This window comes from Physella acuta, unplaced genomic scaffold, assembly GCF_028476545.2.
Source record: "Physella acuta isolate Inbredline_101_S28 unplaced genomic scaffold, ASM2847654v3 ptg000548l, whole genome shotgun sequence".
Lineage (NCBI taxonomy): Eukaryota > Metazoa > Mollusca > Gastropoda > Physidae > Physella > Physella acuta.
Window position 1 is genome coordinate 94,431 of NW_026732067.1, and position 60,381 is coordinate 154,811.

The 60,381-nt window shown below is 38.3% G+C and overlaps 3 protein-coding genes across 3 annotated transcripts; 1 reads left to right on the top strand and 2 right to left on the bottom strand.

The window, feature by feature from the left end:
* Window positions 1-4,885: 4,885 nt before the first annotated feature.
* On the top strand, window positions 4,886-45,500 carry LOC131946214 (allatostatin-A receptor). Its single transcript, XM_059306888.1, has 6 exons — window positions 4,886-4,945; window positions 6,485-6,624; window positions 31,007-31,130; window positions 38,179-38,399; window positions 42,284-42,407; window positions 45,246-45,500. The coding sequence occupies exons 1-6, from the start codon at window positions 4,916-4,918 to the stop codon at window positions 45,498-45,500; spliced, it is 894 nt and encodes a 297-aa protein (XP_059162871.1). The 5' UTR covers window positions 4,886-4,915.
* A 2,335-nt stretch (window positions 45,501-47,835) lies between these two features.
* LOC131946202 (histone deacetylase 3) lies at window positions 47,836-56,527 on the bottom strand. Its single transcript, XM_059306860.1, has 14 exons — window positions 56,327-56,527; window positions 55,389-55,471; window positions 55,086-55,228; window positions 54,869-54,950; window positions 54,626-54,682; window positions 54,330-54,385; window positions 51,443-51,576; window positions 51,227-51,307; window positions 50,902-50,975; window positions 50,705-50,769; window positions 49,826-49,974; window positions 49,467-49,546; window positions 49,126-49,286; window positions 47,836-48,852 (listed from the first exon to the last, which is right to left on the bottom strand). The coding sequence occupies exons 1-14, from the start codon at window positions 56,376-56,378 to the stop codon at window positions 48,777-48,779; spliced, it is 1,293 nt and encodes a 430-aa protein (XP_059162843.1). The 5' UTR covers window positions 56,379-56,527; the 3' UTR covers window positions 47,836-48,776.
* On the bottom strand, window positions 52,058-54,068 carry LOC131946201 (piggyBac transposable element-derived protein 4-like). Its single transcript, XM_059306859.1, has one exon. The coding sequence runs from the start codon at window positions 54,001-54,003 to the stop codon at window positions 52,348-52,350; it is 1,656 nt and encodes a 551-aa protein (XP_059162842.1). The 5' UTR covers window positions 54,004-54,068; the 3' UTR covers window positions 52,058-52,347.
* Window positions 56,528-60,381: the final 3,854 nt, after the last annotated feature.

Consider the following 60,381-nt stretch of genomic DNA (forward strand, 5'->3'; position numbering starts at 1 on the left):
TCGCCAATACGCGTGTGACGTAATTCTTGAGAAATGTAAGGTTTCGGTTGTTTAGGAATAGTTTTATTAATCCGCTCTAACGTAAACTTGCTTCTAACATGTTCTGAACTGCGTTACTGGTTTTGGCCAAATCCAAGCCACTTAGACATTGCATGAAGCAGAAAACGAACACTAAAAATGAGTAAGAGAGAAGAAATTCTAACAGTTGAACTAATTTTGTCACAAACAGCTATTAAAACTCTACACTGGGCTGAAGATCAAAGAAAACTGACCGACTTTGTCCTTGACCGCAACCTTCAAGTAGGGACAAAGTTGTTTTTTTTTTACTGGTGTCGGAAAAGTTTTTTTTTTACCCTAGGCCCTAGCTGAACAAGTATAGGAAGTCACCCATCATGGCCGACCTATCGCCTTCACGCCCTCTAATCAATAGGAGGGGTTGTGACGTTACTCGGATTCTGGGGGGTGGGGGTGGGAGGCGGTGGGTAAACAGTTGATGGTTAATGGTAAAGTAGAAAATCTTTAGCAAAACAGTTAAAGCAATATACGCGTTCTTATGTTCACAAAATTGAGACTTAAAATTGCTGGGAGGTAATGTGTGTAACACCAAAAATTGTGTCTATAATATGTTTACTATTCGAAACAAGTAGGCTAAACATCAACAACTTAGCCTAGCGGTTTGGCGCTAGACTGCTAACCCGAAATTCTCGAGTTCGAATCCGGGTTCAAGTCAGTAAAACGGCCTTTAGTCCACCCAGCTCTAATGGATACCTAAGTCACATTAGGAAAAATTAATCAGCTGGACATAGTGCTGACCTCATTTATATTCCTTCACTGAAACAGATGAACTCTAATTCATTTGTCCTATTATCTTTGGCACAAACGGGAAAAGAAGATGATGAAAATATCAAAGGCATGCTTTTGGGTGTGTTAAAAAAAGATCTTATTATAGAGGCGTGTTTCGATTGAACGTCACAGAGATTCCTGTTTCTGTACAAGATAGATCACAACACCGTAACACCACGTAACACCGCTACACCATCGTACCACGCCACCACATAAATACACGTCGACAGTACCATATCCCACACAACACCAAGCTACACCATCTTTTCATCATAACACCACAACAGCACAAACTCCATCACTCCAAAACAATACAATAATACCACAGCCATACAACAAAACAACAAAACAACATTATGATACCACAGCCAAATAACACCACAACAAAACAACATTATGATACCACAACCGAATAAAACCATTAGAAAACAAAAAAATGATACAACAACCGAATAACACCACACTAAACCAAAACAGTGATACTAACCCGAACAATACCAAAGCCAAAAATAACAGCACACATCAGCACATACACGATAAATTCTAATACTTTTTTTCTACTTCCAGAATTGCCTGCACCAACCCACCGTCGTCTTGTGGACGGAAATGCCGCCCGTCTGTAAACTCCAGCACCCAAAACTTCCAGAAAGACGCGGAAAACAACGGACACCGTCTCCACCACAGCCACAACAGTCTCAGAACAACTCACGTTGACTTCCGCACCCCCCGGTACCGTGTGTGTAGGGACCGTTAAATTCTCGCCAGGATGGATATTTTAAGGAACGACACCGGCCGGATGGGTCCGGTCTACACATTTCACAGCGAGGCCGGTAGTGACGCCATCGTGGCCTTCACCCCTGTCCACTACCCCACCTCCACCGTGGATGGCTACTACATGGCGGATGGGGTGGAGCAGCTGCAGAAACCGTGGACACGTGAGCCGCACTTCATCCCTATGGTGGTCGTCTACAGCATCATCTTTTTGACAGGTGAGTTACAAGGTGGTCTGCAACAGGTACATCAGCATCTCCCGTCACAGGTGTTTTGTTAAAAAATCCACATTCATAGTTGTCTGTATGACACATTTCATTATAGGTGTCTGTATAACATCTTCCACCATAGGAAGCTTTTAGACGGTTTTAAACCTTCGTGATTTTTCTGTTCTCTGCTAAACATACCCCATCCTCGTCTACGCTTTACAAAAAACGATGTCTATATAAACAATTTCTCTTTCAATGATTCAATCTATCTTGACCTTGCTGCCGTTTTTTTTTTGCGCCAACATGAACTGAACTTCCGATCACACCTGACACCCTAATACATGATGTTAACCACTGATCGATCAATAGTTGGTTCTTTCTTGTTGTTAACCAAATGGATCTAATGGGAGGTCGCTAGCCAACCTGGTGGCTAAGCACAGCTTTCAACCTAATCCTTGCTTAATAACTTGTGGGCTGCAATTAAGTCTTCTCATGAAAGTGCAGCACTTTTAAGTTAGGCTGTTTTTTTTCTTGATTGGAGATACTTATATATATATATATATATATATATATATATATATATATATATATATATATATATATATATATATATATATATATATATATATTGTCCTAATATCTTTTGTCCTTGAGATCATTTGTCCTGAGATTATCAGTCCTTAAAATAATTTGTCCTGAGATCATTTGTCCGTGAGATATTTTGTCTGAGATATTTTGTATGAGATCATTTGTCATCTATATATATAAAAAGCAATGTATGTGTGTGTCTGTCTGTCTGTCTGTCTGTGTGTCTTTTATGCATTACCACACCTCTTATCACATCGCCGTGAAACTTTGGGAAGTTGTTGAGAATATTCCTGGGGAGGTTTCTGCGAAAAAAAATTTTCAAATTCGCAGGGGTGGCGCCCCGGCAGGGCGCGATTTGTTTTTCTCTATAAACGGTATATAAAAATAAAAATCTATTTTGATTTCACACTGTTCATCCGATAGCCATGAGACTTTGGGGAGTTCATTATACCACTCTAGGGAAGGGTTCTGTAAAATAATAATTTTTAATATCGAAGGGCGGCGCCACGGGAGGGTCCGATTTTTCTCTATATACGGTATATAAAAATAATAAAAGTGAATTACAGTGACATCGTTCACACGATCGCCATCAAACTTTGGGAATATGTTGAGAATGTTCCTGGGGAGGTTTCTGCTTAAAATACATTTTCAAATTCGCAGCGGTGGCGCTCCGGTAGGGCGCGATTTGTTTTCTCTCTATAAACGGTATATAAAAAATAAGAGTCGATTGCAGATTCACACTGTTCATCCAATCACCGTCAAGCTTTGGGGAGTTGATTAGAGCAATTCAGGGAAGGGTTCTGTAAAAAATCATTTTTAATATCGCAAGGGCGGCGCCACGGGAGGGTGCGATTTTTCGCTATATATGGTATATAAAAATAATAAAAGTGAATTGCAGTGACATCGTTCACACGATCGCCATCAAACTTTGGGAATATGTTGAGAATGTTCCTGGGGAGGTTTCTGCTTAAAATACATTTTCAAATTCGCAGGGGTGGCGCTCCGGTAGGGCGCGATTTGCTTTCTCTCTATAAACGGTATATAAAAAATAAGAGTCGATTGCAGATTCACACTGTTCATCCAATCACCGTCAAACTTTGGTTAGTTTATTAGAGCATTTCAGGGAAGGGTTCTGTAAAAAAAATCCTTTTTAATTTCGCAAGGGCGGCGCCACGGGAGGTTGCGATTTTTCACCATATACGGTTTATAAAAATAAAACTCGAATGCGGTTAATATGAGTGCCATAAAACTTTGGAAAGTAGATGAGAATACTCTCGAGAATATTTCTGTGAAAAAAACACCTAAAATTTCTTATGGGCGGCGCCATGGAGGGTACAATTTTCGTCAACAACGGTTTGGCGCCCAGAGTTTTAGAGCGACTATGTTGGCACTTGGCATCCGTTAATCGAGCGTCCTGCATAGCGAGTAAGGTGTACTACTATATTCAGCGGTAAAACTACAACAGGCTTCTAAAAATAACTTTGTAACGCGAAGGAAATCCTTCTGTCCGGTTTCGTCACCTTGCGAAAGATGAAAAAATAACTTTTTGAGAGCCTACTGTAGAGTTTCGTCACTTTGCGAATGATGCAATAAACATCTACTATTAGACAATCCAGTCAGAAATTGAGATCGAGCATCTAATAATAGACCATTAGTAACGCTAGCATATTGCATCAGTCACACTGATGTTTAAAACACGTCAAATACTTTTTTACGTGTTAAAGAAAAAAAGCCTGTTCATTTGTGGCACTTTAGCGAATGATGAAATCTGCATCATTATTAACAGGATGCTATTTGGCACGATGGCGCCTATTACTTTTAAGGAGCCAGGGGTCGTACGCCGCGCCTATGCGGTAGTGTAATCGGGGGGAGGGGGGTGGGGGCCCTGAGAACGCCTCTTTACGCTCTGACACAGAGGCGGTCACCGAAGTGTGTTACCAAATTATTTCGGTGAGTGATTAATGTACACTCAAGGTTTTCATGCCGTAGTGTAGGTAAACCCGTGTCCTGATATTTATGATCCAAGAACAGGCATTGTTTACATTTAAATAACTCATTTTTAGAAAAGAAGGTCACGCGTCTAAGAACATATAATTATAATTGATAACGCGTTGGTGAAATCCTAATATATTTCGTCAAACTTTCTTCTATCCCCGCGGCAACGCGCGGGGGTCGGGTACGCTAGTATATATATATATATATATATATATATATATATATATATATATATATATATAAATATATATATATATATATATATATATATATATATCAGTGGTGTAAAGTGGCATTACTCAGACAGAAATGTATTTGTTTTACTAAGATTTATGTCATATATCAAACCAGAGTAAATTCACTAAGATACTTGTCATATATCAACGTGTCTAGTATCGATGTAATCAACAAATTTCTCCCTTCCAGGTATTGCCGGCAACAGTCTCGTCATCGCCGTCTTGTGTTGGGGGAGGGCCGGAAATTGCGTCACGTTCCCTTGCCTGGTCAGCATGGCCTGGGCGGATGTTGTGTTCGTTATGGTGAGTAAAAAACTCAAACTTTGTTTTACGGAAAAATTAAAGGACGCTACTGCGGTTTTTGTTTCATCCTTTTGTGGGCGCACAATTTGAAACCCCGTGGTCTTTTCATGAACTAATTACAGCACATCAAGACAGGTTTGTGTTCAGATTTTTTCATCATGGGACCTCACAAATCTGACTGAAAGAAGTAAGGTGTAAAAAAATTGACGAAATCTGAAATCTGCAATTTAGCTTAAAGATTTTTAGTGTGTTAATGCGAAAATTGTGTCCAAATAATGGGGGATGTTTTAATTGCACGGATTTAAATAATAACCGAATTTTTTTTTGTGGTGTTAATAAAACAAATGTAATTAAATAGAAAACAGAGGGGAGACAATTTGAAGACAAAAATGTAATGAAAGTATTTTTTTTGTTCTTTGCACAGAAAATATCGAAAAATGTTTCCATTTCAATGTAAAGACTTTTAGCATAATTTGGAATTTAATTGCTGCGATTTAAGTTTGTTTGTTGGTGTTGTAATTTGTTAGATGGTTTTATTTCCATTCAAATTGGATTTCTCTTGAAGCGTGGCAGCATTGACAGATATCAACATAACGTCCACATTTACAAGCTTCAGATGTTGTTAGCAGCTACACACTGACATGTGTTGTTAACGTTTGTTAACTTTTAGGTAGATGCTAGAATCTTTTGGCTGCTAAGTATAGATTTAGAGGCAGTTAACTAATACATTGATGCTAGTACAGATTGCCATGAAAAGATAGAATTTTTTAATGTTTTAGTTGGTAATGAACATTAATTAGCGTTGTCTGATATTCATGCGAGACTGTTATTTAGATGATTTGGTTTAAATCATTGCTGATAGACGGAGACTTGGGATAAAGTTGGAGCGTGTTAATTTATCAAGCAATGGAAACAGGATAAATGTTTTGGTTTCAGATCTGTGTCCCCCACGCCATCTTCAACCATTTGTTTCAGATCTGTGTCCCCCACGCCATCTTCAACAATTTGTTTCAGATCTGTGTCCCCCACGCCATCTTCAACCATTTGTTTCAGATCTGTGTCCCCCACGCCATCTTCAACCATTTGTTACAAATCTGTCCCCCACGCCATCTTCAACCATTTGTTACAAATCTGTCCCCCACACCATCTTCAACAGATCTGTGTCCCCCACACCATCTTCAACAGATCTGTGTCCCCCACACCATCTTCAACAGATCTGTGTCCCCCACACCATCTTTAACAGATCTGTGTCCCCCACACCATCTTCAACAGATCTGTGTCCCCCACACCATCTTCAACAGATCTGTGTCCCCCACGCCATCTTCAACCATTTGTTTCAGATCTGTGTCCCCCACGCCATCTTCAACCATTTGTTTCAGATCTGTGTCCCCCACGCCATCTTCAACCATTTGTTTCAGATCTGTGTCCCCCACGCCATCTTCAACCATTTGTTTCAGATCTGTGTCCCCCACGCCATCTTCAACAATTTGTTTCAGATCTGTGTCCCCCACGCCATCTTCAACCACTTCATTGTTTCAGATCTGTGTCCCCCACGCCATCTTCAACCATTTCATCAGCCACTGGACACTGTCCCTGTTCCTGTGCAAGATGTCGGGCTTTGTGGAGAATCTGTCAGCCAACGCTACTGTACTCAACCTTATGTTAATCAGCATTGAGAGGTAGGTGGATGCCTGGTGGATCATTGTGGTTGGTGGATGTCTAGTGGATCAGTGTGGTTGGTGGATGTCTGGTGGATCATTGTAATAGGTGGATGTCTGGTGGATCATTGTGGTAGGTGGATCTCTGGTGGATCAGTGTGGTTGGTGGATGTCTAGTGGATCAGTGTGGTTGGTGGATGTGTTTTTGTCATGTAGTAGTTGATGGATCTTTTGTACCCAACTGAATTCCAAGAGTACTTAATAGTGAATTGTTTTCCCGATAAATCTGGATCAAGCTGTCTTATAAGGTGTTTTCATGTCTCAAATTATTATTTTATTGTTGTAATATAGGAACATATACCTAATTTAAACAATATTTAAATACTGGATTAAGTTAATTCTTAGACCACAAAGGTTACCCAATACATTTTCAGACTCGCACGGTTACCCACTTTGTGTCTTAACTTTATGAATTAAGGCACAATGTTCAAACCACTTTATACACAAAACTACCGTTGCACCCACTGTATAAGACCCACTTTACATACAAAACTATGCCGAATCCCACTTTAGTTGACCCACTTTACAAATAAAACTTCCATGGATCCCACTTTATTTGACCTACTTTACATAAAAAACTTCCCTGGATCCCACTTTAGTTGACCCACTCCCCGCGAGTCATCTGAGGGTGTAATACAAGAAAATAATGACGGGACAAATGCAGTAGTCGAAGCTGGCGTCTACTGCTCTGGGCGAGGGTCAGGCCTTATCGACCTTCTCCCTCGGTGTCGGGGCACGGGGTAAGATCACACAGGAACTCGGGTCTCTTCTTACAAAGTCCGCGCCTAATTTGGGCCCAGGTTCAAAGGTTAGGACGTGGGCATTCTGGGTAGTGGGCGTGTGAGCTGAACAGTGGGTCATTTGGTGCTCAACTTGGTCATTTGGTACTCAACTTGGTCATTTGGTACTCAACTTGGTCATTTGGTGCTCAACTTGGTCATTTGGTGCTCAAATTGTTCATTTGGTACTCAACTTGGTCATTTCGAGCTCAACTTAGTCATTTGGTGCTCAACGTGGTCATTTGGTACTCAACTTGGTCATTTGGTACTCAACTTGGTCATTTGGTGTTCAACTTGGTCATTTGGTACTCAACTTGGTCATTTGGTGTTCAACTTGGTCATTTGGTACTCAACTTGGTCATTTGGTGTTCAGCTTTGTCATTCGGTGCTTGGGTTGGTCATTGTTAAATACTGGGTTATTTGGCACTTTGGTTGATCAGTACTGGGTTATTTTGTTCCCAACTTAGACATCTGTAAACTTTGTATAATTTTGTTCACGTCTTGCCAATTCCAAGATATTGGGCTAAAGTAGACAGCGCCATAGTAGACAGACCCACTGTAGTCGCCATGTTGCATCCGATTTTATGCAAGATCAGATCAATGCTTGTTATCACTTAAATTAAAACAAAAACTTATTGAAAACGTTCAACCACACATAGCAAAAATATAAAAATAAAAAGAGTGACATTCCTTTACTAAACACTAGAGACAGTACCACCCTCGCCAATTAAAAGATGTCTTAAGCACAAGTCTACAAAAAACAATTGTCCTTACTCGTATCTCAAGTGCATGGGACCGACCATAAATGAAGTCACACTCCCAGGGTGATAATTGGGGGGGGGGGGGGGGCGGGCTTTTGTCATGAAATGTTACGAGGATTTTTTTTTTTTTAAGTTTGACGTCCAAGTTAGGTATTTTGTTACTCATGTATAAATTATTTGGTGTAAATTCCAATTAATGATCCACCTTCATCTTGATCTAGCTCATTGAACTGAGATTGTAAAAAAATAACTGGTTTAAAAAAATACAGCGTGTGGCTTGAAGCTGGGTTAGGATTAAGCGTGACTTACTTTAGTGACGAAGGAGGAGAACTTGTATTACAATATTATACAGCTATGGGATGGTGGGGAGCAGTGGCGTAGCGACCCCTCCGGGCGCCCGGGGACAAACTTTCAATTTGGCGCCCCCCCCCCGAATATATTTTTTATATCTAGAATTCAAAATAGCAGCTAAAATGAGCTTATTTTGGCACCCCTAGGGGCGGCGCCCTGGGAGATGTGCCCCCCCCCTTCGCCACGCCTCTGGTGAGGAGTAAAGAAATAGGCCAATAAAAGTAGCTTCAATTATAGACCTTCATGACGTCGTTTTCATACGCTACAAATTTAAAATATTTTTTTAAAGTAGTAACGACACTTAAAACTGCTTTTATAAACCGTTTACAGTCAAGATTACATCATCATCTACATTACAAGTGGGGGGTTTTCTGGGGGGGAAGAGCGATTTTAAAAAAAAAATCAGCCACAAAGTGTTTCTTCCAGACTTTTTTCTCCGGGGGGGGGCACTTGAAATTTTCGGGGGAGGTGGGGGGCGGACTAAAATTTCCGGTGGATTGGGGGCGGACACTGTTGAAAGTATATATTTTCTATATAAATTCCATTTCGTTCCGAGGGGGGGGGTCTCCCCTAAGAGATGCCCGGAAGAAACACTGCAGCCACATCAAATTTTAGTAGATCCAATATTTTAATTCTTATATGGCAAGCCGGTCACCTAGAAATAGAAGACAACTTAATGAAATCTTTATCTGAACAGCGAACCGCTAACACTCGAATGAATCCGAAATTTTAAAAAACCCTCAGCAACATTATAAAGCTGTCTTTATATTCTGTTGTTGCTCGTGTATTGTTGTCTAAGCCTCGATTGAACATTTTCAAAGCGTAAAGCACACAAACAGACTTACACGAGTTCTCTCCGCTTGTGGTGTTTACAAAGGATGAGCCGCGAAGTAGTTTGTGTTTTGAAATGTAGAAAAATGAAGTCCGCACAATGAGCTGGAAAGAAAGAGGAATAAACATTTTTAAAAAAAGGATTAATTGTGATTCAATAATGTTATTTCCAGAGGCATAGAAAAAAAAGCTTTTAACGTTAATAAATATTTAAAGAAGATTTGCATGGGTTGGGGGGGGGGGGGTTACTTTAAAATCGGGAACGGAGCTTAAGATTAGAAATAATTTGCTCGCATTGGACGGATATGATTTGAAAGATGGGCTGCGAATGGGGAGAGAGATAGATTTTGGGTGTAATTTTGATCAATCGCTGGGATAAAATGTGTGGATTATTGAAGAGAAATTGAACGATACAGTTCATGTTTTTTTTTTATTTCGGGGGGGGGGTCGTAAGGGGATATTAATTTGTATAAAAACATTAGCTGTCACAAAGAATCTGTTAATTAGAAATAATTGGTGCATCAAACAGCGGGGGTTTAAAGTTAACCGTGGCTTCAAAGGTCTGGAGGTTTGCTAGTCAGGTTAAGTACATATTATTTGGCCATTTTATTTTTCATCGCAATATTTTTTTTATTGAAACCTATGGTTGGCACTGTCTCTCAGTGGTCAGCACTGTCTCTAGCTGTGGTCAGCGATGTCTCTAGCTGTGGTCATCACTATGTCTAGCTGTGGTCAGCACTGTGTCTAGTTGTAGTCAGCACTGTGTCTAGCTGTGGTCAACACTGTCTCTAGCTGTGGTCAGCGATGTCTCTAGCTTTGGTCAGCGATGTCTTTAGCTGTGGTCAGCACTGTCTCTAGCTGTGGTCAGCGATGTCTCTAGCTGTGGTCAGCACTGTCTCTAGCTGTGATCAGCACTGTGTCTAGCTGTGGTCAGCACTGTCTCTAGCTTTGGTCAGCGATGTCTCTAGCTGTGGTCAGCACTGTCTCTAGCTGTGGTCAGCGATGTCTCTAGCTTTGGTCAGCGATGTCTTTAGCTGTGGTCAGCACTGTCTCTAGCTGTGGTCAGCGATGTCTCTAGCTGTGGTCAGCACTGTGTCTAGCTGTGGTCAGCACTGTCTCTAGCTTTGGTCAGCGATGTCTCTAGCTGTGGTCAGCACTGTCTCTAGCTGTGGTCAGCGATGTCTCTAGCTTTGGTCAGCGATGTCTTTAGCTGTGGTCAGCACTGTCTCTAGCTGTGGTCAGCGATGTCTCTAGCTGTGGTCAGCACTGTGTCTAGCTGTGGTCAGCACTGTGTCTAGCTGTGGTCAGCACTGTCTCTAGCTGTGGTCAGCACTGTCTCTAGCTGTGGTCAGCACTGTCTCTAGCCGGCAATCGAAAATGCGGTGTCCTTAGTACAACAATGACCACTATGCAATGTTTCAAGTGCAACTATGACCACCACAATTTGGATGCCATAAGTGCACTGACTGAAGCGCATGCGACACTAAGACAGTCCGGACATCAGCTGATCGTTAGGATACAAATCTTGACGGCCATCTTATGAGGTCAACTACCTATTTTTTAGTTGGCCGTCTCTTCAGGTCAGCTTTCTGATTTTTTTACTCGGCCATCTCTGACAGTCACTGGCTATTGCCTCGACGGTCGAATATTCTACCACCAAGGTAATGAATCGTCGAAATGGATGTACGATTTCACGAAAACTACTTTGGCCAACAACTTGACAGCCATCTCCTTGACGGCCAAAGACTTGACGGCCATCTTACTAGAAACTTAAAACTTAACAACCAATAATTTGACTCTAACCAACTTGACGGCCATCAACTTGACGGCCATCTACTTGACGGCCATCAACTTGACGGCGATCAACTTGACGGCCATTGACTTGACGGCCAGCCCCCCACACAGCCACAAACATACAAAACCCCAGATAGCAGAGCATGAAATATTAATTCTCCCCCAGTCTTCCCGTCAGGGTTCTTTAGGTGCTCAACTACCGTGTCCTTCATCAAATTTTACAACGTCTTACGTTAAAAAAACATTTTATTTCATTAATGTTGCCTTCATAGGCTCGGTTAACCCAGTGAAAGCAGTTCACTAAAACCACATCAGTTGACCAAGTGTAGGGGGTGGAATGTTGCGTTAGAACACGCTTGCAGGCACAGTACCTTTCTTGCTCGGTTACATGCGAGTTGAGATCATAAATCCTTTAGCCAGTAGAGATTTAATGACCCTCTTGAAATGTGCAGCCTTGTGAAATAATAACTTGTGGTATAAAGTTAGGGCGGCAGGTTACTCATGTAAACGTGCTTGATTTATTTAGTGATATGTGCTTTTAGGTTGTCGTAGCATCTTATTTATTTGGCTCCGACTTAACCCCCCACCCCTTCCACACTCACACACACATACACACACACATACACACACACACACACGCAGACACGCCCACACACATAGTACTCCCCCATTTGATAAAACAAAAACCATTAACATAAACCCCACGTTTTAGGTTTGTATAATGAAAAAGAAACATTAAGAAGAACACTTTCTTTTTTTTTAAATTTTAAATAAATTGACTTTAGTTCCATGAATACTTTGTTTATTGCTGTGGTATAAAATGTCATGAATTCATGTTTGCATTATACACTTGCCGCGGTAATTACTCTTTGCGTTTGAGCTCTGTACCGTTTCAGATATTAGGATGGTCATTCGGTGCTATTAGGTCAGGCAAAGGAGATACCTATCTTTATCCAATTTATTGAATACAAAATTACTTTATTTTTTTTCAGAAAAGTTCTTTTTCTCTTTATATAAACATTATACGGGGAAAAGTATTTATAACCAGGATATTTACTCTAGTGGCAAAACAGCTATTTAATTTCAAACAACATATTTGGCTAGTGATGTTCTTAATTAAAATAGGCTTGCATCTAGTTTGCATATACAACACTAGTACAAGCAGTTAGCTAGTTAGCGCCGTGGTTCATGAAATTATAAATAAACAATTCATTTCAAACCAGCTTTTATGTTTTAACAACCTAAAAAAGGGAGGGAACTCTACACCAGAGATAAATTTAACACGACCAGTTTTACAATCTTTGTTGGGAAACTACAGGGAGAAACAACACGAGCTATAGGAAAAACTAAAAATAGATTTTCTTTTCTAAATGTCACATAATGTCACGTAATGTCACCTCAAAGTTTACTCACTGAGAGGTTTGGTGTGGTGTCATTAAGTGACATTACACCCACACAGCGTCAGCAGTTCCAGTTATTTCTCATGTATCAGCCAGTAATGTCTCAGCCACAGTGGCGGAACTAGAAAAAAAGGGCCACCCCGCAAAAAAAAAATTCTGCCCCCCCCCCCTCCCATATATATATATATATATATATATATATATATAAACACAGAATACAATTATTGGATGCTCATTTCTGGCCTGGTCGTTTTTTGAAAAATAAGTGTCTTTTTTTAACAATTTAAACAAATTACAACATATTATGTGTGTGACTGCATTAGTCTGCTTCGTATTTTGTTTCTGAGGTTTAGGACTAGATCTAGTTTGCTGTAATATTGCCTGCCTTCGACTATTTAGCCGGTCAAAATTATATAAAACTTGAAAGTTTTGTAGGTGTAATGGTTTCTCTTGTTATGTTTATTTTTAATGTTTTTTGTATTTTTATAACTTGTTTTAAATATATTTCCTTTTTATGATCTGTCATTTTAGTACACATATATTAAAAGGAGCTTATGAGCACCCCTATTTAACTATTTAAAAAAGGGAAATAAGTCATGGAAGTGTTTTGAACGTTTGCCTTTCTTTCACACTACAGCTCAGGTATATATTTTTTTACGCAACAGCATGTGTTAGCTACTGTATAACATCACTACTGTAGTAGATCTGTTTGTTATTTACTAAAGCTTTTACCGTCAAGTCAAAAATGCAAGAAAATTATTTTTTAACTATAAAAATTTTATTATGGTCGGCTATGGGTCCCTAAATGGCGTGCCCCTCCCCCCCCCCCGCATTGCGGGGTCTGGCGGCACTGTATTTCCGCCCCTGCTCAGCCAGTAATGCCTCAGGCCTACTTCATATATATCTGATGACTGTCTTGAGTTCTAAGTTCAAATTAGTAGAAATGAAGATCAGATATCGTGGTGTAAATTAACAACAAAATGTTAGGATTCTTGAAGGGGCGTTAAAATATGGTAAACATCGTTTGCTGTGTAGCTTTTTTCAAATTGTGGGTCTAAAAATTGTTTATTTTCATCTTTTTATTAAATTTTCTCTTTTTATTGTTATACTTCAGAGTAACGCGTCAACAGAAATGCAGATGTAAAGTAAAAATCTGTTTTAAAGTATCTGCATCTGCGAATTTTTCATAATTTTTAAAAACTATTTTAATTTCTGATTTATTTAAGTTGTCAGCATATGTTTTAAAAGTGTAAAATAAAACTACTCAGCAGATGAAATTGAATTATTTTTTTAAACTCGTGTTTTCCCATGTCAATAAAATTATCTGGACACTCTCAAGAATACTGGTAGTGGCGCTTCTTGTAGAAGATTTAAGATACTTTTTGTCATGGCCGCGGCTAGACTACTACAGGTTTGTTACTTTCTATCTATTGGTGGTTTCTGAAATGTTACGAAAACTTATCTTGAGGAATAAACCAATAGAGTTAGCGATAAATTATTTGATATATTCACACATTTTGGTGTATTAGTTCTTGCTATTAAGATGGACGTTATACCTTTTTAATGAATGTTTTGGGGGAACATCATGAAATGATACGTCAGCGAAAAAGTATTGTCTTATATTTTGTCTGTTCACCTCTCCTGTGTGAATATGGAGTAAAACAAGCTCAAATTACGTGACTAATGAAGGAAACAGGCATCAACAAACCCACGTGACCTTACGTGACTAATGAAGGAAACACATCCACAAACCAACGTGACCTTACGTCTAAGATCACCAGACATGAAACAATGTCCACCCCCCCCCCACCAAGATCTGGCTAAATCTAGAACCCAATTTCTGGCAAGCTTACCACACGTATCATACAACCAGCGGAGGAAAGCCGAGGATTATTTCCTTAGAACAATCTTAGATTCATTCAGGATGTCAGATCCCCAGAGTCTATTTTATTTTCCCCAAACTAGATCAAACAATTATTTTTTCTTTAATTATCGAGTCCTTCCTGGTCCCCACTCAACTAGGCATGGTGCTTAGCCACGCAACCCCTTCAAAGGTCGAGGTCAGACAAATGGACTCGCCTTCTTTCCTAATGGGTCGTTAGTTCGGGGAGTTTCTAGTTTTGTATTTTTTTTTCCATAGCTTGACTCGCGTTCTCCTATTTATATATAAGGAAGTATAAAAAAAATGTAATATATATTCAAACAGTTTTTTAAATGTTGGACTATAAGTCTTTATCAAAATAAATATTGAAGTATGAAAACAATCATTTTCTTCAGAAAACTTGTAATTAGCGTAGACACATTTTGACATCGTATTTATTGAAAGAATCAGCCACACTTAGATCATTTGTTCACGACAAAATTTTAGAAATAGAAGAACGGAAGTTGGGACCCCGGCCTGATTTGGTGATACTCGCTGATGATCAAAAGTTTTTTCTTGTAGAGAGTTTTTGGAAAAGTTTTTAAAACGCTCATGTAAAATGTTTTAGCTCTTCTTCAAAGAGAGGCTTGATAACTTGTTGACCCAGGGGTCAGAGAGCGACCTTTGTACAATTTATGGTAGTAGGCGTGGTCAGGTCGGTAAACCTCGTGGCTGCTAAAAAGTCCAGTGTTCGAATCCCGGGGCAGATGAGGCTCGATAGTTTGGAAGAGGAACCTATCTTGGAGTGAAAACTCCAAAATCATGTTGGAATCGGAATCAACGATCTATATGGGGCATAGCTGGTTGACTCGTTAAACAAAATTGTGTATCAAGATAACACTTCCAACTACAATTAAAAACGAAGAAGGTAAAAGAAGAAGACTACATCTCTAGTTTTATGGGACCTATGTGATACACATGTTTGTTTCAAGGACGGATTAACTTTAAACCATGTTAGTCTACTAACTATTACAACGTTCTGAAAATCTTAGCTGTTGCTCACTATGTATTGGTCATAACTACCTAGTATCTATTATCTATTTCTATATACTCGTCATAATGACCAAGTAACTATGACTATGTGCCTATAAAGGTCGTAATGACCTAGTAACTATGACTACGTTCCTATATATAGGTCATAAAGACCAAGCTACTATGACTACTTTTCTATATATAGGTTATAAAGACCAAGCAACTATGACTATGTTCCTATATATAGGTCATAAAGAGCAAGCAACTATGACTACGTCCATGTGGACCACCCTGCCCTCCTGAGCACTGACCTGTCAATTAGTCTTCTAGCGAGGTCAGCCGTGGTTTAGCCTGATTCCCTCCCCTGCTAAATACCGTGGAATTCTTCAGCCTGCACCATTTTTTGTGTTTTGTTATTCAGACTCTAATTAGGGATTCGTCTTCCTGATATGTTGGCAGAAAGCTACAAACCTCATCAACTTTATAAACTTGTTGCATTTAGAACTGCTCTTTTTCTTTTCATATAGGCCTACGTTCTTTCTCATTTTAAACGAAACTAAATTTAGCTTTCTTCAATTTTAAGTTACTTCTTTTATTTTCCAGTACTTGGTAAATATAGGTTATAGGTGACATTTCCGAACAGATAAGCTGCTTTTGAAAAAATTTGAAACACTGTTAAGAACTATCATGTGTCAATGTATTTGCATTTCTTAAAGTGTAATACAATCTTGAAACATTTCTTTTATTAAATACCTAGGTGATACGCGTAATAAAAAATATTTAAAAACTAGTTATTGATGTCTTCTGAAGTGAGAACAATTAAAATGGTGTCTGTTGTTAGCAAAGTTAAATGGTATCTGGTGTTAGCAAAGTTAAATGGTGTCTGGTGTCAGTAAAGTTAAATGGTGTCTGGTGTTAGCAAAGTTAAATGGAGTCTGGTGTTAGTAAAGTTAAATGGTGTCTGGTGTTAGCAAAGTTAAATGGTGTCTGGTGTTAGCAAAGTTAAACGGTGTTTGATGTTAGCTACAAAAAAATTGAAGATATTGATCTGAACCCATGCAGATTTATAAAAACAAACTTTTATTAACGGGGATTTTCATTAATTAGGAAAAATTCTTTCACGGAACGGAAAAATCTGCATACGATGAGAAACTGATGACAAACGCAAACGTCTAGACGTATCAAGAAATCGGCAAACTTTAAATTCAAGGAGTAGTTCATAGTGTGCTTTTATTAGAAAAAAATATTTTTTTTATAAATGTTTTGGTCATCCTATGAGCAGAGTTTCTTCCAGACATTTCTCCCCCCCCCCCCCCTCGCCGAACGAAATATTTATAAATAAAATATATACTTACATACTTTTACCAGTGTCCGTTCAAGCGCCGCCCCTGTGAAAAAAATGTCTGAACGAAACGCTGCCTATGGGAACTTTTGCAAGAGTATATGAACAAGGAACTTAAATACTGTTAGAATTCTCACATATACATATCTGCGTAGATTTTAGATACTCCTTTTTGTTGACCTGTTTACACTACCCTTCATGTTATAGTCTGTTTTGGTTATATTGGGTTTAAAACGTCAACAAATAGTAAACTGATTTATGTTGCATCTGATACTCCATTGTAAAACGTAGCTAGTGTTACGACTGATGTTCGATCTCTAATCGGGTGAGATGTATCTACTCAATGTAAAAATAGTTGTAGCTTTTAAAACTGTTTTAAAAACTATCAATTATTTACTTGTAGGGGTGACGTAACGTGCGGCCAGACCCACGAGCAGCCCATGAGAAAAGGTCCTTGACCTTTAGCTTTGGGGACAGGGAGACAATCCACGCTGGAATAACAACCAGTAGGGGGTCATTGTTAGACGCCACGTCATATGGGATTAGTGACGTCATTAGTGGCTCTTATGGGAACCTGCGCGAAAATGGTGGGCAGGCGACGCCGCCTGATAGGTTGTGGGGAAGGTGGGGGTGTCACCTCGAGTTGTGGAGAGGGGTGTATTTAAAATAATATTTTATAAGCAGCTGTTATTAGTAATGTCGGTGCTACAAAATACCACATCACAAACCAGCTACTGTGTAAATATTACTTTATAAAACCATCTCTCTCGTAGGCCCACATCACAATCATCCACACAGACTTGATCCACAGTCATACACACAATCCAGTCATTCACACAAGCCAGACACCGACAACACAAATCAGACATGAACACACAGTCACCCACAGAGATTTACCTTCAGCTACCAACACAACCCAAAAAATTATCCCACTGTATCCCACACAACATAGACTCTGACCACACCTACCCACCCACACAACACAAACACTGACCACACCCACCCACACAACACAAACACTGACCACACCCACCCACACAACACAAACACTGACCACACCCACCCACACAATACAGACACTGACCACACCCACACACACAACACAGACACTGACCACACCCACACACACAACACAGACACTGACCACACCCACACAACACAGACACTGACCACACCCACCCACACAACACAGACACTGACCACACCCACACAACATAGACTCTGACCACACCTACCCACCCACACAACACAGACACTGACCACACACACACACACACAACACAGACACTGACCACATACCCACACAACACAGACACTGACCACACCCACACAACACAGACACTGACCACACCCACACACACAACATAGACTCTGACCACACCCACACAACATAGACTCTGACCACACCTACCCACCCACACAACACAGACACTGACCACACCCACCCACATAACACAGACACTGACCACACCCACACAACACAGACACTGACCACACCCACACAACATAGACACTGACCACACCCACCCACACAACACAGACACTGACCACACCCACCCACATAACACAGACACTGACCACACCCACACAACACAGACACTGACCACACCCACCCACACAATACAGACACTGACCACACCCACCCACCCACACAATACAGACACTGACCACACCCACCCACACAATACAGACACTGACCACACCCACCCACCCACACAACACAGACACTGACCACACCCACCCACACAACACAGACACTGACCACACCTACCCACACAACACAGACCACACCCACCCACACAACACAGACACTGACCACACACCCACCCACACAACACAGACACTGACCACACCCACACAACATAGACTCTGACCACACCTACCCACCCACACAACACAGACACTGACCACACCCACCCACACAACACAGACACTGACCACACCCACCCACCCACACAATACAGGTACTGACCACACCCACCCACCCACACAACACAGACACTGACCACACCCACAACACAGACACTGACCACACCCACCCACACAACACAGACACTGACCACACCCACAACACAGACACTGACCACACCCACCCACACAACACAGACACTGACCACACCCACCCACACAACACAGACACTGACCACACCCACCCACACAACACAGAAACTGACCACACCCACCCACATAACACAGAAACTGACCACACCCACCCACACAACCCAGCCATTCACCCATCACAAATCCCCACAACTAACCCACACATTCACCCCAACAACCCACACATTTAACCCCACTCCAACACAACAGCAACAAAAAATTCCCCAGCCACAAATAACCCCAGAGAAGGTGTAATGTTCATTGATTAAGTTCTAAATATACCCTGACTGACAATCGATCTCTTCTTTATCGTTCTATATTAAGACACTCGAGTACCCTTAACCTCTTTGTTCTTGAAGGCGTGTTTTTGAACTGATTTTTTACATGACAGTCCGGCTAATTAAATCGTTTCCTTATCTTTTTTTTTTTAAATTGGGGAGGTAGAAGGGTGTGATGATGAATAGAAAGGGTGGGGGGGGGGGTATTTGGCAAGGGCGGAAGGGAGCATCTGGCCAGAGCGAGTTGGGGGGTAAGGGTTGGTGACGCGTGAAAATGTGTACGACACACTATATCGATTAGCTCCGCCAATCGCCATATCCTGATTCCGACGCTTGCTAACCCACCACATTGACATCCGGTGTAGATTAAGACTTTTCGGGAAATCCCGGAACCGCAAAGCGGGTAATGAAGAAAATTTAGTGAACCGATCTGAACGGGAAATCCCGTAAGCTGCCTTAAAATAGAATTAATAACAGGTGTGCATCTCATGCAGTGAAAACGAGACCACGGCAGCGTTTCTTTCAGAAATTTTTCTACGGGGGGGGGGGGGGCACTTTTAACTTTCGGGGTGGCGCATTTAAAATTTCCTGGAGTGGGGAGGAGGCGGCGGACACTACTTAAAGTATATTATTTCTATTTTCTATACATTATCTTTATATATAATTCTCTTCTGGGAGACGCTAGAAAACAAACTGTAAGCGCGCTCCCTACCACCCCACCCCTACATGGTTTGGTGAGCTGTGACTCACGCTAAATGTTTACATTCGTAGAGCCGAGCTTAGTGACGGCTATTAGGGGCAGATAATTTAGTTTGAAACTATTTTAAACTTAGGGGAGGCAACTAAGAGGAGGCTGCTTTCACGGGGGGGGGGGGGGGTGTAGGGTAGGGGTTGGGGGAAAGGAGGGTGGGGGTAGGGGTTGGGGGAGGTAGTGGGGGTAGTATCGTTCTTAACGACATACTGATAGTGTTTTAAAGCAAATATTTTCAGTGGCAGCATTGGTACTGTCGAATTCACAAATTATGAATTACTGAAAAGTAGAAAATAAAACAACTAAAAAGCGGCCTATGATATGCCGCGGGTCGGCTCGTATTATATATACGTTATTTATGATATATTTTATAATTTGTCCGGTTGGGGGGGGGGGGGGCGGTGGCGGTGGACGTGCCCTCACCCCCACCCCCGAATAGACATGTGTAAGAACCTCGGCCATTCAAACAAAATGGCTGAAAGAAACCTTGGCCTGACCACATCATATTGCATTTTAAATGTTTGCTTTAAATGCAAACTTACTTTCTAAGATATGTATGTAGGACCTAACCTACATTATTCTTGTGGTACAACTTTAACATGCTCACAAGCAATCACAAATCGACCTACCCATATGTTGAGAAGTCCTTAAACGCCCTTCAATCCTCGGATAATAACGCGATATACTCTAAAACTGCAAAAATTCAAAAATCTCTCCTAAGTTTCATTTTGCCAATGCACCCGTATTTTAATATGAATATACTGGATAAATTGCTGGCCCAGCCAAATCAAAAGATTAATTTCGTATCCCCCTATCTGTTTTCTAGCGTTACAAAAATCGTCTAGTCTAGCAGCTATCGTATTATCATCTCCAGACTGGCTGAGATGGCATTTAAGGTATCTTAATATAATCTTAATAGAAAGCTAAACTCTTTTAGGGTTTGATTTCCGGATGTATAACTATAACTTGACAAATAGATCAAATAAATTCCATAAAACATAATACGTTTAATCAGTTTTACTTATATAAGGTTAATTTATTGTGAGTAAATAACATTTAAAAACAAATGTATTCAAATAAAAATAATATAATTCAACATTAAAGTACTTTTAATGAAACAATAAGTAGAGCTTTCAAGTTCATTTGGTCCATTTTTACAAAGACAACCCCTAATGGCAGAAATACGAGACGAAAAAATAATGATTTGACCTCAGGACTACGGCAAAACAAAGTACATCCGAATTACAACTCAGAGATAATGAACGATCAATATAATTATAATGATCACGTGTAAATTTAAACAAAGTCTTTCATGTTTTTTAGCACAAACTTCTGAGAAATTTTATTTCAAAATTCTCAGTTGCTGTTTTTTTTTTTTTTTTTTTTTTTTTTTTTTTTTTTTTTTTTTTACCATTGCTTTGAAGTGTGTTGAGATATGAGAACTGTTTCTACTTGGCCGAGGCCCATGTTACCTTTCTAGAATACTTGGCTAAATCCCCGTTTTAGAGGTGTGTCCTAACCATTTAACAGGAAATTATACATCAATTTACACGGCTTAGATGGGTACCTGACCCCACTTAGATGGGTACCTTAGGAAAAATAAGCCTGGTAAGTGTTGTACTGATCACAAGTTCTCTTTATACACGAGTCTATTAAAACAGAATCGCCTCACTTATTTACCCGTGTGACTTTGGCACTAAAGATGATACATTTCATAATGAACTACCTGTAATGTAGTCGCTAGCAAACAAACAAATCATAATGAACTACCTGTAATGTAGTCGCTAACAAACATCAAATCGAAATGAACTACCTGTAATGTAGTCGCTAACAAACAAACAAATCATAATGAACTACCTGTAATGTAGTCGCTAACAAACAAACAAATCATAATGAACTACCTGTAATGTAGTCGCTAACAAACAAATCAAATCATAATGAACTACCTGTAATGTAGTCGCTAACAAACAAACAAATCATAATGAACTACCTGTAATGTAGTCGCTAACAAACAAATCAAAATGAACTACCTGTACTGTAGTCGCTGACAAACAAACAAATCAAAATGAACTACCTGTAATGTAGTCGCTAACAAACAAACAAATCATAATGAACTACCTGTAATGTAGTCGCTAACAAACAAATCAAATCATAATGAACTACCTGTAATGTAGTCGCTAACAAACAAACAGATCATAATGAACTACTTGTAATGTAGTCGCTAACAAACAAATCAAATCATAATGAACTACCTGTAATGTAGTCGCTAACAAACAAACAAATCATAATGAACTACCTGTAATGTAGTCGCTAACAAACAAATCAAATCATAATAAACTACCTGTAATGTAGTCGCTAACAAACAAACAAATCAAAATGAACTACCTGTAATGTAGTCGCTAACAAACGAACAAATCATAATGAACTACCTGTAATGTAGTCGCTAACAAACAAACAAATCATAATGAACTACCTGTAATGTAGTCGCTAACAAAACAGATCATAATGAACTACTTGTAATGTAGTCGCTAACAAACAAACAAATCATAATGAACTACCTGTAATGTAGTCGCTAACAAACAAACAAATCATAATGAACTACCTGTAATGTAGTCGCTAACAAACAAATCAAATCATAATGAACTACCTGTAATGTAGTCGCTAACAAACAAACAAATCATAATGAACTACCTGTAATGTAGTCGCTAACAAACAAATCAAAATGAACTACCTGTACTGTAGTCGCTGACAAACAAACAAATCAAAATGAACTACCTGTAATGTAGTCGCTAACAAACAAACAAATCATAATGAACTACCTGTAATGTAGTCGCTAACAAACAAATCAAATCATAATGAACTACCTGTAATGTAGTCGCTAACAAACAAACAGATCATAATGAACTACTTGTAATGTAGTCGCTAACAAACAAATCAAATCATAATGAACTACCTGTAATGTAGTCGCTAACAAACAAACAAATCATAATGAACTACCTGTAATGTAGTCGCTAACAAACAAATCAAATCATAATAAACTACCTGTAATGTAGTCGCTAACAAACAAACAAATCAAAATGAACTACCTGTAATGTAGTCGCTAACAAACGAACAAATCATAATGAACTACCTGTAATGTAGTCGCTAACAAACAAACAAATCATAATGAACTACCTGTAATGTAGTCGCTAACAAACAAACAGATCATAATGAACTACTTGTAATGTAGTCGCTAACAAACAAACAAATCATAATGAACTACCTGTAATGTAGTCGCTAACAAACAAACAAATCATAATGAACTACCTGTAATGTAGTCGCTAACAAACAAACAAATCATAATGAACTACCTGTAATGTAGTCATTAACAAACAAACGCATCAAAATGAACTGCCATAATTAGCGCTGATCATCTATTTTATTTCTAAGAAGTGATAAAAACCGCTAAAACAAAATGGTCTGAAACATGGGTTACTAATTAAACATTTACTACCTCGGAGATTTAGGGAGTTTCCAAGCACCGGAAAACACCACTACAAACGTGTAATTGAATATAGATTAACCTTACTTAAAGAACACATTTACAAAAGAAAGAAAGTACATAAAACAAAAGAATGCCTTAGGGACCATCCATTTAGGGCGACAAGCATTTAAAACTACTTCTAACCCCCCCCCCCCACGTAAACAGCGATTACTTTCTATACATTGAGTTCGTTTCTCACATTATATTGCAATTCAAACTAAAAAAAAAAAAAAACATTCTTTTCAGAAACACAAAAAAAATTAAAGTATTTTTAACATTGTTTTTTTTACACCTAACCACATACTCTAAAATTCCTCCTTCTACCCTCCACCACTACTTCCTTACAGGATTGTGATGACGTATATAGGCCTATATATATATATAGGCCTATATATATATGGCTATATATATATGGCTATATATATATATATATATATATATATATATATATATATATATATACATATATATATATATATATGGCTATATATATATATATATATATATATATATATACATATATATATATATATATATATATATATATATATATATATATATATATATATATATATATATATATATATATATATATATATATATACGTATATATATATATATATATATATATATATATATATATATATATATATATATATATACGTATATATATATATATAATTCTCTTCTTGTCGATCTCGCAAAACACCAAGCTGTAAGCGCGCCTAGCAGCCCCCTCTCTTCCTGTCTAGGCTTATCCCTACCACCCCCACCCCTACATGGTCTGGTGAGCTGTGGTTCACGCTAAATGTTTACAATCGTAGAGCATGGTTTAGTGACGGCTACTAGGGACAGGTAATTTAGTTTGAAACTATTTTAAACTTAGGGGAGGTAACTAAGAGTAGGCTTCTTTCACGGGGAGGGGAGGGGGGTGTAGGGTAGGGGTTGGGGGAAAAGAGGGTGGGGGTAGTATCGTCCTTAACGACCTACTGATAGTGTTTTAAAGCAAATATTTTCAGTGCCAGCACTGGTACTGTCGAATTCAGAAATTATGAATTACTGAAAAATAGAAGATAAAACAACTAAATAGCGGCATATGATACGCCGCGGGCCGGCTCGGGTTAAATATTTTAAAAGATGAAATGTTTTATAACTACTGCGCATCAGTTTATCTATTCATAAGAAAGGCGTGGTTAAGACAGTACAGAAATCGTGAGATTCTTTAATGAACCAATCGATGTTGCTTTTACATTCACTACCGAGGGTTGCCTTTTTTTTTTTTTTTTTTTTTTTTTTTTTTTTTTTTTTTTTTTTTTTTTTTTTTTTTGCATACTGCGACTTACGTTTTTATTTAACGCCTAGCTGTCTTGTTATTTGTAAAAAAAAAAATACCGATGACAAGTGATCTACTTCTACTACGTCATTTTAATGAGACCCAAGGGGTTTTAATTAACAAAGGGTCTGGTGTTGTCATCTGTTTGTTATAATATTTGTTATCGATGTATTATATTATATGATATCTATTCGCTTTATAATACGTTATCTATTTGATCTATTGCTATCTTTTTGCTTTCTTATTTGTTACCTATTGGTTTTATTAATCGTCATCAATTGATTTTATTACATTTTATATACTTGATATATTAAAATCTAGTTGTTATATTTTTATTATATCTTTAATTTTATTATATTATTAACAACCGTTAGTTATCGTTTTGAAACAGTCTATAAAATCGTTTAGGTTGAATCAGAAGATGTGTTTTTCGTATACACGAAGTTTTGATGCCAATAATTGAGCTAGAATTTAGTCGCTCTCCAAGTCACATCATGTTCAGGTGTCTCGGTTCAATAGGTGTCAGAAAGTTCCGCTGTACCTTGAGAACTCTAGCGGTAACACATGGTGTCATTTGGTGTGGTACCATATGGTGTAGTATCATATGGTATCATTTAGTGTGGTAACATATATTGTCGCTTGGTGCGGTATCAAAGGGTGTCATTTGGTGTGGTAACATATCCTGTCATTTGGTGCGGTATCATATGGTGTCATTTTGTGCGGTATCATATGGTGTCATTTGGTGCGGTATCATATGGTGTCATTTGGTGCAATAACATTTGGTGTCATTTGGTGCAATAACATTTGGTGTCATTTGGTGCTGTAACATATGGTGTCATTTAGTGTGGTAACATATGGTGTCATTTGGTGCGGTATCATATGTGGTCATTTGGTGCGGTATCATATGGTGTCATTTGGTGTGGTATCATGCCGTGTCATTTGGTGCGGTATCATATGGTGTCACCCTCACAACCAATCTAGTGGTGTGTCAAGATGGACAAAGATTTACTTTTACTCTAGTAAAACCCCCACATTTGAATGGTGTCATCCGGTGCATTCCGGCACCCCCCCCCCCTCCCCCGGCCTTGTGACGCCACTGAGTCACCCCACCACCTGGCGTAGGTATCTGTGGACAGAAGCCGCCTCACCGTTCACCAACGCGCATTAATCTTGTGTCGCTCTGATGAAGCTAGCCGCCAAGAACAAGCGTTGGTTTCGTATCTCAGCTACTAAGCCGAAGTCTTGAAACAATTTCACGTGTGTAAATTCTCTATTGACAGGCAATCGATAGGTCAGACAAAAGAAGAAAGAAGAAGAAAAGATTTTCTAGCTTTTTTTTTTCATTTAGCTTTGTTTCCTCAGTGCTCTCGTCCGTCTGTTATAGATCTTTTTTTAAAAATTATATCGCTCTTTTTGGTGCAGTGTTTGTTATTAAATAAAGCGGGAGTGATCTCACCTAAACTTTCTCGAATATTCTTATATAACACTACTGGGGATGGCAACTTGGGATATAGACATGATTTTTAATCAATTTTCAAATGCTAAACCTTTTTAAAATAGAAATGAATCTTGTAGAAAAAAAATTGCGCACTAAGTGAACGGCAAACAATATATGTATAACTGCGGAATATTAGTACTTTATAAATTCGTATGCGATGTTGCTTTTTTGTGTTGTTGTTTTTTTTTTTTTTTTTTTGAGAAATCGGTAATAGTGTATGTCACAGGCTTTTCTCCTACCTATTTCATGGCACACACTCAAAACAAAAATCAACCCTTGTTCTGATAATTTCCATAATTTTATTGGTTCATAAGAGCATCGCATTCACTCCCAGACATCGCCATGTTGTTCGCGCCCTCTCTACCTCTCGCTTCCTTTTCTTTCGCGCATGCGCACACCCACACTATATTTTATATTTTTTATCTCGCCTTTTTAAGACACACACTCGCAACATACATTCATATACATTTAACTGTTATAGTGTAAAGTACTATTTCCGGTAAACGGAAATTACTCAAATTTTAAAAGAAGACAGAAAATTAGAAATTTTATTGATATGTTAAATTTCGTTATTCATGTGAAATAGTACTCAAGTTATAGGCTTTTGAAAAACAAAAAGTAGAACAAGTTCCACTTCCGGTTACCGGAAACCGCTGAAAAACTGATACAGAACTACAAATTTGATATAATACTAATATAATATGAACTCTCATCAACCTAGCTGTAACGGTACTCAAGTTATTGTGTTCACACACACACGCACACAGAGAGAGAGCGCGAGAGAGAGAGAGAGAGAGAACATACACAGACAGACGGACAAAATTGCAACTATGTTTTTCCGACTCAGGGAGGTGTAAAACGTCGAGATTACTGAAAATCTCAATTTCGATTTCTTGCACTATTACAATACTTCCTCTATACTTTGCATACCAGAAAGTAAAAAACGATAAATTTAAAACGAATTAGGCCTACTATACAATCCAAGAATCATATCGAGATTTCTAAAGGGAAATCAAAAGACGGCATTGACGAGCGAAGTACTCTCTATCTCATCATATTGTGTAATCACATAAACAGATTAACTCTACTTCATCTGCTCTATTGAACTTCAGGGCGGAAGTTGTAACTAGAAGTGAAAAATTAATCAAATTTAATTAATCATTATAAACCTTACAAAATTAAACACATACCAGTCATTCAAATCAGTGACAAATAGTAACTGTGACGTCTTTAATTTTGTTCCGCTGTTAGGAAATAATGGGCCCTTTCAATTTTTAAAAATGTTTGTCTATGTATAAAATTTGAAGAAAAAAAAATTAAAAACGAATCCTGGAATTGGGGAGGGGGGGGGGGGGTGATGTAATTAGTCCTGGTGTATTTGTCTACCCTGTACTTTAAATCTTAACTCCTGCTTGTACGCGACACGAAATTGCTTTCAGACGTGAGTTAAAGGACATGACTTTCTCATGACAGACGTGAGTTAGAGGACAGGACAGAAAACTGTGGCAAGTCTTGAACTGCAAGACAGTTTTCTCAACGTTTTAAAAAAAAATTGGTCTCTGGTCATTGGTAATCATCGGTTCAATCAGTGTTTCTTCCAGACTTTTTTATCCGGGGGGGGGGGGGGGGGGGGGCACTTGAAATCTTCGGGGGGGGGGGGGGCGGTAAACTTTCTTCGGGGGGGTGGACACTGTTAAAAGTATATATTTTCTATATAAATTATATAAATTTCATTTCGTTGGGGGGGCTTTGCCCCCCCCCCCCCCCCCCTAAGAGATGCCTGGAAGAAACTCTGGGTTCAATGTTGAACAGAATGGTACTGTTAATTGTGGTTGCTTGTTCTTTCTTCACAGCTAACTCACAAATGCATGGGATCACCAGATAGATTAAATATTCACAGGGCGGTAATCTTAAGTTGGTAGTAGTGACTACTTCTTCTTTCACACCTGACGCAAAAGTTCATTTTAAAAAAAATAATTAATATATCAACAAAACGGTACTTGTTGTTTCATCTTTCTTTCTTCACAACTGGCTTACAAGTTTAAGGTCAAAGGCTCGTTGTTTTTTGTCCAACCCTCCCCCCCCCCCCCCCAAGGAGATGATACCTTGTTAGGTTGAGTTGAGAAGCTGGGAAATTTAAAAACTGGAGCAATATTTTTGACACAGTTCAACCACTTGCATGAAAGATGTATATTAAATACTTGCAATTAGAAAACTGGATGAATAAACATGAATATTTATCCTTGCCTATTTTTTAGAAAGCACGCATAAATAATCAGGAGATTTGATCTCTTTTATTTCCTGAGGATTTCTGGCGATAAAACGTGTAGATTGGTATATCGAACAACAGAAATTTCTGAGAGAGTTCTAGCAATACATTTTTTAAAAATATTTTTAGCAGCGTGAGATTTTTAAATATAAAATACTCGCACTTCACTTTATTTCATCACGCCCTCCGCCGCCACCCCCACCCCTCCGGAAACACTCACACACACACTAACACACATACACACACACAAACATACACACACACACAACTTCCTGTGCCTATGTTCGTCGTCCCAGCATCACCTCGTCCAATCACTTACCTGCCTCCATACCTGGTTTAGATGAAAGACCATTCGCCGCGGACCTATTCAAGAAATCATCAACCGTGACCAACCTAACCATGTTTAACCAACTTCTACGTCATTATTTGTTTCATCGAGGCGAAGGTTCAGGATCTAATCCACGTTAGAAATGCTCTTCTGTCAAGTTTTGGTGGAGCAAAAAATTGAAGGGTCAAAAAGTACAGCTCTTGCGCTCAATTTTTTAACCGCTCAGACTTTCGTGTGTCCTCATTATTTGTTCAACGCTCAGACTTTCGTATGTCCTTCTCATTATTTGTTCAACTCTCAGACTTTCGTGTGTCCTAATTATTTGTTCAACTCTCAGACTTTTGTGTGTCCTAATTATTTGTTTAGCTCTCAGACTTTCGTGTGTCCATCTCATTATATGTCTCTGAATTAGTGTCGCGTTTCTCTATCCCAGACTATTTTTATTTTCTTTTTTCACATCGCTATTAGACCGTGACATACTAATCTTTCTCTCTTTCTCTCTCTTTCTCATACACACACAAATATGCTCACACAATCTTCTAATTTCTTTCTGTAATATAGCGAAGATATTTATTTTAATGGTTTCAAAGCTCTTGATCTTAATCCTCCTGTTGTTACTAAATAGTTGTTTTTTTATTTGGCAATCTGAAGAAAGACAATTTTTTGTTACCCAAAGTGAAGTCAAAACGATGTCTTAATTACTGACTTGCTGTAAGCCGAATGATGGTCATACTTAAAGACAATCAGTCGAGTTGAGTGTGTGATTGTATATTTTTCTTAAGATTATGAATAGTTTTCTTTAACAAGAACTCATATATTTTTTAACCATGCTTTCAAATGTTCCCCTATCTAAAGAGTGTTGATTTATTATCGAGCATAGTATCACGTTGCTATATCCCTCTATTGTTCATGGGTTTAGGATTAAAGTTAAAATTGAGCTCAGAGGCAGGATTTGGGTTAGGCATGTGACTCAGGGCATCAGTCAAGGTTAGGATTAATGTTACTGTAACTGTTCTAGCAAAAAAGATAGGATCCTTATATCGAGGCGTCGTTCTAAAAAAAAGTACCAAACCTCTGTTTAAGTAGATCTCTTGTAGAGTACTGGACATGAACTTACACTTCGTTTAAATTGAAACGAGATTTAGCCTCCCAACGAGATTTAGCTTTCCAACGAGATTTAGTCTTCCTTCTATTTCAAGTCCACGACTGGAATTAGTTGTCTCGCGTTTTTTGAATTGAGGTGGTGGCTATTCGCGGTAACGCGCGTGGGCCTGCGACCCTCGCTCACACGGACAGTAATGCCATTTCACCATTGAGTGACAACAAGTTATGCGCTCAATTTGGCAGTCATCCCCCCTCCTCTTGATAGCCTCGTGCGGACAGACCTCCAGCTATGAATAAAACACCGGCGTCCACTCACGTTGGCGTTGGTAATTTAGATGCTTACTTCGTTAGGGGCAAAGTACTATGGGAAACGAAGTTTTGTTACCGTTTTTTTTCCTAATGTGAAAATAGCTACGTTGTATTTGCTGTTGGTACGATAAATAAAGTAGTGCCCTACACAAAACACAACACACCCCACACATGATGGGGGGGGGGGGGGGGGTAGAACACCATAGAAAATAGGAATGGGTCACCCTACATACCACACACCACACCACAAACCAAACAGCGTGTACGGAGTGCTGTGGTAAGATTAAGTTCGTTCAATTTATAATTAACCTTAATCACATATTCGTATCCACGATCAAAAATATTCAACAATAAATTAACTCTGAACCTACGAGTGTGTGCATTTGGGTGGGGGAGGTGTGATACGTGCGCGTTTGTCAATTCTCTAAGTGTGTGTGTTTGTGTGTGTGTGTGTGTGTGTGTGTGGGTGGGTGGGTGGGTGGGTGGGTGGGTGAGTGAGTGGGTGTGTTTAAAAATGTTATGTTTACGCATTTCTATCAAAGCAAAGATCTTTTATTACATAACTTGCATTACGAGGAATAAATTGTGCTGATGTTTTTTTTCCCAATAAATCGAACGACGTCATTCGTTATTTATTTTTCCCTCTCTATGTATTTCGTGATGGCCCACCATTGTCTAATATTTCACTGTCGTCTGCAGGTATTTCGTGATCGCCCACCCCCTGTCGTCCAAGACTCTCTGCTCCTCCAGGAAGGCTCGGATTGCCCTGGCCTGCACTTGGGTGGCCGCATTCCTGCTGGCCTGTCCGGAGTTCGTTGTCATGGTAACCAGACGTTCGTCCGATCTCTGTTTTGTTGTCTAGGTGGTGTTTTTGTATCATTATGAAGGTGTTAGATAGCAGATGGGTAATTTGAGGTCACTTAAAGGTGTAAAACTGAAGTGATATATTTTTTAAAATTTAGCAGTAATGTGGAAATGATAAAAATTTAATAGAATTTAAGTGCGCACACAAAATAAAAAACGAAAATCAAAGTCCACGAATTCTCCCCTGCTAGAGTGCCTAATGTTTTGGACGTGTAGGCAACCCTGTTACTAAGTCATAACTCTCTTATGGGAATAAATCAATTGTGTTACTTTTGTGTATGGTACTGAGCTTGTGCTGAGGGGGGGGGGAGGGGGGGGGATGGACTTAGGTGGGGGTGGGGCAACTGTTGTACCATTACAAATTTCACTACGATTGTCTTCCTGTCATTATGTTAACGAGTATTTACGCAGCAAACTAACATTTAAATATTTTTTTTAAATAAAAAATCTCAAGATATTTTGTTCCGTATTTCCCATAGCGAGTCAACATTTTTTAAAAGTCACTTTGGTAACGAGTATCTTATCAATGTAACTATTGTAACCCTGAGATTTTGCTACCTATTTTAATGAGATCTCAACAGCGAACGTCATAGGAGTTGATATCTCTTGAAACCCGAGACCTAGTGCGACAAGACGTACACTCTAGACCCTCATTACCCCGCATCAGCTTTACTAAACGTTAGACTACTTTTTGGACGTGTGGGTCAATGGGTCAGATAGATTTTACCTCAGTCTGAACCTTTAACACTTTGTTCAGACTAGACAGTGACTTAAATAAATATTTTCGTGCCCGAGTTCAACTATTGCTTTCTCCGCTCTAATTTCGTCTATTGTCTACCCCTCTATGGCAGACGGACAGTTTTGTAGCTAATGCCTTCTATCTTAATTTTAACATTTAAACCTCATCCTTGTTAGGCCAGTAGAAGGACCAGATTGTTTGACTTGGATAAGTCACTGAAGTTAGTAAAGATTCATCTTGAAACCTAGCGATCATTGGGGCAGATGAAGTAGAGCTTATGTTTTTTGAACTTGGCATATCAAAGGTTAATGTGGTCAGCCGCCTAACATTAGTTAGGTACCCATCTGAGCTGGGTGGACTCAGGGATGTTCTACTGACTTAAGCCCGGATTTGAACTCGAGACATTCAGATTAGCAGTCTTGCGCTCTTCCTTTAGGTCATACCGTCTTACTGAAACTAGATGAGATTGTTATTTCAACGAAATGTTTGAAATTATTTTATAAAAAAAGTTCAAATTTTATTACTTACCTAATGCATTTTTAAAAATTAAAGACAACTTTGCTTGGTTGTTACAAAGCTAATGCTTTTAACAATTTAAAAAAATTATATTTAGATTATATTTTTAAGTCGCTGTAAAACTGTTTACTGTAGAAATTAGCAAATTGTTTCGCTCGAAACGCTGAAGGATTAGCACTTTTGGTGTTTGTTGACTTGGTCCGAAAGTCTGGAACCCTAGCCACGCCCCCGCTCCCTCGCTGCAATTATTCTTGCCATCGCCCTGTCAAACTCGTTTTAAAAACGTCGGCGACGACCTGTCGATTGTCGTTCTTGCTAATTGCTTCATTCCCCTTGCACAAGATCGGTTACCTCCCTGCTTCTCGCTAGAGTTCAGCCCAACATAAACATCATGACGTCATAGCATTATTGCATTAGGACTTGGTTTCTCTTCTCTCCCTCCCGTCCAACCCCCACCCCTACCCCAATTCCTCCCAACCCATAAATTTCCTCAACATTTCTCTTACCCCACCCCAAATCCAAAAAGGATAGGGACATTAGTTAGTGCGGGATGTAGAGGGAGAAAACTCCACAATTTCAAAATGTCTGTAGGCCTACATCCACACAAAAAATGGTATAATGTATTGGAGAAACCTTTAAGGAGAGAGTAAATTCTAATTTTGATTATTCGATGTGGAAATTTGTTTGATCGGATCTGGTGTAAACGCCCAAATTATCTGGGGCGCGTCCGTTTATGTTTAATGGTTAGGGCGCATGCGCATAGAGTACAAATGATGAACCAATAGATATATTTATATTTGGTGGTGTGATTTATGTAATGTCTTGAACTTGAATGTGCTGAATCAACAAAACATATGGGGCCATATTTGACGGTTAATTACAAATGATGAACCAATAGATATATTTATATTTGGTGGTGTGATTTATGTAATGTCTTGAACTTGAATGTGCTGAATCAACAAAACATATGGGGCCATATTTGACGGTTAATTACAAAACGGGGCCAGTTTTGACAGTTAACTACTGTACTTGTAGATCATTGACCATATTTCTTCCCCAATCAACTTCCGATTAGAGGTCATCCATAAATGACGTCACACTCGTAGGGGGGAGGGGGGGTCCGTAATTTTGTGACGATGTGTGATGAGGGGGAGGGGGGGGGGGTTCAGCTGTTGCGACGTCACATTTTTGCGTTATAGAAAAGCAATGTTAGAAAACGAATTTTAGACGTTATTTCGCGTTTTAGATAACCGTTTTAATAAATTGTAATAGTTTAGACACGATTTTGGAAAAATATCGATGTTTAAAAAAAACTCAACTGCAATTTTGAGGGGGGTGTAGGTTGAGTTGTGACGTGATTTTAGGGGGGGGGGGTCTGACTTTTGTGACGACGTGTGACGGAGGGGAGGGGGGAGGTAAAAATCGTCAAAAAAGCGTGACGTCATTTATGGATGACCCCTTACAACATAGTTAATCCTATCCCACACCAGCGATGAGAAGATAATCCTATCCCACACTAGTGATGAGAAGATAATCCTATCCCACACCAGTGATGAGAAGATAATCCTATCCCACATAAGTGATGAGAAGATAATCCTATCCCACACTAGTGATGAGAAGATAATCCTATCCCACACCAGCGATGAGAAGATAATCCTATCCCACACTAGTGATGAGAAGATAATCCTATCCCACACCAGTGATGAGAAGATAATCCTATCCCACATAAGTGATGAGAAGATAATCCTATCCCACACTAGTGATGAGAAGATAATCCTATCCCACACCAGCGATGAGAAGATAATCCTATCCCACACTAGTGATGAGAAGATAATCCTATCCCACACCAGTGATGAGAAGATAATCCTATCCCACATAAGTGATGAGAAGATAATCCTATCCCACACCAGTGATGAGAAGATAATCCTATCCCACATAAGTGATGAGAAGATAATCCTATCCCACACCAGTGATGAGAAGATAATCCTATCCCACATAAGTGATGAGAAGATAATCCTATCCCACACCAGTGATGAGAAGATAATCCTATCCCACACCAGTGATGAGAAGATAATCCTATCCCACACCAGTGATGAGAAGATAATCCTATCCCACACCAGTGATGAGAAGATAATCCTATCCCACACCAGTGATGAGAAGATAATCCTATCCCACACCAGTGATGAGAAGATAATCCTATCCCACACCAGTGATGAGAAGATAATCCTATCACACACTAGTGATGAGAAAATAATCCTATCCCACACCAGCGATGAGAAGATAATCCTATCCCACACCAGTGATGAGAAGATAATCCTATCCCACACTAGTGATGAGAAGATAATCCTATCCCACACTAGTGATGAGAAAATAATCCTATCCCACACCAGCGATGAGAAGATAATCCTATCCCACACTAGTGATGAGAAGATAATCCTATCCCACACTAGTGATGAGAAGATAATCCTATCCCACACCAGTGATGAGAAGATAATCCTATCCCACACTAGTGATGAGAAGATAATCCTATCCCACACTAGTGATGAGAAGATAATCCTCTCCTACACCAGTGATGAGAAGATAATCCTATCCCACACTAGTGATGAGAAGATAATCCTACCCCACACCAGTGATGAGAAGATAATCCTATCCCACACTAGTGATGAGAAGATAATCCTATCCCACACCAGTGATGAGAAGATAATCCTATCCCACACTAGTGATGAGAAGATAATCCTATCCCACACTAGTGATGTGTTTAAAATAATTTTTAAAAACTTGACAGACAAAAGAAAATTAAATTTCAAACTGTCTGCCACGTTGAATCAAGATGTTTGTTTCGTTGCTTTGAATGTAAATATCTCAGACTTTAAATATTTTATAGGCCAACAGTTGTTCGTTAGCTTCGTACACAGCTTTCATTTAATTTCCTTCATGTGGCAGATTTTTGTCAAAACATTTCAGGGAGGTAACCGCCTATTAACAAAAAAAAAGTAGATCACTCATAATTGAAGATTTAAAAAGTAAAAGAAAGAAAACCAAAAAAGAAACTCTTATACATTTTAACTAAAAATTAAATTTAATAAAATTTGAGCACAAATAAAATGAACGTATCTAATTCTCGCTGGATAGCCTACGCCACCCTAAATTAATATAAATTATAAATTATTTGCAACGGCTTGTTTTTATATACAACTATCGCCATCCGGTAAATGTCTGAAGAGTTTGGCGTTAGTTTTAGGGTCAGGATTCTTGTTCTTGTGCAGGGTTGTAGTTAACAAGGGGAAAAATGTCAGGGGGGGGGGGGGGTAATTGACAGGATGAGGGGGGGGGGGGTAATGTCCTTGACCCATTTACCATTTTTATGAAAAGGCCATTAAAACATGTTAACTCTACTTCACCTGCCCCATCTGCCGTAAGCTACGAAACAGTATTTTATTGGGGGGGGGGTGGTAATAACCCCATAACGCAGTGAATCAGTTATCTAAAGATCTATCTTCATGTGACCTAAGAAATAACTTCAAAACGCGCACGTTCAACTTCTCCCTATCCAACATACATGGACTTTTTTAAAATCCGCACCACGAACAGATGCGAGTTGATGTCGCCTAGTCCATTCAGATACCTGATGTTTTTTTTATAATAGATATATTATCTGCTTATCACAGACACAAAGATATTTATTAAAAAAACCAATGAGAAACAAGAAGATGTGTTGATGAAAACAAATAATTAAAGGCGCTGTCTTCTCATAGTACGATAAGAGCACGAAGAAAAAAACTTGAAACAAAATGTGTTACTTATTCATGAACCTTCCCTTCTAATTGGTCTTTGAGCTTTGTGAAGAACAAGGTGAATAGAATAGAACAACTCTAATTATAGACGTCAGTGTGACTTGGCTGAGTCACAAGCAAACAAAACATTACATGCAAAGTTAATTAACACATTAATTAACTTATTTTTTCTTAAGAATTAAGTCATTCGTGTGCGAATATTTTGACCTGCGTACCATTAAAGTTATAATTATTTTATTTTTTTTACAAAACATTAACCTCGTTGCTCTAGCTAATATCTCACATACATGATGCTGAGGTTATGCACCCATACAGAAAAGTGGAGTAGGACACCCATAAAAGATTGTGTTTTGGCGTCCTCCCCCCTCCCCCTCCCCATTCCTCCCAAATCACAACTCCCCTAATCTGATGACGCTCTATGCCGAAGAAGAAGTAAAAGCCCAGAGAAACCAACGGGTCGAGAGATAGGTTACGTAAGAGAGGAGAAAAAATTCTTCAGCCTGCTGTGGTCAGCCTGTTTTCATAGCTAGCATGTTGACTAGGGGAGGTAATGCCCTTTAGAACATCGAGGCTATGCTCTTTAGTACATGGAGGCTATGGTATTTAGTACATGGAGGCTATGGTATTTAGTACATGGAGGCTATGGTATTTAGTACATGGAGGCTATGGTATTTAGTACATGGAGGCTATGGTATTTAGTACATGGAGGCTATGGTATTTAGTACATGGAGGCTATGGTATTTAGTACATGGAGGCTATGGTATTTAGTACATGGAGGCTATGCTCTTTGACGATGGGGGGGGGGGGGGCTTTGATCATAGGGGGGGGGGGGGGGGGGTTGACCACAGCGGACCTTTGACCATATGGGGTCTTTAACCATAGTGGGGTTCGACCACTTCTGGGCTTTGACCATAGGGGGGTTTGACCACAGCGGGGATTTGACCATAGGGGGTCTTCGACCATAAATGGGGTTTGGCCATAGCGGTGCTTTGATCATAGGGGGTCTTTGACCATAGGGGGTTTGATTATAAGGAGTTTGTCCATAGGAAGTTTGGCCAAAGCGGGTTAATAATGCCAAAGGGGTATTTCTACCCCCAACCCCCATCCCTTGAAAAAGTAAACTGTTATTACTTTTAAGAAAAGTAACAATAAGGGGTAATCCACTTATTGAAATGAGGGGGGAGGGGGGTCGGACATTTGATAGGTTGTGTGACGAGAGGAAGGGGGTCAGGGGTTGTGACAAAACTTGTGAATTTTAAATTGTTGTGTTTGAAACTGAACTTCTTTTCTTTTGTAATGTGTGGATTCCATTATAACTTGATCCATGTACTCAAGGCTGGCCGAGATAGTTATTTAATAAAGAAATAGCTGTCTAAAAAAAAAAGAATTTCCATTTCGAGAAAAGTGGTACACTAGGGTGTGTCGTTATTTTAGGGGAGGGAAATTCAGAACTTTTTGTGGGAAAGTTGGGTCGAAAATGTGTTATAAAAAGCGTTAAGTTTTTAAGAGAATCTTTAAATCAATATGACCTAGGGGGTCGGCGTGGTCGAGTCGGTAAAGCTCATGGTTGCTAAACAGAAAAGTCCCGAGGTCGAACCCTCGGGCAAATGAGGCTCGTTGGCAGGGGACAGCCACTCTTCTAGGAGAGACAACTCAAAAATCAAACAACTGCTGCCTTGTAGTTTGTTCTTGGTTGGACAAAGGCTATGGAAGCAAATCCAAAAAGAAAAGCAGGCTGAAATCGGAGTCAATGGCGCCTAACCAGTTGCCACGTATACTTAATTGTGTTGGAGGGTATCCTTTCCAACACCAAAATTAAGAACGAAGAAAGTTATACACACACTTGAATTTTCCGGTTATGTCAGTTACTGCCCTTGTGGTATCTTTTTAAAACTTAAGGCTCTCTCAAGCATCCATTATTTAAATTGCAATCAATTATTAAACTTAATTAATTTCAGGACACGGAAACCAACAAGTACTACAACAACACGACCTCCGTGGTTGTCGTCATGTGTGCTGACGTCGGTGTGGGCAGTCAGGACAGACTGGCCTACTCCTTCTGGAAGCTGTCCAGTCTGTTCGTCATACCCACCTGCATCCTGCTCTTCTGCTACATCCGGGTCATCTGCATCCTCTGGCTCAGCACGAGGCAGCTACAGACGATGACGTCACATTCGAGGTACGTCTTCCTTATTTATAAAAAAAGGACTACTTCTTTTTATTTTTTATTTTAAGGAGTCTCTTAGGGCAAGGTATAATTTTTAAAAAAAAACGTTTTAAAGTAAAGTTAACTCTGAGAAATGTGTTAAAAATATTTTGCAAAAAATACGTTTCAGATAAAGCATGTGCAAAACCCACAAACATAATGACTCTTGCTTATTTTATTGGCCAAAATGCAAATAACCTATACAAACATTTGAAAACTACATTTTTTTTTAAATTTAAATTGATAATTAGAGAATAATAATTTTGATAACCTTATCACCTTCTGGGTATTTTATTGTCACAATTACGACGACGGGATCTTTCATGCACCAACTCTGGTGTTTCGAATATACGGATGAAATTATGTTTTCTTACTTGTCGACTATTCACAATATTTGGAATACTTTAATGTTGTATTGAAATAACATTGAATTACTAGAAAAAAAAATACAGTTATTTGAAATAACTTATAAATTTAGAATGTTGATAAATGTTGAATACATTTTGATGTTGTAGATGTTTGGGTATGTTAATAAAACGTACATACTAGTTCTAACCAACATAGCTGCATACCATTTTAAAAAAATATTGCACTAAATATTTTTTTCCTGAAAATCGTGCAGCGAAGAATTCCTCATAATAAAAATGTGAAATGGAGATCTAAATTGTGTAGAGATCTACACTGGGGGCTGAGTTTTATATCCGATTCCTATCGCATAGAGCTGGTACAGTAACGACACGCCCCCACACTAGTTAGAGGCTATTTGTATTCATAAGGCGAACGTAATTTGAATGTAGTTGTCAATGTGTGGAAGGAGAAAAGCTTAGATATAATTTAGTAGATTACTAGCAGTAAACCCGTACTAAGTTCGGGAATAATGAGATCATTCTTGTAAGTTACTATAGGTTTTCTAAAGGAAATTCAGCATTAGTATGAAACAATGCGAACGCAGTTATATATCAAAGTCAAAGTTTAGTTTCTTGTAGAAGTAGTTTTACCATCAAATGTACAATGTTTTATAATGAATTTTACTTTAACATTTACCATATTATTAATGAAGACTATAACGGAACTTTGAGAAAACTTATGATTATAAAATATGGGTTTGCCTGTTATTGAGTGAGCGATTCTATATTTTATTATTGGATTTATTGTTGGGCGAGCTAATAAAAACACGATTACATAGCATCAGTATTGCTTGTTATGACATATGAGCTAATCATGCCATGGGAATGCTATACATGCCCAGTTATGTAAGATAGAAAAATATGAATTAACTTGAATTTTAAACAACCAACAATGGAGTAGTCAGCTCAAGATTTCCATACAGTGTATGAGAGCCAATCAACATCTGTCTGCCATGAGACCATACAAATGTTGTAGAGATCAGCATGAATGGACACACGATAAGCCGGACTCAAACCAAATACATGTTAGATTAGAAAAATAAATAAACTGCTGTAAAACTAACAGAATTGCAACTGCAACAGGGATGGAAGGAGTCTTACATAAGGCCCTAGTTTCCTTTATACGGTGTTGATGGCCACTTAACTGAGACACCAACTCCCCTTATAGGGGGTGGGGGCTCTAGCCACTTATCTGAGGCACCAACTCCCCTTATAGGGGGAGGGGGGCTCTAGCCACTTATCTGAGGCACCAACTCCCCTTATAGGGGGAGGGGGGCTCTAGCCACTTATCTGAGGCACCAACTCCCCTTATAGGGGGAGGGGGGTTCTAGCCACTTATCTGAGGCACCAACTCCCCTTATAGGGGGGGGGGCTCTAGCCACTTAACTGAGACACCAACTCCCCTTATAGGGGGGGGGGGGGGGCTCTAGCCACCTTAGTGAGGTACCAACTCCCCTTATAGGGGGGGGGGGGGGGGCTCTAGCCACTTTAGTGAGGTACCACCTCCCCTTATAGGGGGGGGGCTCTAGCAACTTAACTGAGACACCAACTCCCCTTATAGGGGGGGGGGGCCTCTAGCCACCAGAGTTTCTTCCAGGCATCTCTTCGGGGGGGCGAAGCCCCCCCCCCCCCCCCCCGAAAATTTTTTACCGCCCCCCCCCCCCCCCCCCCCCGAACGAAATGAAATTTATATAATTTATATAGAAAATATATACTTTTAACAGTGTCCGCCCCCCCCCCCCCCCCGAAGAAAGTTTACCGCCCCCCCCCCCCCCGAAGATTTCAAGTGCCCCCCGGATAAAAAAGTCTGGAAGAAACACTGCTAGCCACTTAATTGAGGCACCAACTATCTCATAAGATAACCATGGCCTAAGAGTGGAAAAAACTCGTCCTGGAACTTATACATATTTATGTAAGCAGCCATAACAAATCGGCCTTTCCTGTTTCATAAAAAGTATTGCTCAATGGTATATTGCAGAATTTTTTTTATATTTTACTTATTCATGAACATACAAGTCAGCATTAGTTCCTCTATCCTATCCGATTTGTCAGAGTGTATTGGCTTTATCTTATGCCGTCTGCCCATCACGCGATGCTTCCTCTCCCACATCACGGCGCATGCGTAGAGCGTGCACGAAGTGTCATAAATTCAAGGTATTACGCGGGATTTCCAGTGGCTTTGTTCATTCTACTACCATCAATAACTGATGCAAAAAAAATGGCGCACGACAACCTACCAGATTTTGGAGCTAGGGTATGTGAGGCTGATTCATGTTGAGCTCATTGGAAGCAGGGTCGGGCTGACTGGAAGCCCCATGCATGACCTCACTCTATAAACCAGTGGTTTCTATACAGAGAGATTACTAGAGGACTGGAAAAGGACCATTAAGGTTCCATTGAATGCAAATTCTTTCAAAATAGAACTATACAAATTTCATTAAGTAAACACTTCAATAATTAATTCATAAAAAATTAATTAGGCGACCAATTAAGTCAAATTGAATGTCACTATGCATTGTCTTCATGTCTTGACCCACGTACCAACTACGAACCGTATCTGTCAGTTAAAAGTGCCTGCAATTTCACACGGGCGTTTCGATCTAGACAGACAGACAGACTGACGACAGACTGACGACAGACAGAGGAAGTCAGTTAAATAAAAGCTTGTAATAAACACCATTTAATCTCCTAAAATCTCTTTTAAACTAGCGTGTTGCAATATATCGGATTTCCTATCATTAGATCTCCTTATTTCATCACTTAGTTTCATGGTGTTTTTAAATTTTAACGGATCGGTGCGTCTTCTTCACATGTTTTTTTTTTGCAATTAATAACCGCATTGAAGGTTAATTAGAGGGTTTTTTTATAAATCACATTGAATTTGCTGAACCAAATAATGTAAATTAACCTTGAAAATGTATTTGAGCATGGGATAATCTATTGTCTTAATAACGAGGTTGTTTATAATATCTTTGTTTTCAATTTTGAATCAATGCATTGTATTAAAACATTTTTTGAAATAAGGAATATAGAAATGTAAGGTTTACTATAAACAGAAAAGTAAAATTTCTTTCAGACCTAAAGATACTTATGACAAATGTGGTAGAGTCCACCCATCAGAGCTGGGTGGACTCAAGGATGCCCTATAGACTCCAGACCCGACCGAGATCATACTTCGAGACTTTCGGGTTAGCAGCCGAACGCTCTAACACCCGACCACACCGTGCCCAAGGCTAACTATGGTCGAATAAAATTGTAGAAATAGGAGACTGTCATACTCCTAATCACCCAAACCCATCGTAGTTTAACTAGAAACTCAACCACTCAACCGACTAAAAAATATCGGCACTGAATCTTTTAAGAATGTGTATGTTTGAGAAATGAGAGGGGGGTAGTCTTGGTATAAATAATTCTATCCTAAGCAGACATGTGTATCCTTGTCCATTCCAGATTTGGCACCACACGGATCGAATACAATCACCAAGTAACTTTGAGAAACGGAAGTCCGCAGTCCCGATTGAGGTCGAGTCCATCATTGCGGGCGGGGGAGGAAGCTTTGACGGCGCGAAGACAAGTGAGTTTCTCAACTGCTGCTATTGTTCAATTCTCTGCCTCGCCTTGAGTTTGTGTTTTTTTGTGTGTGTGAGTTAGCCGGTCATGTGACTCGAGGGACAAAAGAACAGTCCCGGCCTTCAGGTTTTTAACAAATTAACCGCTCATGTCACGACAGGAAGGGGAGGGGGCGGGGCGATTCTAGTGCCCGGAATAATGATCTATTTTTGGATCGTGACAAAACTGAACAGTGAAATGGCACTGCAAAAATGAAAGTCAATAATTTATTTCTAGAAAATATCGCTCTGTGAAATGTTTTACCATTTCGTGAATAAAGAAAACTGACATTTCAACTTTTATTTACACTTTTCTCTATTTCATAACACTTTGTCTTAAATTGTGGATTTTTTTTCTATATGATTATGATATTAAGTTTTCTAGCATTAAATCATTAAATCAGAAGCAGGGTTTCTTTCATACATTTTTCTCAGAGTTGGCAGGGGGGGGGGGGTTGAAACTAGCAGGGCGGTGGCACTGGTTTGAGTAGGTATTTATTTTCTACATAAGTATTTAAAACATGTGACATGTTTTTAAGAAAAGATTATTAGTATTAGAGATGTTATGCATGATAGCACTTCAGTTTTTGTTCGTTTTTATTCTTCTTTGCGAATCCACGATTTGTTCACCAGAAGGAGACTTTTTCATATTTTTTATGGCATTTTTTTCATTTTGTAACTGGCATTGTGTACTTTAACTATTTACGTATAAATATAAATAAAAATAATATAAAAATATTTTTTATGTGTAATTTTATAAATTAGGAAACGCTCTCTAAATTAAATAATATTTTTATCCCTACGATCGATACCGATCTATCTTAGGTGATCAAGATGCTTGTCATCATAATCGTCGTGTTTCTCATCTGCTGGGGGCCTAAGCTAATCATGCAGGTCTTGAAGAAGTGTATTCCTTCGATTTTATTCCATCCTGTCATCTATAACTTGTCGGTAAGTCTTAGTTTACAACTTGCGTGTAGTTTACTACAGGTAACTCATTGTTTACATTGTGTAGGTATGTCATTGTTTACAACTTGCGGATAAGTCATTGTTTCTTTTTAAATTATAAGTTAGTGTTTCATTGTTTAGATATTGTGGGTAAGTTATAGTTATAAGTTATATAATTATAAGTAAGTCAGTGTTTAAGTATAGCAAAAGTCAATACTATCATAAACGTGTGATGGCTAGATGACCTATATTATAAGGGCACATTAAAAAAAACCACGGCACTCCCCGCCCTTCTGTATCAACCCAACAGAAAAGTCTAGAATGAGTCTCACTGTTATGTTTCTCATCCGATGCTCAATGGACACCAGCGAGTTGACGAGATTCCTTCCGTAATATTGTTGACATGGAATAAAAATGTGCTTTTTTAGATTTAGGACCATAAAACTAATAAAAGATAAAATTTTATTAAAAACTTAAGCCTAATATTAATTCAGAAATGTAATATTTTTAGAATCAATGCTATCCAAGTTGCAGATCCAGAGAACTTGAAAATAATTTGTTGAGTTTAAGGCTACATTTCTATTTATTTTCATCAAGCCTTTCGTAAGACAAACATTGATTGGCTGTAAAGGAACTCCGTGATCGATTTCTGACAGCCCCACTTGATAGTTATTTTGTTTACAAAACTTTGCAGATCAAGTTTTTAAATAACTATGCAAATTTAAACACCATGACCTATTTTTTCTATTTTTAGCTTACAATGTGTACAATAAAATTTATGTCGGCCATTGTTTATGGCGCCATTACACGTGAAAACCAGATTGTTTTTGCTTTTTTTTTAATTTTTATTTAGTTACCGAAAATATTAAAAACATCAAATACATCCAATCTTTAGTAAAGTCCGAAAAAAACCAGACAGACAGGATTTTATAACCATATTAATTGTAACTACGCCGTGCAAGATTTTCAAATGAATTTATACACCTCTCAAATACCTTTGAGACTTTTCTCGCTGGTGTCCATTAGTTGGGAGGAGGGATGTTAAACAGGGGAGGAAACTTTGTTTTACGTTAATGTTAAGAACTTGTCAAGGGGATACTTGAAGAACTGTTGTATTGTCGTCTATTAGAACCGATGTTGACTTCTTATAGTTAACAAATTGCCAGATGTGTCGATACAGTTATTATCAGCGTACAGCGTACATCACGTTATGTACCAACCCTGCATTTATCAACCCTGTTCTGTACCAACCCTGTTCTGTACCAACCCTGCATTTATCAACCCTGTTCTGTACCAACCCTGTTCTGTACCAACCCTGTTCTGAACCAACCCTATTCTGTACCAACCCTGTTCTGTACCAACCCTATTCTGTACCAACCCTGTTCTGTACCAACCCTGCATTTATCAACCCTGTTCTGTACCAACCCTGCATTTATCAACCCTGTTCTGTACCAACCCTGCATTTATCAACCCTGTTCTGTACCAACCCTGCATTTATCAACCGTTCTGTACCAACCCTGCATTTATCAACCCTGTTCTGTACCAACCCTGCATTTATCAACCCTGTCCTGTACCAACCCTGTTCTTTACCAACCCTGTTCTTTACCAACCCTGTTCTGTACCAACCCTGTTCTGTACCAACCCTGCATTTATCAACCCTGTTCTGTACCAACCCTGCATTTATCAACCCTGTTCTGTACCAACCCTGCATTTATCAACCGTTCTGTACCAACCCTGCATTTATCAACCCTGTTCTGTACCAACCCTATTCTGTACCAATAATTTCTGTCCCAACCGTTTATTCATCTTTATTATCACCTTTATTAGCTTCAACTGTTTCCACCTCTCTCCATTAGATCGTTATCAACATGCTCCCGTACATCCAGTCGTGCATCAACCCCATCATCTATGTCCTCATGTCCAAGAACATCCGCAACAGCATCGGTCAGCTGGCCGCCTCACTGTGTGCCTGCAAACAGTGCTCACGTGACCCCTGGGCAGACTCCCCGTCTCACGAGCTCATGCAGACCAACCACAGTCAGGTGGGAGCCGGGCAGTCGTACGACACGTACAGAAGCTTTGCTGGGCTTAAGTCCACTTCACACGTCTAACATAGGGAACTTATAACACACGTGGAACATATGGAAGTGTATACGTTTAATGTATGAAACTACACACGTATTTCTACACACGTATTTGGAACTACATAGTGTAACACAGAAGAGCACATATGCAACATATGAACAAGACATTGGTTATATATGTGAAAATACACGTGTAATATATGGAACAACACATATGTAACATATGGGATAAACAACACATAAGTAGTGTATGGAACACACATGTGTAACATACGGAACAACAAACGTGTAACACACTTGTCACAAACAAAACGCCACACGTGTCACACACAGAAGAACACACGTGTGACACACGTACAACATCACAAAGTGAGAGCACGCGATGAAATGCCCAAAGCTAGTCAGGACCTTCTCGGCGACATACACAGCTGGGGACGTCATGAATGACGTTAGCTACCTGAGGATGTGTTTGAGTTTCAATGTTCAACTCATGGATTAGCCTAGCCTGTGCCGCCAGACCTGCCAGATAACCAGATAAATTGTATCCACTATGTAGCCAAAACGCATTATTTAAAGCAGAGGTTTCTCCAGATGATTATCTCTGTAAGCTTGCACAGCTCATCCGGATCGTTATAAATTAACAAAAAAAAAAACGGATAGCTTTTGTGTGAGAGACGAACTCGTCGGAACAACATCTTAGTTAAATGCAGTTTTATTATAAAATAAAACTCGTTGGCACATATATTTTCTAACCAGTTGCTGTGTAACACTGTTGATCTATAGCAGCCACTCGTGTGATTCAAACAAATTATTTTAATTGTGTGTTGGCTACCAACTAATATTTATAATTTAATGACCATCTGGGAATTCATTCATTAATGGAGGCCATGTTTGACTCTGCGCGCCTCTATGAAAACACTCGTGTGTAGTGATTTATAATGTGTGTTGATTTTTGTGGAGACTTCGACATGTCAAATTGTCGTGTGACAGATAATTTATTCATGATGGCCTACATTGAGGTTATAAATAAACTTCCGGTTAACCTTTTTAGCATTCCGAAGTGGGTGCTTCTGCTCACAACAGCTGAGAGAAATGTATTCATTGCTGTTGTTTCAATTCATGTTTTTAAAATATGCTTTAAAATGTTCACAATATATTATTTTGGGAAATTTTAGTACGACACAAGTAGTTAGTGTCGGGTTTATTCTCTTAAAATAAGAGAGTTTAGATCTAGTTATTAACCATTTATTTATGTAAGAACCTGCAAGAAGAATCCAGACCCTGATGAAATGCTACGCAGACTTCTAACTTCTAGAGATCTCATAGAGAGATCACATAAAAAATGAAGAAATCCATAAAAGGATCACTAATGCGAGTGGCCCCCTTTGAGAGTCTTCCTAGTATGGTTTAAACAAGAGAATTTAGGTGGTATGTCCAAAACAATATTTCAAGGCACTGGTCAGGAGGAAGGAGGAGGGGAAAGCAAAAACGTCAGTGGATGGATGACATCAAAGATTAGACTAAACTGCCTGTAGCTGAACTACTGAGAGCAGCAGAGGACCGAGACAGATGGCAGATGGTGCCCCAACGACCCCTAGAGTTAAGGGGGTCATCCATAAATGACGTCACGCTTTTTTGACGATTTTTACCTCCCGTCCCCCCCCTCCCCTCCGTCACATGTCGTCACAAAAAGCCAGACCCCCCCCCCTAAAATGACGTCACACCTCAGCCTACAACACCCCTCAAAATTGCAGTTGAATATTTTTAAACATCGACATTTTTCTAAAATCTTGTCTGAACTCTGTAAAACTAGAGTATTTTAAGCAATTGCTATTATAATTTATTAAAACAGTTTTCTAAAACGCGAAATAACGTCCAAAATACGTTTTCTAACATTTGTTTTTTTTTATAATGCAAAAGTGTGACGTCGCACCATCTGCACCACGGTTACGTGGTATTCAGATATAGTATTGTTGTTTTTTTTTAAATTTATGTGATCCAATTTTTACGAATGAGCTGTAATCAAATTTAACTACTTGTTTGATATGTTAATTTCTTTGAACATTGATTACATATGTATATATAGCCAACAACTATTGAAGGTATTTTGTTGTAATATTTCATTTTTTTGCATGTACACTATTCCGTCATTAACTTTGTAAAAAGTTATGTGGCTCTGGTAATTTATTAAACCGCTTATTTCCATCCCAATAAGCCGTGACAACAAATTTAGATTGTAAACCAGGGTAGGTAACCGATTTTAAAATGAAACTGTACGTGAATAGAAGTTGTTTCCCTTTATTTTAAGCTCACGAGTGAAAAAAAACCAAAGATAACACAAATAGATGACGGACAATTTTAATTATACAACTATGTACACATTTTGTAGATAAAATGAATAATGAGCAGATTTAAACAGAACTTTCTAAGATTCTTTAAAGCAGGTACAATTTTTAAACACAGGAATAACAACAGAATTAAAACCAACTAGTACAATAAAAGTCACAATAGTTTTATAACATCAATTCAAAGTTTACATGAAGTAGGGTAGATAACAAATTGTAAATCAACTAGTTCAGCTGTCATTCATGTTTGAAAGGCTAGGAGGGTTAAACAGCAATCTGCCCATGTCACCATTTATTTACAACATAACCAGATGTTTTTGCTAGGAGAGTTTTATTAAGGTATTTTATTCGTTTGCTACAATATAGGTAAAGTGCTTTTTTTAAAACATAAGTAACATTTATATTGTGATACATTTCAAATAAAATTCTGACAAATGTCTATCAAACTGTCATTTAGTTATAAAGTATATTTGGGTTACAACATACAAATGTATCTTTAAAAATGTAACTTCTAACCACAACATCATACAGATTCAGATTACAAAAGTTTTCTGGTGGTTCTTCAAACTTTCAAAGAGATGAAAATAACAAATTTACTTAAGTCCATTTTAAAACTATTCTTCCAATTAAATTTAATTACAAAATCAGTTTTAGTAATTTTTAAATACAAAATATCAAACAAAATAAAAATAATGCTGCTATTTTTACATATATACAAAAGTTAAAAAACAGGTACATAGACAAACTCTTGTACCTACTGTGTCATTGGTACATGGTTTTCAGTTAACATTAACTTTATACATAAAGCTATTTCATCAACACACAATAGGGTGTCAACAAGCTCTTGTTTTAACTAAGAATAAACAGTCAGCAAGCGAGTGTTTTTATTTCCTGTGGCAGTGAGTTAGGGATGTATGTACATACTAAAATAAACAAATGAAATGTCCATGTTAAAATATCAGACGTCAAGAAAACCATCATTTTCCTTATCATTGTCCTTGTCGCCATCATAGAATTCATTGTTCGGCTCAATTCTGTAACAATTATAATTATTAAATTATTGCATTTTAAAATGGGATTATGGAATGTATTGTGTTGACTTGGTTTATAATTAAGACATGCATTTATCCTGAGTTCTATTGTATTATGATAAACGCTTATTCATTATTTTGCCAATAGTATTTAAAACCAACTTTGAAATTTTAAAAAAATTAACTGTATTTCATATGGTTAGAGAAACAATTAGCATAAAACATGAAAACTAAGTGTAATGAGTATGGTGCACTGAACACTATAACAATGTATACCTTTTATCCAGGTCATCCGTTGAGTTTCTCACGTCAGGGTCCGTTTCCTCTGTGTTCTCCAGGCTGAGCAGGTCTGATGGAATGTCCTGCATCTGGACGCTAGGGGCGTGGGTCAGCATCTTCAGGTTCTCCAGAATGCTGGTTTTGATGTTATCTAAATACTAAACAAGAAAATTTTCTAACAATTATTAAACAATACACATGAAAATAAAGAAGATATGACAATAAATGGATAAAAATTACTTAAGCTCAAAAATTATGTAAACAAAATAAAATAGTATTTCATGATTAGTGGGAAAGAAAAATATTAATCAGACTTTAAACAACAAACCAAAACTTGCCTGTCTTGTGTTTAAATTATCTTGCTTGGTAAATATTTCAGGATGCAACAAAAAGTCTGGTCCAAAATATTCCAGGTATTCTATTAGAGGAGGAGAATGTAAATTAAATAAGGTATCACAAAGCAAAAAGAAAAGTTTTTAACTTAGATTATGCTGAGATAAAAACCAGAATAGAGAAACATGTAAATATATAAAATGCGTAATAGAAAATTGTATTCAGTGTTGTAAATAATTATAGTTATCAAGTTAATTAGTATACAATAATTCTACAGTAATTTACAATAATTTATTTTATTACAAAACCTACACATATAGGTGTATAGATGTTGGGCTCTAGTATGGTGAAGAGAAAAACTGACCATTGTAAGGGATTTCATTGCTGATTTGTTCCTCTAGTAGAACAGCTGTTTCATAAGTCCAGCAGCGAGCCACATTTCTTTTAGTGTAACCTCCCCCACCCAGCACCAGCACTGGCAGGTTGAACGACTTGACATATTCAACACACTCCCTATAGTGAAAAGTTGAATGACTTGACATATTCAACACACTCACTATAATAAAAAGTTGAATGACTTGAGGTATTCAACACACTCACTATAGTAAAAAGTTGAATGACTTGACATATTCAACACACTCACTACAGTAAAAAGTTGAACGACTTGACATATTCAACACACTCACTATAGTAAAAAGTTGAATGACTTGAGGTATTCAACACACTCACTATAGTAAAAAGTTGAATGACTTGACATATTCAACACACTCACTACAGTAAAAAGTTGAACGACTTGACATATTCAACACACTCACTATAGTAAAAAGTTGAACGACTTGACATATTCAACACACTCACTATAGTAAAAAGTTGAATGACTTTAAATACCCAACACACTCACTATAATAAAAAGTTGAATGACTTTAAATACCCAACACTCACTATAATAAAAAGTTGAATGACTTTAAATACTCAACACTCACTATAGTAAAAAGTTGAATGTCTTCACATACCCCACTAATTAATTATTAAGCTGTTTAGTTATTCATGATTCCATTGATAAATGAAATGCCAAGTGTACACAATGTGAACACACCACATCAAACTTAGATTACAGATCACAAATACAAAATATTCACATGGCATTAAACATGTTGCTAAACATGTTGACATGTTTTCTAACCAGTGGTGACTACACAAAGCTTAGTAAACAAATATTTGTATTGAACAGCGAGGTACTCACCCATGGCCTTTTATACTCAAATTAAAACATCCAAGCCTGTCACTACCAAGAGAGTCTGCTCCGCACTAGAAAAAAAATAAAAGTTGAAGTAAGAAAACTTGGAAGATCTGATAAAGATTAAGACAAAATGTTTGGTAAGAAAAAGTCTGACAAAGATAAAAAGCCTAAAAGCAAGAAAAGAAAGACAAAAATCTTACTTGTAGAACTACTGCTGTTGGTCTATAAAACTCCATGACACTGCTTATAATTGGCTTAAAGACTTGCATGTAGCCTAAAAATTGAGAGTAAAATTATCCTGGCTTAGTAGAATTATTTAAAATAATTTGAGGATTACATTATCAGAACTCTAATTGTAAAATCTGACTTTGGTTCAACAAATATAAAAACCATTAAAAAATGACAAAATGAATGATTCTCAAACTTTACGTTACCAACTTTTCACAGAAACTAACTCAATGAGTATTTTTATAACACGGCAGTAAAACACATTTAAAGAATCCAAAGTAATCTGTTGATACTCACTAGCATCATCAATTCCAGTTAGCAGTGGTACATTCACAGAGTAATACCTGCCACTTTCTGCTCCTATTTCATACATATCACCTAAAGAGAAGCAAACAATGTAGTGATAACAACCACACTGTCTATAACTTTCCTATACCTAATTGAATGGTAACATTTCAAACTTTTAAAGTTTTAGACCAAAGAAGAAAAAACAAAAATTTATTGTTTATTTACCTGTTCCTGGGAAAAAATACTGGCCATATTTATGAAAGGAAACACTCATGACCCTGTCTGTTAAATAAAAGGCTTCCTGCACCCCATCTCCATGGTGGATGTCAATATCAATATACAGAACACGAGGGTGGTATCTGATGTAGGGAACATTTTAATGTCAATATACAGAACACGAGGGTGGTATCTGATCAAATGTAGGGAACATTTTAATGTCAATATACAGAACACGAGGGTGGTATCTGATCAAATGTAGGGAACATTTTAATGTCAATATACAGAACACGAGGGTGGTATCTGATCAAATGTAGGGAATATTCTAATGTCAATATACAGCACACAAAGGTGTATCTAATTAAATGTAGGGAAAATTTCTAAATATTATATAAATGGTGAAGATACCCTTCTATTGGATGGATATATTTTTCTAAGATGTATGTTATTAGTCTAAATAATAATAATATTAATTATTATTAATTAATTATACAAGTCTCATATTTAAAACTTTAAAAAATTTCTATGGTCTAACAAAGCATTTTTGTTGGAATATATAAAAAATATTTGTGTCAGCACTTATCATACTGGGCAAACCGTTAGTGGACTTTCTTAACCATTAATGTCCCATAGCATCTCCAAGTTTACCAACCATGGAGTCCCAGCGTAAGGGGAATAACTCTAAATGATTAAATGACTAATTTTACAGCAATCAATTAAACTCATTTCAGTAAATAACTAATTAAATTTTAAAAAATCTTATATTGTAGAGAATTGAATGCTCTAAAAACTGATACCAAATATGTCAGTATTTAACATATAGGTATTTGCAAAATAAATTTAAAAAACACGAAAAAAACAAAAAACTGCATTTTAGATAACTATTTCTTTATTTAAATAACATAAAATGTAATTTATTTGAGCTGAACATGGAACTGGGCAAAGCAGAGTTCATCACATAAATGTGTATTGCACAAAACACATCCAAAAACAGTCTCTGGTCTCCTACTTCCTTCGGTGCGGACATCCTTCTGGCGACACTGGTAACACACTTTTTTGCGGCCAGGGAGCCTAATCCTGTGGTGTTCAACAGAAGCACCAGATACTGCCAATCCAACTGTAGTTGTAGACTCTCTCTGGATCCTCTTCCTAGATGAGCCCTTCATCAAGCTACGGGCAACACTCATGTGATATTGTAGATGGGTTAGTGGTTTCACTGTAGGGGGGCGTGGTATGTTGCAGAATAGTATGTATGAGTTTAAAACAGCCACCTCAAGCAAAAACCATAGGCAGCATCTCCACCATTTATGGCTCTTTCTGCCAATTGGATAGTAGGACCTGAGTTGGTCATGCCTATCTACACCTCCCATATTAGCATTGTACACTAGAACTGCCTGGGGAATCTGCTTGTCGGCAGCGCCATCCTTTGTTCGCCTTGAAGCTGTGTTCCAAACAGGTGATGCATTGGTGGACAACATTGAAATGGCACGTTTATCCCTCCACCAGCAAGCAACTAAATTGTCTATTTGCCTCCACTCACAGTGATTGACTTTTAATTTTCCTGTCAGCTCTTTGGGCCAGTGCTTTCTGTTTTGGCGAATAGTTCCACAAGAATAGGTGTCGTTGGTCATCAAATCCACCGATAATTTTATCGAAGAAAAAAAATTATCATAATAAAAATGATGATATTTGTGTAGGAAACGCTGACCCAAAGACCATATAACATGGTATCCAAGTCCATTGGGTAGAGCCGTGTCGGATTTACCAGCATAAAATTCAAAATCGAGAAGATAAGAAGTGGCAGAGTCGCAGGCACACCAAACTTTTACCCCCCATGGGTGAGGCTTCCCCTTAATATACTGTTTGAATGACAGTCTACCCCTAAATGGAATCATTGCTTCATCAAAAGATATAGCTGTACCAGGTCTAAAATATTCTTTGCATGCAAACTGTATGGTGGTAATGGCGGGCCTAATCTTGAATAGGGGATCATAATTTATCTGTCCCTTAGGTATATACTTAGTGTTGTCAGCCAAATGGAAATATCTACTTATTTCCTGATATCTATTTCTGGACATGACATCTGCCACACAGGGTACCCTAAATAAATTATCTGTTGACCAGTAAAGGTGGTATGCAGGCAGTTTGTGTATGCCAAACATCATGTTGATGTAAATGAATGTGCTTACATCGATCATAGATACCGGAGTGAAGTTTTTGGCACTAGCCTGCACAGCATACAAATTAGTTTGGTTAGCAATCAATTCTAACAATTCATCAGAAAAGAAAAGCTTAAAAAAATCAATTGGTTGGGACTTATAATTTAAGTTTATATCCCCCATATTGGGCCCAACACCAGAAGTAAACATCTCTATTTCCACTGGATTCAGATCATCACTCCAGTTATAAGATGGGTTATCTACATCTAGAGAAACTTCGTCACCATCATCAGGGTTTAATAAATCATCAGTATCAGATAGATCTAGATCTAGTTCATTATTAGCAATATCACCTTCCTCACACTCAATGTCACTTTCACCCGATTCACTACTAGATCTATCTGCATTCATATTAGTAATGTTAGTATTGTTACCTGAAAACGTTGAAGATAATTGAACAAAGTTATGAAAATCCATTTTTTTGTAAAATCATTAACTCGCGTGTTTACAATTATATTTCGTTTTGGTAAACTGTAAAAGGAAGTTGAACTTTTTAACTATCCTTAAATAGTTGTTTAAAAACTATAATCCAATATTTTATGGACCAAATAATAGTTGTTTTACTATGAGTAGATACAGGTTGGTAGCGGGCGGTAGCGGGCGTTACGGGACATTAACGGTGTCGGGCGGCAGCGGGCGTTACGGGAGATTAATGGTTAAACAAAACAGCAACTCACTTTAACAACTCCAAGATGGCAATGACTATGTCATTCACATAACAGAACCCTGATGCCTTGGTAGAGAAAAAACATTGATTGAATTTAATTTGTAATAAGTTTTATATTAAATGAAGATTTTAAAACTAAGCAAAAAACACAGACAACTAATACGGAGCATTGTTAGATTACAAGGCTTGGCGCATTTCAAAAAATAAAATGAATAATAAACCGAAGGAAATAAGGATAATTTTTTCAACAAAGAATTATTTAGATGAATACTGTTTGGAAATTTAGAGTGAGCCATGTTTATCTACCTCATATTTTTTAGCATGATGCAGTCCACCAGACCAGTTGATTGCAATGTCACATTGCTGTAAAAAACAAATTGATTATCTGATCAAAAATGCTTACTTTTTAACTCAATGGCACATTATTTGATGAAGATACACATCTAAAAAACATTTTCATACTTTATATTACATATTCACTAAAAGACACAAGTAGAATATTGAAATCTAAATGTTATATACAGTTAATCACTGGAACATAAAACTCACATTGTTGTTTAACTTGACTGCACCTTCTAACGAAGCACCTGTGTACATTTTGCAGAAGTCGAACATGCCATCAAAAACTGGGCTTTAAAAAACAAATACACTCATTCCAATATCAGTGAAACAAAACTTTTATTTTTTAATAACTATTGTTAAACTAAACATCTAACTTAATGTTAAACATTTTACAAAACAATGTCATATAGTTTATATTACATACCAGTCTTCTCCAACATTATAGACTGAAAGGAATTTAGTAAAGCTCTGAACATTTTGTGGCGTAACTGAGCTTAAGAACTGAATGTAATCATCTGAGTGGAAACGACACATGTCCCTCTCTGTTGCTTGATAGGGCCGATACAACTGCAAGGAAATTCATCACATTATTTACAAACATTTTCTAAATTATTCACATTATTTTGTATTTGTTAATTGAATTCAGCTTCCCAGAGTAATGAGTAGAACAATTTATTTTAAATTTATAAATTAGATTCTAGGGAAAAAATTGAAATGACTGTGTTACCTTCATTTTTTTGTGAAGTCCATAGCGTAACACAAGACTGTGGGTGAGAGATATTCTGTGAGGTTTCATAGGATGACCTGGCCCTAAAAACATTCAATAAATGGCATATATAATTTTAACAACATTTTAACCCAGATCTTTAAAAAAGATCTGGCTATTTCGTTTAAGGCTCGACACACAGCACTCTGCATGCATGGTATGTGACCTGCGTTAATATTTAACTCAATACAAAAAAAAAACCCGGCGGCCAGCTGCCTAAGTGTTACACACAAAAAAAATAAGTTGATCTATCGTCGGTGGTAATATGGATGGTTTCGAACAAGGTGGTATTTTCAGTCTACACAAAGGGTGGCGAAGTTGACAATTTATCAGAATGTCTAGTGACGGAAACATAAGAAGTTTTAACAATATAAATGAAACATCTTTGAAGTCTGCATAAAATATCAATGTAAATTTAAAGCGGTCGCAGTAAAAGTTTTGCAGATAGCTTCACATCCTACCACCACCAGGTGGTGGTAAAATGCGAGGCAAAATCTCACGTGACCGAAGGTTTATTGCATCCTTCTTGCAATTTACCGCCTCGCCATCAATTTTGACAATTAGGCCTCCCTTTTTTGTTAAGAAGATTCCTCTATTGGTCTTCTATTATTCAATAGTTAGTGGCATTTTAAAACATACCCCTTACATTGCCTTACAAAGATTAAAGTTTAAATTAAAATTTAAATTAGGCCTAAAGATAAGGTATTTTCAACTATTTTGGATAGGAAGGTGGGGGAGGAGGGGGGTATGAATCATCAATCATGAATGGAGGAAGAATCTTCCTGGAAGATGCACTATCACTACTACTAGATCTAGATTCTAGATCTAAATACTAGATCTAGTAAATAATAAATAAAAAGAAAAAAGTTTCTCTTCTTTCTTACTCCTTCCTTCCTTACCATAGTGAAAATTTCCAACATCGGGATCATAAAAATACGCAACCGTAGACATTGTGTATGTGTGTGTGTGTGTGTTTCTGCAACGTATTAAAATAACATAATGATAAAAAAAAATATTTTGGAAATTTAATGATAAGAAATGCTTTGTGATATGCGTTCAAGTAAATTTAGTTGTGTAGCTATTCTAGCTCTAGGTCATTCTAAATTACGAAACTCAAAAGAAAAAACATTGAGTTAGTCTAGTAAGATGAAAGACTAAACTAAACACACATTTAAAAGAGAGCCAAAAAAAATCGGTTCAAAATCTATTGAGTAAGATAATTTTGCTGAACCACAAATTTGTAGACATTTAAATTTATCCACACGATGGTAGCACTTATAGTGACTTATACTCTGAAGAACTGTCATCTGGTGCTAGGGCCTTGTCGTGGCTTGGCAGCTTGCGTACCCTGACGACCCCCAGAGCTATACCAGCGGGAGTGTTAACTCCTGGCAGGTTCAACCAAGCTGGGAAGGTCTGCGCGGGTAGGGGTCAGACGAAAGCTAGCACCCTGGTCCTCCAGGTTGGGGGTTGAGCATAAGGTCAGCAACCTTATCTCGTAAAACAAATTACCCGCTACAGAAACGCAGACAGAGAGAAACAAAGACAGCTCGGACCAGGGGAAAAATGGATCTCCCGATGGAGAATTTATGAAGCCGGGTGGTGAAAGCCAATATGTATTGGAAACCACCAGGTCGACCACCATTATTTCCACTAGGACCACCATCAATATTGGAGCTTGGAATGTCCGCACGATGTACGAAGCTGGAAAAGCAACCCAAGTAGCAGCAGAAATGAGACGCTATAAAATAGCTATCCTGGGTGTCAGCGAATCAAGGTGGACTGGCTCAGGACAAAAAAGGCTGATATCAGGAGAGCTACTGCTGTACTCAGGTCATGAGGATGAAAATGCACCACATACTCAAGGAGTTGCACTCATGCTATCAAATCAAGCACAAAGGGCTCTCATCGGATGGGAGGCACACTGCCCGCGGATCATAACAGCTACCTTTAAAACTAAAATAAGACGAATAAACATGGACATAATACAGGCCTACGCCCCAACAAATGACAGCAAAGAGGAGGACAAAGACGAATTCTACAACAGGCTAATGACCATTATCCAGAACCGCCCAAGAAGAAACATACTTATACTCATGGGCGACTTCAATGCTAAGATTGGAAGCGACAACAGAGGATATGAAGAATGTATGGGACAGCAGGGTTTAGGTGAGATGAACGAAAACGGAGAAAGATTTGCTGACTTGTGTGCCACAAATAATTTAGTCATTGGCGGTAGTCTCTTTCATCATAAAAGGATACATAAAGCTACTTGGGTATCACCCGACCTATCTACAGAAAACCAGATAGACCATATATGTATCATAAAAAAGTTCAGGAGATCACTTCAGGATGTACGCGTCAAGAGAGGAGCTGATGTTGCTTCAGACCATCACCTACTGGTAGCTAAAGTAAAACTCAAGCTGAAGAAAAACATGTTGGAAAACAAAAGGAAATACAGGTACAACACAGGCCTGCTAAAGGACCCATCTAAACTCAACGAATTTAAACTTCATATGTCCAATAGGTTCCAGGTACTACAAGAACTAATAGAAGAAGAGACGATGGAGGAAACATGGGAAAAAACTAAAAGTATATTAACATCAACATGCGAAGAAGTGCTAGGCCCTATCAAAAGACAAGCGAAGGAATGGATATCAGCAGATACCATGAAAATTATTGAAGAGAGAAAAAGAAAGAAGGCAACATTAAACAACAGCCGCACACGGGCTACGAAATTAAAAGCACTGGAAGAATACACCGAAACGAACAAAAATGTAAAGAAACACATAAGGAAAGACAAACGGAGCTATTTGGAACTGCTGGCAAGAGAAGCGGAAGAAGCACTGTACCATGGTAATATTAGGGACGTGTACAATACAATTAAGAAGATATCTGGTAAGTACAGTAAGCCAGAGAGGCCAGTGAAAACCAAAGATGGAAAGACAATACCTGATGCGGAAGGACAGATGAAGAGATGGGTAGAACATTTTGAAGAACTACTGAATAGACCAACACCAGAGTGCACGCAAGACATACCACCAGCTGAAAGTGACCTCCCTATAGACTGCAACCCACCTTCAAAAGAAGAGATACATAGAGCTATAAAGCAGCTGAAAAATTGGAAGGCTCCAGGAATAGATGGTATACCGGCAGAAGCACTGACAGCAGATATAGAAACTAGCACCACACTACTATACACACTCTTCAAGAAAATCTGGGAAGATGAACAAATACCAGAGGAGTGGAAGGAGGGACTACTCATAAAGCTTCCAAAGAAAGGCGATCTTAGTGCATGCTCTAACTATAGAGGGATAACACTTTTGTCCATCCCAGGCAAAGTCTTCAACAGAATATTATTAAACAGAATGAAGGAAGCCATAGATCCCCAGCTTCGAGATCAACAGGCGGGCTTTAGGAAGGAAAGGTCATGCATAGACCAAATTGCTACCCTGCGCATCATCATTGAACAGACCCAAGAGTGGAACTCATCTCTCTATATTAATTTCATAGACTATGAGAAGGCCTTTGATAGCCTGGATAGGCAGTCAATGTGGAAATTGTTGAGACACTACGGGGTGCCACAGAAAATAGTCAACATTATTATGTCTTCATATGAAGGTCTCAAGTGTAGAGTAGTGCATGGCCAACAGACTACAGAGGCCTTCCCAGTACGGACCGGAGTAAGGCAGGGTTGCCTACTTTCACCATTCCTGTTCCTACTGGCCATAGACTGGGTTATGAAGATGTCAACAGAGAAAACGCGAAACGGTATACAGTGGACATTGTGGAGCCAGCTGGATGACCTGGACTTTGCTGACGACCTGGCCCTCCTTTCTCACACACAACAGCAAATGCAGGATAAAACCAACAGGGTTGCAAATTTTTCTACAAGCCTGGGTCTGAACATCCACAGAGGGAAAAGTAAAGTTCTCAAAGTCAATGCATCAAACAACAACCCTATAACACTGGCAGAAGAAGCCCTAGAAGAAGTGGATAGATTCACCTACCTTGGAAGTATTGTTGATAAGCAGGGTGGGACAGAAGCAGACATAAAAATAAGGACGGGTAAGGCAAGAGCAGTCTTCAACCAACTAAAAAATGTTTGGGGTTCGGGAGATTTAACCCTTAGAATAAAAATCCGGATCTTCAACACACTAGTAAAACCTGTTTTACTCTATGGAGCTGAGACATGGAGAATAACTGCTATAAATAAGAAGAAAATACAATCATTTATAAACGCATGTCTCAGAAAGATCCTGCGAATTCGCTGGCCTAAAACCATCAGAAATGATGTTCTATGGCAACGGACAAATCAACTGCCAGTGGAAGTAGAGATCCTCCAGAGAAAATGGAAATGGATTGGCCACACACTCAGGAAGCCTGTATCCAGCATAACAAGACAGGCCCTCACCTGGAATCCACAAGGCAGGAGGAAGAGAGGCAGACCAAGAAAGACCTGGAGACGTGACCTGGAAGAAGACACCAAGAAGATTGGATACACCTGGGGACAGTTGGAGAGACTAGCCCTGGACAGAGACGTCTGGAAAGCTCTTGTCAGCGGCCTATGTCCCAGTAGGGACGACAGGCAAACATGACATGATACTCTGAAGAAAAATGCAAATAAAATAAAATATCATTTAACCTAGCTGCACACATTGGAAAAATGTTGGCCAACTCAATTTTGTAAATGTGAAATCAAAACAAATAGGCTATATATATATATATATAATATATATATATATATATATATATATATATATATATATATATATATATATATATATATATATATATATATATATATATATATATGTATATATATATATATATATATGTATATATATATATATATATATATATATATATATATATATATATATATATATATATATATATATATATATATATATATATATATGTGTGTGTGTGTGTGTGTGTGTGTGTGTGTATA

What these genes read in the sequence shown, in the direction of transcription:
- LOC131946214 (XM_059306888.1), top strand. Translation starts at nt 4,916, where the DNA reads ATGGCCTGGGCGGATGTTGTGTTCGTTATG. An exon ending in GTCCGGAGTTCGTTGTCATG is followed by an intron (nt 31,131 to 38,178) that starts GTAACCAGACGT and finishes AATTAATTTCAG; the next exon opens with GACACGGAAACCAACAAGTA. An exon ending in ACGATGACGTCACATTCGAG is followed by an intron (nt 38,400 to 42,283) that starts GTACGTCTTCCT and finishes TGTCCATTCCAG; the next exon opens with ATTTGGCACCACACGGATCG.
- LOC131946201 (XM_059306859.1), bottom strand. Translation starts at nt 54,003, where the DNA reads ATGAATGCAGATAGATCTAGTAGTGAATCGGGTGAAAGTGACATTGAG.
- LOC131946202 (XM_059306860.1), bottom strand. Translation starts at nt 56,378, where the DNA reads ATGTCTACGGTTGCGTATTTTTATGATCCCGATGTTGGAAATTTTCAC. An exon ending in CAACAGCAGTAGTTCTACAA is followed by an intron (nt 50,770 to 50,901) that starts GTAAGATTTTTG and finishes TTTTTTTTCTAG; the next exon opens with TGCGGAGCAGACTCTCTTGG. An exon ending in TTGAGTATAAAAGGCCATGG is followed by an intron (nt 49,975 to 50,704) that starts GTGAGTACCTCG and finishes TTTTCACTATAG; the next exon opens with GGAGTGTGTTGAATATGTCA.